The following is a 70,850-nucleotide window of genomic DNA, read 5'->3' as shown; positions in this document are numbered from 1 at the left end:
CCCAAACTTTTTCAATATCAGACAGTTCACATTGATTAGAAATGATTTAACAATAGTCTTTTTTTTTAATTTTATTTATTTATTTGAGAGGTAGAGTTACAGAAAAGTGAGAGGCAGAGAGAGACAGAAAGGTCTTCCATCCAATGGTTCACTCCCCAAATGACTGCAATGGCCAGAGCTGGGCCCATCTGAAGCCGGGAGCCAGGAGCTTCTTCCAGGTCTCCCACATGGGTGCAGGGGCCCAAGCACTTGGGCTATCTTCTTTGCTTTCCCAGGCCACAGCAGAGAGCTGGATGGGAAGAGGAGCAGCTGGGACTAGAACCGGTGCCCATATGGGATGCTGGCACTTCAGGCGATGGCTTGAGCCGCTACGCCACAGCACCAGCCCCTGTCCATCATATTTTAATACAATATCTGACTAGTCAATGGCAAATTAAAAAAAAAAGGCAATCCAAATTTCTTCAGGCCTACAACATCCATAAAATGGGATTTTTTTTTTTTTTACTAAATTGGTAACTAAAAACCTTCTAAACTAGAAATCAATGTGTATTTTATAAATTACTCTAAATCCTAATGTCTTATCACAACAATAAGCTTTCTTCACAAATTGTGTGGGTCAGAAATTCAAGGGCAGCTAGGCTGATTCTTCTGCTAGATTGTTTTTCATGAGATTACAATCATCTGAAGACTTCACTGGGCCCGGAGGATCTGCTCCCCAGGAGGCTCACTTAACACTAGTTGCTGGCTTAGTGCTATGGTTTGGATATGGTTTAAGTGTATTCATGTGTTGGAGTGTGGTCCTCAATTTGGCAATATAGAGGTGATGTGGAACCTTTAAGAGGTAGAGCGTAGTAGAAAGTCTTTAGATACTGTGGGTCATAACCTTAGAAGGAACTATGGGACTCTGGCTTCCTGTTTGGCAATATGATCTCTTCTTCCCACACGTGCTCCCACTGCTGTGATGTCATTGGCCATGAGGTCCTTGCCAGACCTGATTCAATGCCAGCACCACACCCCTTGAACTTAAATAAACGTCTTTCTTTATAAAACTAGCCTGCCTAGCTATTTTATTATAGTAATAAGAAACAGATTAATCCACTTAGAGGGTGAGAGTGACAGGAGAAAGCCATCCTCATCCACAGTGGATTGATTTAGATGAGGGAATGGTGCTGCAAATGGATGAGACTAGTTTTTGAGCATATTTTTATGTGGTAGGAGTATAATTTGCGCTCAGACTGCCAGTGGTTGTGTTTTTAAAATATGTCCATTAATTCTGCAACACTCCACCCTTCAAAGCTGAAGCCCAGTTCTCCCTCCTTTGGGTATAGGCTGAACCTGTCATGTGCGTCTAATGAAAGAACATTCAGGACAGCTTTCTCCTGGCACTCCTGCTCACGTCTCATTCTCACTTAGATCTGCCACTTCCCCGGGCTTCTGCAGAGGCTGCTGACAGCCTTTTACTAAAATTTCCCTGAATGGACAGTCTCCTGTGTGTCACATTAGATTTCTGAGGTGTTTAGGGGGCCTAAGAGTCATACTCTGTTGGAGACTGTACTGCAATCTACTTGCTTTCTCTCTGAAATCACCATCATGTTAACATTGAGGCCAAGCTTCTCCTGGGTTACCCACCCCAGGCATTTTTCTGAGTAATGCAGACGTATTACTGCAAGTTAATTCCTTTTTTTTTTTACTTTCTTAAATTTATTTGAAAGGCAAAGAGAATTCCCATCTGCTGGTTCACTCTCCAAATGCCCACAAGGACCAGGGCTAGGCCAGGCCAAAACTGGAGCTGGAACTCAATCCAGGTCCTCCTTGTGTGTGGCAGGGACACAACGACTTGACCATTCACTGCTGCCCCCCAGGGTACACATTAGCAGGAATCTGGAGTTAGAAGCCACAACCAGAGCCAGATATCAAACCCAGATACTCTGATTTGCAACAAGGGTGCCTTAACCCGTATCTTAACCATTGGCAGGTGTTTAAACACCTGCCCAAGATTAGTTCTTACAAAGCTAGGTTCCTCGAATGGGGCACCTTGGAACCAACTCCCCATCAGTCAGCCTTGAACTGTCTGAAAACTGCACTGCATTTTAATCGGGCTTCTGTACAATCTCCCTTCATCCTCGCTCCTTCAGAACTGAAAGCCTGGAGGCTTTCACCACCTTACCTGACTTCCTTTTTTTCCTTCAGGGTTACCCCTGTATTCTTTATGTATCTGATCTGTCTTGATATTTGCTTCCAGAGGACCAAAGTAAAACATACCTTCAGCTTACTGATAGATTGTTTTGTTTTTTTAACAGCACCTGTATTTGATCGTTGTCCAAAGATTAATTCTGCAGTCCGGCATCATTTGCCTTCTGGACAGACTAGCACTTTCCAAAACTAAGGCCTGGTTCACTTCTGTTGAAAAGTCCTTTAGCCATCTCACTTCTTGTTCTCGAAACAGCAAGAAGTTAGGTGACACCTTAAGAGCACTCTGCTTGCAAGTCTCCTTAGCTAAATTACTCACTTTGTGAGGTATTATTTCCTGCTCTTCAAGTTATCACTCGCAATGCTGTTGCTAAGCTTTTTGCTGCTACATAACAAGAATCCCATTTTCTCTACTTTCCCATAACATTTCTCAGTTTTCTTTTAAGTCCTCACTAGTAGCATCCTCAAAACTCTCCAGGTTTCTGCTAAAAGTATTTCCAAGGCCCTTCCAGTTTTTGCCTACTTTGTGGTCCTAAGCCCTCTATGATATTTTGGTTTTTGTTTCAATATTATACCTTGACTAAGTTATCTCATGCTGCCTTCTAAAGTTCCTGAAAATTTAGTAGCTTAAAAATCCAATAATAGTGTATTTTTCTTAGTTTCAGTAAGTTAGGAATTTGAAACCAGCTAAGCTGGGCAAGTTGTAGCTCAGCTGTCTCAGAAGGCTGCAGTTATACAACTGTCTGGAGTTGGAGAATCTACTTTCAAAGATGAATTAGTTATGTGGCTGGTTTTTACTGGCAAACTCCACTGGGGCCTCTCCATATGCTACATGACTATACTTGTGATGTGACAGTTAGCTTTTCTCAGAAGTCATCCTTTTTATAATCTTACCATGGAAATCATTTCAGCCACACTCCATTCATTAGCATGGAGTCATTAAGACTAGACCATATTCAACAGTAGAGGAATTCAGCTTTCCCTTTGGAAGAGAAATATCAAAACATTTACAGACATTTTAAATCACCACACCTTCCTACACCATTCAAGCACTGATAATATTTAAAAAAAATTTTTTTTATTAGAGAGAGACAGAGAGAAAGGTCTTCTTTTTCCGTTGGTTCACCCCACAATGGCCTCTGCGGCTGGCGTGCTGTGGCCGACGTGCTTCGGCCAGCGCGCCTGATCCAAAGTCAGGAGCCAGGTGCCTCCCCCGGCCTCCCACATGGGTGCAGGGCCCAAGCACTTGGGCCATCCTCCACTGCAATCCCGGGCCACAGCAGAGAGCTGGACAGGAAGAGGAGCGGCCGGGACAGAATCCGGCGCTCCGACTGGGACTAGAACCTGGCATGCCGGCGCTGCAGGTGGAGGATTAGCCTAGTGAGCGGCGGTGCCGGCCTGATAATCTCTTAAAAATTAAAACTAATAAATGAACTTGTTAATGTCACATATGCAATGATGAATTTTGCCATAGCACATATATTACCTGTCATCACTTTTTTTTTTTTTTTTGACAGGCAGAGTGGACAGTGAGTGAGAGAGAGAGAGAGACAGAGAAAGGTCTTCCTTTGCCATTGGTTTACCCTCCAATAGCTGCCACGGCCAGCGCGCTGCAGCCAGCGCAGCGTGCTGATCCGATGGCAGGAGCCAGGTACTTACCCTGGTCTCCCATGGGGTGCAGGGCCCAAGCACTTGGGCCATCCTCCACTGCACTCCCTGGCCAAGGCAGAGAGCTGGCCTGGAAGAGGGGCAACCAGGACAGAATCCGGTGCCCTGACTGGGACTAGAACCCGATGTGCCGGCACCGCAAGGCGGAGGATTAGCCTAGTGAGCTGCGGCGCTGGCTATATATTACCTGTCATCACTTTCTTCTGCCTTTCTTATGTGTCATTGGCCAAGATGCTTATCATCTATGGGCATCATTTGTAAAATGCTAATCAAGAACCTACATGATAGTTCCATTATACGGATTAAAGTAGTACATGTATAGGGCTGGCCCTGTGGCTTCACGGATTAGGTTGCTGCCTGCAGAGACAACGCTGACATCCATTATAGGCACTAGTTTGTGTCCCAGCTGCTCCATTTCTTATCTAGCTCCTAGTTAATGTGCTTGGCAAAAGCAGCAGAGGATAGACAGCTCAAGTGCTCAGGGCCCTGCCACCCACGTAGGAAACTAGGCCCATGCCCAAACATTTTGGCCTTTTGGGGAGTGAACCAGATGATGAAGCTCTCTCTTTCTCTCTCTCCCTCTTCCTCTGTAATGACAACTTTCAAATAAATGAATCTTTTTAAAAAATAAAGAAAATAGAAGTAGAATAGGTACAACCTTGGAAGATTATCTGGTATATGTTTCTTTTCTTTTAAGATTTATTTTATTTATTTGAAAGACAGAGTTACAGAGAGAGGGAGAGACACAGAGAGAGGTCTTCCATCCATTGGTTCACTCCCCAGATGGCCGCAATGGCCGGCGCTGTGCTGATTTGAAGCCAGGAGATAGGAGCTTCTTCCAGGTCTCTCATGCGGGTGCAGGGGCCCAAGGACTTGGGCCATCTTCCACTGCTTTCCCAGGCCATAGCAGAGAGCTGGATCGGAAGAGGAGCAGCCAGGACTAGAACCTGTGCCCATATGGGATGCCAGCACTTGAGGCCAGGGCTTTAACCTGCTGCACCACAGCACCAGCCCCATTTGGTATATATTCCTATGCTCAACAAATATGAGCTGTTACTTCTACCATCATTATGTGAGTTGCTGACATCCATTATGGAAGATTCCAATGATGTCACTAATTTAAAGCAGTTTCTTAAAGCCCCCTTTCAAACTTTACATTAATTTGGAAATAAGGTAAATGATTTAGTATGTACAATGATTTTGACAAAAACAACAATTCATATTCTCTGTTCACAATTTAAGATAAAGTAGGAATTATTAAAGTATCAAAAAGTAAATTGTCCTTTTGGAGACTTTCCTAAACTTCTAAGTGTATATTTTTATTTAACATGCAAAAATGTTGAAAGAATTGTATAGCAATCCTCCCTTTTATGTTTTGCTTGGTCTATCTCATTGCAACCCTTTATGTCTATTTATGAGTTATCTCTGTGTTACTGAGAGTAACTTGTAAATGTCATTGTACTTCACATGCAAATTTCACTGGAAAAAATTAGTAAATTTCTATAATGTCCTCAAATATTCACCCAATGGTATTTTTTCAAAAAGATTTATTTATTTATTTGAAAGAAAGAGTTACAGAGAGGCAGAGGCAGAGAGAAAGAGAGAGGGAGAGAGGTCTTCCATCCACTGGTTCACTCCCCAGATGGCTGCAATGGTTGGAGCTAGGTCAATCTGAAGCCAAGAGCTTCTTCTGGGTCTCCCATGTGGGTGCAGGGGCCCAAGGACTTGGGCCATCTTCCACTGCTTTCCCATGGATCAGAAGTGGAGCAGCCGAGACTCAAATTGGTACCCATATGGGATGCCAGCACTGCAGCGGCAGCTTTACCTGCTACACCACAGTGCTGGCCCCACCCAGTGGTATTTTTAATAGCTATTTTCTAATCAGAATCCACTCTAGGTTAATTACATTTGGATTTTTAAAACTTATTCTCTTTTTCTCTCAGATAATATCCTCACTTTTTCATGCTTTTGGTTTTTTTTCTTTTTAGGTGCCCAAAGACTGTCCCACATGCTTGATTTTTTCCTCACGGCATGATTTAATGTGTTCTATCATGTTTCCTATAAACTAGAAGTTATGTCTAGAGAATTCATTAGGTTGAGGTTTTTAGCCATAATACTTCATGGACAGAGCTGAATATTTCTGAAAGCAAGTATGAAGTGTTTGCATGATTATTAATGCTGCACTGTAAAATTTAAAGAGCAACTGTCAGTTCTCTACTGAAAAGATCCATTTTTGTTTCAATTAGTAATTTGAGGAGTGCTCCACTGATACAGTCTTTTGAAAATGTAATACCTATAATGTATTTAGAAAGCCAGGATGGAAATAGAATTTTGTCACTTTGTTCATCTGTCCCTGCCATTTACAAAATGCCTGTTAAAGACCAGACAACTGGGACAGGGGCTGTGGTGTACTAAGCAAAGCCTCCACTTGCAGTGCCGGCATCCCATATGGACGCCAGTTCGTGTCCCAGCTGCTCCTCTTCCAATCCAGCTCTCTGCTTATGGCTGGGAAAGCAGTGGAAGATGGCCCAAGTGGTTGGGCCCCGCACCCACATGGGAAACCCAGAAGAAGCTCCTGGCTCCTGGCTTCAGATTGGCTCAGCTTGGCTGTTGCAGCCATTTGGAGAATGAACAAGCAGATGGAAGACCTTTCTCTCTCTCTCTCCCTTTCTCTGTGTGTAACTCTGCCTCTCAAATAAATAAACAAACAAAATAAATAAACAAAATCTAAAGCCAGACAATAAAGCTGGGGGTGGAAGCAATGTTAATCTATAAGGCCAACAGAAAGCAATACAAACCATGCTGATATTAAGAAAAAAATGAATAGATATGGAAAATAACTTAGGAAATAAAAATATTATTTTCATTTAAACTCCACTACTTTCCTTTCTGTGGAACATAAACTCAGTCAGTAGATATAATCAAGAAAATAATTTTTGCAAAAGATCTATTTTACTTATTTTGAAAGGCAGACTTACAGAGAGAAGAGACAGAGGTCTTCCACCTGCTGGTTTCCCTCCCCAAATGGTGGCAACGGCCAGGGCTAGGCCAGGCCAAAGCCAGGAGCCAGGAGCCAGGAGCTTCTTCCTGGTCTCCCACATGGATGCAGGGCAAGCATTTGGACTGTCCTTCACTGCTTTCCCAGGTATATTAGCAGGGAGCTGGACTGGAAGTGGAGCAGCTGGGACCTGAATCGGTGCCGGCACTGTGGGTGGCAGCTTAACCTGCTACGCTACAGCTCCAGGCCCCAAGAAAATAAACTTTAATGTCTACTCATTTCATTTCATCTACTTAAAAGGCAAAGCAGTAGAGAAAGTGAGAGATTGACCTTCCATCCACTGGTTTAATCTCCAAACACGCATAGTAGCCAGGCTGGGCCAGGCCAAAGCCAGGAGCCTGAAACTCCATATAGGTCTCCCATGTGGTGGCAGGAACCCAAGTTTACTTGAGCCATCACCCACTGCCTCCCAGGACTCATTAATAGGAAGCTGGCCTGGATGTAAGAGAAGAAGTAAGTGATCAACAAAGCATATTTCGGAAGAGTGAATTTTGTCTTTGTTCCTCTTTCCCTTAAGGTATTGATTAATAGTGTATTAACCCAGGGAGAAAGTAAACTGACATCATTATCTACTTGTCCCATTTCATGTGTTGTAAATATTTCCCCCGAATTCATTTGCATAAAGTTCTTGCTTTATTTATTCACTTTTCACCGTTAAGACATTTTGGGTATTTATAGTTAACTATTAAGATTTAAAAGTAAGTGCCATATCAAGATTCTAATTTTTTTTTTAATTTCCTTCCTTGGCTATGTTTAGAAAACATATTTCTCAATCAAAACAAACATGTATTTAGAAGATAATTCTTGAGCATTTTTTTTAACCAAATATCACTCTGAAGAGGAAAAGCATAAAATTTACTGAAAAAAGAAACGGAACTTCATTCACTCATATATAGCACAATTTATCTAACCTTTTACAGACCAAGATAGGAATTTCTGGTGTTATCAAAAATTACCACTGATATAGGCGGGGCAGGAAGTTAGTAAGGGACAAAGAGCTGAGAGGGTGGGGGCGGCACTGTGGCTCACTTGGTTAATCCTCCACGCAATGGACGCCGTGTTCTAGTCCTGGTTGCTCCTCTTCCAGTCCAGCTCTCTGCTGTGGCCCGGGAGGGCAGCGGAGGATGGCCCGAGTGCTTGGGCCCTGCACCCGCATGGGAGACCAGGAGGAGACACCCGGCCCCTGGCTTCGGATTCCCGTAGCTCCGGCCTTAGCGGCCATTTGGGTCACTCTCTCTGTCAACAATTAAAAAAAAAAAAAAAAAAAAAAAAAGGCTGAGAGGTTGCCAGCAGTCGGGTGCTGCAGCCCTTTACCCCTAACTCCACCGCCTTCCCTGCCAATCCCGCGCTCCCACTTTCCCATGATGCACCTAAGCCTCCACCACCACCACGACGCCACTATGGACACGTGCATGTCGACCTCCACATGGGACGACATTATAAACTTCCCCCTGGTCATCGGGGGCGCTGAACCCCACCATGTTCCTACCCCACACCTGCACACTTAATTGGTGTACCACTCGCTACCCAATAAAGACGGCAGCCACACTGGGGTGGGCACGGTGCTCCTCAAGGCACTGCCACGTGCACTTCTGACCGATTTATTTACTTATTCGAATAACTCTGTCTCTGCGTCAATTTCTCTCACACGAAGAAAAGAACTTGGACTACATGTTATGACTGGAGGGTCCCCTGCCCCCACAACACGCATCACACACGACCCAGGAGCCTCGCTCTACCTCAGAAGCCAACACAGCTGCGGAGGCGCACATGCGGTCAAGTTTGCCGCCGCCAGCCTCGGGGGTCGCAGCAGTGATTCCACAGGGCCACCTTCACCTTCAGGGGCTGAGCCCAGGAACCGAGAGGCGCCGGCGTCCGCTCCTCAGACCACCTGGGCGCAGCTGCAGCGGGACTCTGCCGCACCACCGCGCACCCGCGCACCCGCGCACCCGCGCACCACCGCGCACCCGGGCCGCCAGGGTTTGCGCGGCCTGCGCTTCAGACCTGGCAACTTCCGGAAGGGTCCAGGGCTACACAGTGACCCGGATGCGCGGGCTTGGGGCTCCGGGGCGGCGTTGGGATGTGTTGTTGTTGTTGTATTTTGTTTGTTTGTTTGACTCTGGACTGTGTTTCTCACTGGGCACTGTGGGCCTGGACACTCTGGCTTCAACTGTGTTTTCCACAGGCTACCGAAACAACTGCGACCTCTGGCTCCATTTCCCAGATCTCTCCGCGCTGGGTGGGTCTCGGTCTCATCTGAGGAAATAGTCAAGATTCTGTGGACCCGGACTGCAGCGCGAGCAGGGCTCTGTGTGGCAGCGACAGGGGAGTTGCAAAGGAGCCCAGCGTCTCGGTTTGGGGTGGGGCCTGTCCGTGGGCCCCCTCAGGCCCGTGGGTGCTTGGGCTGCAGAGGACGGTGGTCAAATATGTGGGAGACAGACAGGGGGAGAGAGCTGCAGGAGTGATGGGCCAGGGCGTGCCCCGTGATGGCGGAGGCCGTTGTGAGACTGTGAGTGGTGCGTGGTTGTCCTTCTATGAGGGGCACGTATTGCCTTTCACGTGACACTACAGGTCTGTGGGTCTATGGTGTCACTCACCCATAACTCCAGATTCCGTGCTGCTTCTGGTACCCACCTCTCAGCCCCCTATGACTTCCACGGAGAAATGGTCTCAAGTGGGTAATCAGATGTTGAATTCTAGATGAAGGTTCCCAGGGAGAAGAAACATACAGGGTGGGACGTGTAGAGCAAGGATTGCCTTTGACACAGGCAACATGGATTCTGCTAAAGAAAAAAGTGAGGCCAGCCTTGTGGCTTAGTGGGTAAAGCCCTGGTCTGCCATGCCAGCATCCCATATGGGCACCACTTAGAATCCTGTTGCTCCACTTCTGATTCAGCTCCCTACTAATGGCCTGGGAAAGCAACCAAAGATGGCCCTGTGTTTGGGGCCTTGCTACCCACGACGGAGACCTGGAAGAAGCTCCTGACTCCTGATTTCACCTTGGCCCAGGCTTGGCCATTGCAGCTATATGGAGAGGGAACCAGTGAATGGAAAATCTACTTCTTTCTCTTCTTTCCTCTCAATAACCGTACCTTTCAAATAAATAAGTCTTTTTACAAACATAAAAGAATAAAGAAAAAGAAGGAAGGGACTGGTGCTGTGGCAAAGAAGGTTAAACCTCTACCTGCAGTGTCCAGCATCCCCATAGGATCGCTGGTTCAAGTCCCAGCTGCTGCACTTCCAATCCAGCTCCCTGCTAATGCATCTGGGAGAGCAGCAGAGGATGGCCCAAGGCCTTGAGCCCCTGCCCCACTGTGGGAGACCCTGGTGAAGCTCCTGGCTCCTGGCTTCGGCCTGGCCCAGCCCTGGATGTTGTGACCATTAGGGGAGTGAACCAGCAGATGGAAGTTCTCTCTCTCTCTCTCTCCACCTCTCCCAGCCTTTCAAATATATAAATCTTTAAAAAAAAGGAAAATAGTTTTTTTTAAGGTTTATGTATTTGAAAGGCAGAGTTACAGAGAGAGAAATCTTCCATTGGCTGGTGTCGCTCCCCCTCTTCGTGGAGGAACGACACAGGACCCTGCGCTGTTCTTTCGTCTGCTCGGCCCTCCCCGGGTTTGCTGCTGGTTCTTCCCGGGTTGGCTACTATCCCTTCCACCTCCGTGGAAGGGCAGTTCCCCCTGGCCGCATTCCCCACTTCCGCAGGGGAGCGGCACACTGCCGGCCGGCTCTCTCGGGGGCTGCACAGGTGTTCCTCTTAGATGTTCCCCATAGATGTTCCCCGTGCATGCCGTCTCTCTCCTCCTTTATAGTCTTCCTCCGCCAATCCTAACTCGGCTGCCCACACGCCGAGTATGCTGCTCTCCTCCAATCAGGAGCAAGTCCTACAGTTTATTAGCTGAACTGGAGGCAGCTGTGCGGAAGCTGTTTACTTCTCTCCCAGCGCCATATTGTGGGAGAGCAGATGCATAGAATAAGTCTTAATTCCAGTAACTCAGTCCAGTCCGGATTGCTCCCCACAGCTGGTTCTCCCCAAATGACCTCCACAGCCAGATCTGGACCCATCCAAAGCCAGAAGCTGCTTCTGGGTCTCCCATGTGGGTGCAGGGGCACAAGGACTTGGGCCATCCTCCACTGCTTTCCCAGGCCTTAGCAGAGAGCTAGATGGGAAGTGGAGCAGTTGAGACCTGAACCAGCGCCCATATGGGATGCCAGCACTGTAGGCAGTGGCTTTACTTGCTATGACATAATACCGGCCCCAGAAGGAAAATGTTTCTAACAAAATTTTCACAGCTCGTTGTTAACATGGATTATATATATAAATCTCTATGATAATACTTGGTAAAAATTAAAATCTAAATGAGTTCACTTTATGAATATAAGTATAGAAAGTCTAAATATATTGTCCACCTAATGAAACCAAGACTCTACAAAAGAACTATGAAATTAAAGAGCATTTATTTGGAACATCCAGAATCTTATATTCTGATTAATTATAAATCTTTTTTTAAAAAAAGATGTATTTATTTATTTGAAAGGTAGAGTTACAGAGAGGCAGAAGCAGAGAGAGAAACAGAGGTCGTCCATCTGCTGGTTCATTCCCCAGACGGCTGCAATGGCTGGAGTTGCGACCATGTGAAGCCAGGAGCCAGGAGATTCTTCTGGGTCTCCCATGCAGGTGCAGGGGTCCAAGGACTTGGGCCATCTTCTACTGCTTTCCCAGGCCCTAGCAGAGAGCTGGGTCAGAAGTGGAGCAGCCGGGACTTGAACTGGCGCCCATATGGGATGACAGCAGCTTTACCCGCTACGCCACAGCGCCAGCCCCTTAATTATAAATCCTAATGAAAGGCAAAATCATTGGTCCATCTCTGATGTTTTCAAGATTAGAGATCAGCACTTGGTGGCCCACAGATCAACTACCTATTTGGTAGATAAAATTTTATTAGAACCCTGCTATACTCTTTTGTTTCCATATTGTCTATGGCTGCTTTCTCACTTCAATAACTGAATTAATTAATTGTAACACAGATGCTGGTCCACAAATCCAAATTAGTTACTTGTTGGGCCTTTACTATTAGCCTTTTAAGAAAAAAATTGCTGGTTTCTGGAATTAGACGTACTTGTTTTCTAACATCTATTTAACTTTTGGAAGGGCTGAATTACTAATAACTGATTACTTCAATACTAAATGACATGGTTATTAATGGTTTTTTTTCTCTTGTTTTGCCATTTTCTAAATTCAACTGATAACTACTTTTAGTCATTTACAGCCAGATGACCATCATAAATCCATCATTTGCAATACTTTCCACCCATTTTCTGACAGCCTAAAGAAAATATCAGCATCAAAGAGAATAATAGAAAAATGCAAATTACCTATATCAGGAATTGAAAAGGATATATCACTGCAGATCCTATAGACATTGAAAGAGTAATGACATACTTAGAAAAACCTTGTGTCGATAAATTTGAAAAAATTAATGAAGTGGACAAATTCCTCATAAAACAACATTGAAGTGTTAAATGAGCCCTGATGTATGAAACTTACTGTATATGTAAATAACAAAATTGCAATAACTAGGATAAAAAGTTAACAACTGGAAAAACTGAGTAAGACATGAATTCCTTGTAGTGTTATCTTAATTTTTATTTATTTGAGAGGCAAAGAGAGAGAGAGACAGAGAGAGAGAGCTTTCATCTGCTTATTCACTCCCCAAATGCCTGCAACAGTCAGACAGGGCTCTGGGCAGGCCAAAACCAGGAGCCAGGTATCTAATTCAGGTCCCCCACATGGGTAGCAGGGATCAAACTATTCAAGCCATCACCGGCTCCCTCCCAAGATATGTATTAGCAGGAAGCTGAGATCAAGAGAGGAGCTGGGACTGAAACCCAGTAACTCTGATATGGGATATGGGCTTCCCAAAATGCCCACCCTCCCAATTTGTATTGCTTTTTAGGTTTTATTTTATTTTATTTTCAATTGAGAGGAAGAAAAACCAGCAGAGAGAGCTCCAAAATGCCAACAACAAGCTAGGCCTGGACCATGCTGAAGTTAGTAGATGGAACTCCAACCTGGTCTCCCACATGGGTGGCAGGGACCCATTTGAACTATAACCATTGCCTGCCTCATTATCAGAAAGTTGGAATCAGAAGTGGACACAGGACTTGAATACAAGCACTCCAGTATGAGACACAGGCATCCCAATGGCTGGCTTAATCACTAAGTCAAATGTCACTCACCCCCTGTACTTTTTTTTTTTAAGATTTATTTATTTACTTGAAAGTCAGAGTTACACACAGAGAGAAGGAGGGGCAGAGAGAGAGGTCGGTCTTCCATCCACCAGTTCACTCCCCAGATGGCTGTAACAGTGGAGCTGGGCTGATCCAAAGCCAGGAGGCAAGAGCTTCTTCCGGGTCTTGGGTGCAGGAGCCCAAGGACTTGGGCCATCTTCTACTGCTTTCTCAGGCCACAGCAGAGAGCTGGATTGGAAGAGGAGCAGCCCGGACTCGTACTGGCACCCATGTGAGATGTGCCACAGCACTGGCCCCTCCTGTACTCTTTTTATTCTGCAACTGTTTTTTGTTCTTAGTTTGAAATTATTTCCAAATAAAAAAGTTTTTATTAAAGACATGAACTATCAAAACTGACATTAGATATCTAGAAAAATTAAATAGCAGCATATATGTATTAGAGAAATTAAATTTGTAACCAAAAATCTTTCCTCAAAGATAACTCCAGGCCAGATGGATTCACCTGTGGATCCTAACAGACACTGATTACAGACCACATCTTTCATGAACATCAATGCAAAGTTTCTAACCAAATAATGGCAAATGGAATGCAGCAGTTTATAAAAGGGTAGCACACTGGGGGGTTGGCACCGTGGTGTAGTAGGCTAAGCCTCTGCCTGTGGTGCTGGCATCCCATATGGGCACCAGTTCCAGTCCTGGCTGCTCCTCTTCTGATCCAGCTCTCTTTCTGTAACTCTTCCTCTCAGGTAAATAAATAAAATATTCAAAAAATATAAGGATAGCATAGAACATTAAAGTGGTTTATAAAGACAGATTCGGCAGAGCTGCTGAATATGGCCATTACCTGTTTCTATAAGTAACAGTTGATTGGAACACAGGAATGTCTATTTGTTTATACAATGTCTGGCTGTTTTCAGGCTACAATGGCAAAGTTGAATAATTGTAACAGAGACAATAAAGCCCACTAGGCCAAAATATTTGTTATCTGACTGCCTTAATCCATTTTTTACTGCTACAATAAAATATCTGAGGCTGTACTATATAAAGAAGGTTATTAGCTCACAGTTTTGGAGGTACAAGAACAAGGCCCTGGCCGGCTCTGCAGCTCACTAGGCTAATCCTCGCCCGCGGTGCTGGCACAACGGGTTCTAGTCCTGGTCAGGGCGCCAGATTCTGTCCTGGTTGCCCCTCTTCCAGGCCAGCTCTCTGCTGTGGCCCGGGAGTGCAGTGGAGGATGGCCCAAGTGCTTGGGCCCTGCACCCGCATGGGAGACCAGGAGAAGCACCTGGCTCCTGGCTTCGGATCAGCGCAGTGCGCCAGCCTCAGTGTGCCAGCCTTGGTGGCCATTGGAGGGTGAACCAACAGAAAAGGAAGACCTTTCTCTCTGTCTCTCTCTCTCACTGTCCACTCTGCCTGTCAAACAAAAATAAAAAATAAAAACAAGGCCCCTTGGCTGCATCACATCATGGCAGATGGAATCATGGTGGGAGTACACGTAAGATGGAAAGCTCACATGCTGAGAAAAGAAGTTCAGAAGAAGGGAACAGTAGTCTTGCTCTTTAACATTTTATTGTTTGTTTATTTGAGAGGCATTGAGAGAGAGTTCCCATCTGCTGACTCACTCACCAAATCCCCACAAAGACCCAGGCTGAGCTGGATCAGCTTTGGCTGGAGCTGGGAGTCAACCCAGGAGCCAGGAACTCAATTCAGGTCTCCCATGTGGGTAGCAGGAACCAACTCACCTGAGCCATCACCACTGCCTCCCGAAAGCTACATTAGCAGGAAGCTGAAGTCAGGAGACAGAGTTGGAAATCAAATGATGCAGAGATCTTAAATGCTAAGCTAAATGCTCATTACCTGGTCTTGCTATTTTTTTTCTTTTTCCTTAATACAGAGAGAGAAGGAGAAAGAGAGAAAGAGAGATAGAGAGAGATATCTTCCATCTGCTAATTCACTCTCCAAATGGCCACAGAGGCCAGGACTGGGCCATACCAAAGCCAGGAACCCAGAGCCTCTTCTGGATCTCCCACATGGGTGCAGGGACCCAAGCACCCAGACCATCCTCCACTGCTTTCCCAGGCACATTAGCAAGGGGCTGGATCAGAAGTGGAATAACCAGGATGCAAACCGGTGCCCGTATGCTGGTATTTGTCTTTCTCTCTGTGTGTGTCACTCTGCTTTTCAAATACAGTAAACCTTTTTAAAGGGGCAGGGCAACATTGTGGCACAGTGGGCTAAGCTGCCACTTGCAACACTGGCATCCCATATCAGAGTGCCAGTTTGAGTCCTGGCTGCTCCACTTTCAATCCAGTTCCCTGCCAATGCACCTGGGAAAGCAGCAGAAGATGGCCCAACTCTTTGAGCCCCTGTTTCCTATGTGGGAGGCCAGGATGGAGTTCCAGGCTCCTGACTCAGCCTGGCCCAGCCCTAGCCACTGTGGCCCGTTGGGGAATAAACCAGTGAATGGAAGATCTCTTTCTCTCTGTCCTTTCCTTGCTCTGTCACTCACCTTTCAAATAAAATAAATCTTTTAAAAAATGTTTCTGGAGAAAACTGGGTATCTACAAGGAAAGAAATTGAATCTTGGCTCCTACTCAGGGCATACACAACAATTAATTTGAGATGAATTCTGGACCTAAATGTTAAACTCAGAATCATAAAACTTCTAGAAAGGGTTGGCATTGTGGCATACTGGATAAAGCCGCCACCTACAATTGCTGGTGTCCCTTATGCTTGCCAGTTCGACTCCTGGCTACTCCACTTCTGATCCAACTCCCTGTTAATGGACCTGGGAAAGCAGTGGGAGAGGTCCAAGTGCTTGGGCCCCGCAAAAGTATAAAATGATACAACCTCTTTGGGAAGATTATTTTTAAAAATATTTTTTAAAAAGATGTATTTATTTGAAAGGCAGAGTTCCAGAAAGAGAGGGAGAGGCAGAGAGTGAGAACTCTTCCATCCTCTGGTTTATTCCCTAAATAGCCACAACAGCTGGAGTTGGGCCAGTCCAAAGTCAGGAGCCAGGAGCTTCATCTGGGTCCCCTACTTGGGCCATCCTCCACTGCTTTCCCAGGCACATTAGCAAGGAGTTGGATCAGAAGTGGAATAGCCAGGACTTGAACTGGTGCTCAAATGGGATGGCGGTACAGGTCTTCTACTTGGGCCATCCTCCACTGCTTTCCCAGGCACATTAGCAGGGAGTTGGATCAGAAGTGGAACAGCCAGGACTTGAACTGGTGCTCAAATGGGATGGTGGTACAGGTGGTGGCTTTACCTGCTATGCCACAGCACCGGCTCCAGGAAGATATGTTTTATAAACCAAAATCCCACTGTGAAGTATTTATCCAAGAGAATTGAAAACATACTGCCACAAAAAGATTTGTCCAACAAGGTTCATAGTGGCCTTATGCATAATATCTCTGCTACAGTTTGAATGCTGTTTGTCCTCCCAGTTTGGTATGTTGGAAGCTTGGCCCCCAGTGTGGCAGTGGAAAGTGGTGTGGAACCTTTAAGAGATGGGGTCTAGTGGGAAGTCCTTGGGCCATTGTGGCTGCTGCCCTCAGAAGTGGTTCCTTAAGAGCGACTTCTCACAAAAGCAAATTATTATAAAAACCTGAGCCTGACTCTTGAGTCACTCTCTCTACTTCCTAGTTCATGATGATCTCTTCTTACTGCATACACATCCACCCTGGGGCCCTCACAAGAGATTGTACCATGCATGCTATTTGGACTAGAAAACTATTATCTGACTCAACTTTTTCTTTACAAAATAAGCCTGTCTCAGGTATTTTGTTACAATGATGAAAAGCTGACTATAACCCCCAAAATAATCCAAATATCATCAGGAAAATATCTAAATGATGGCACAGTCATACAGTACACACAATAGGGCAGGCCTTTGGCAGAGTGGTTAAGACACTACTTGGGATGCCTTCTTCCAATGTCATAGAGCCTGGGTGCAAGTCCTGCCTTCACTTTCAACCAAGCTTCCTGTTGGAATTCACTCTGGAAGGTGGCAGGTGATGGCTCAAGCACCTGGGTCCCTGCCCCCATTAGGAAGACCTGGACTGATTTCTAAGCTCCTGTTTTTAGCCTAGCCTGGCAGTTACAGGCATTTGGGGAATGAACCAGCAGATGGAAAATCTCTATATCTCTGCATTTCAAATAAAATAAAAATAAATAAGTAGCCCAGGTGGGAGATCTGAATGGAGTTACAGACTCTTGGCTTTGGCTTGACCTAGCCCTGGACATTATGGCCATTTTGGGAACAAACTAGTGGATGGAAGCATTCACATTCTCTCTGTCTCTGTCTGTCTGTCTGTCTCTCTCCCTCCCTCCCTCCCTCTGTGTAACTCTGCCTTTCAAATAAATAATCTTTAAAAATATAGATACAATAAAGAACAAAGTATTGATATGCATAACAAAATGCATGAATCTCAAAAAAAAATGAAATAAGCCAGAAATAGAGCTATACATTCATGATTCCATTCTTATGAAGTCCAAGAACAGGAAAAACTAACATAAGAGGAATACAAGGAAGTGGTTGACTGGGGAGGTGGGAGGAGAGGTGACTGGAAAGGGGCACCAAAGAACTTCATGGGATGATAGAAATGTTTTATATAGGTTTGCATGCTTGTAACGTGGGTGTATACAACTGTCCAAACTTATTCTCACTCAGCACTTTAAACTGCATCTTTTTACTGTAGGTTACTTCAGTAAACAAACTTTAAATATACTTAGAGACCCTTACATCTAACTCTTGAACAGCTGGTGAAACACATATTTATGTAATTTCATAAAGTCAGAAAATAGCCACTAAAATGACCACTAGTGGTATTTTCAAAATTGAACCAACTGAAGTTCCCTAATTCCAGCAATTCCACTTCTGGGTATCTACTCAAAGGAAATGAAAGCAGAGACTCAGAGAGATATTTGTACACCAATGTTTATAGCAGCATTATTTACAAAGCCCAAAGTGGGAGCAAGCCAAGTGTCAATTGATGAAAGAATGATTAAACAAAATATGGTCTGTACAGACAATGGGATATTATTCAGTCTTAGGAAGGACATTCTGACACATGGCACAATGTGGATAAACCTTGAAGACACAAATACTATGTTAAGTGACAAAAATACTATGTTAAGTCACAAAAGACAGATACTGCATAATTCCACTCATATAAAATTTATAGAAACAGTAGATTAGTGGCCGCCAGGAGCTGGGGGAGAGAGAAATAGAAAGTTTAATTGGTACAGACTATGCTTAAAGTACATTTCAGTTTTGCAAGATGAAAAATGTTCTGTGGATGGATAGCAGTAATGGTTGCACAACATGAACATATTTTATGCCACTGAACTGTATATACTTAAAAGTGATTAAAATGGGCATCAGTGTTTGGTTCAGCAGGTAAGGTGCCACTTCGGACACCCACATCTCATACTGGGGTGCCTGGGTTCAAATCTCAACTTTTCCAGACCCCAGTTTCCTGTTACTGTGCACACTGGGAAGCACCAAGTGATAGTTCAAGAAGGTGGGCCCCTGCCACCCATGTGGGAGACCCAGATTGAGTTCCTGGGTTCAGCCTGGCCTACCTCTAGCTGTGGCAGGCATTTGGGAAGTGAACCAATGGATGGGAGATATTCTCTCTCTCTCTCTCTTTCTCTCTCTCTCTCCTTTCCATTCTCTGTCTCTCTCCTTCAAATAAACAAAATAAATAAGTGTTTAAATTGTAATTATTAAAATGGTAAACTTTTTAAAAAAGATTTATTTATTTATTTGAAAGTCAGAGTTACACAGTGAGAGAAAGATAGGCAGAGAGAGAGAGAGATCTTCCATCTGCTGGTTTATTCCCCTATTGGCCACAACAGCCAGAGCTGTGCCGAACCGAAGTGGAGAGCCAGGAGCTTCCTCCAGGTCTTCCCACATGGGTGCAGGAGCCCAAGGACTTGAACCATCTTCTACTGCTTTCCCAGGCCACAGTATAAAGCTGGATCAGAAGTGTAGCAGCCAGGGCTGGCGCCGTGGCTCACTAGGCTAATCCTCAGCCTGTGGCGCCAGCACCCTGGGATCTAGCCCTGGTCGGGGCACTGGATTCTGTCTTAGTTGCTCCTCTTCCAGTCCAGCTCTCTGCTGTGGCCCGGAAGTGCAGTGGAGGATGGCCCAAGTGCTTGGGCCCTGCAGCAGCATGGGAGACCAGGCTCCTGGCTTTGGATAGGCACAGCGCACTGGCCGTAGTGGCCATTTTGGGGGTGAACCAACGGAAAAAGGAAGACCTTTCTCTCTGTCTGTCTCTCTCTCACTGTTTAACTCTGCCTGTAAGGAAAAAAAAAAAAGTGGAGCAGTCGGGACTTGAACCAGCCTACATAAGGGATGCCAGCACTGCAGGAGGTGGCTTTATGTGATATGCCAACATCACCAGCCTCAAGCTTTGTTATGAGTCAGCTGTAAGCTCGTTTTCTTCTGTATGTTTCTGGAATCTTGGCACAACTCAGAGTTTAAGAAAAACAAATTAAATACTCCATCTTCCTGCTATAGCAAGCTTTGTAATAAAGTGATTATAATAGCTTTCTTCAAATTAAAAGTGGCTTAAAGACCTTTTCATTTCCCCCCTCTAGAAACACATGGGCTGTTTGACTATACTGTGTGTACAATGAATAACCTCAGGTTTCAGGTTCAGGTCCTTAGACTTTTATTCCACCTAGTGTGAGCGTGAAGACCTCTCCTCTGGGTTCTATCTCCTCCCCCGAGGGAAGCGGCTTCTCCATCACCAGAGCTCTTCCCCGGGAGCTGAGGCCTCTCCTTTGGTCCCAGACTCTTCTGTCTTTTCCTAAATGCTTTCTCACGGCTCTGTTTTCTTCCTTAAGCTTTCAGGCATCTCTCCTGAGCTCTAACTCCTCCACTCAGGGTTCCCCGCTCCTCTAGCCTCAGAATCTGCTTCTGCTGGGCCCCATTATGCCTTCCCTGAGCACTGGAACTTCTCTACTTTGTCAGCTCCGGCTGTTCCTCTTGGACGCAGAATCCCTCCCGTGTGACCTGATTTGTGTTCCAAGTTCTCTTCCAAATACTCCCAGGCTTTTGATCTAGGCTGTCAAGCCTATCCTTGGAATCTGCCACCTCCCTCAGGACCTGTTTTCTTACTTTGAAATCTTCTAAGCCCCTCCTTCATGCTCTAGCTCCTCTCTTGTTTTGTCTTTCTTTTCTTTTTATTTATTTTATTTTTATTTATTTATTTATTTTGACAGGCAGAGTGGACAGTGAGAGAGACAGAGAGAAAAGTCTTCCTTTGCCGTTGGTTCACCCTCCCATGGCCACCACGGCTGGCTGCTCCCATGGCCACCACGGCTGGCGCGCTGCAGCCGGTGCACCGCGCTGATCCGATGGCAGGAGCCAGGTGCTTATCCTGGTCTCCCATGGGGTGCAGGGCCCAAGCACTTGGGCCATCCTCCACTGCACTCCCTGGCCACAGCAGAGAGCTGGCCTGGAAGGGGGGCAACCGGGACAGAATCTGGCACCCCGACCGGGACTAGAACCCGGTGTGACGGCGCCGCAAGGCAGAGGATTAGCCTAGTGAGCCGGGGTGCCGGCCGTCTTGTTCTGTCTTACAGGCTCTCTCCTTCAGCTCTCCTCTTATTCCCAGGGTATCCACAGATACTCTGAGGTCTGGCCTTTAGTTCCTCTCTTATGTTCCAAGTACACTGAAGTGATCGTAGCTACTTTGACCATCACAACAAGCCCTATCCTTCAAGTAGAAAACTGAGGCATACAGAAGTGAAATCATTGGCTCAAGATAACATGTTGAATTTCAGGGCAGGGACTCAAATTCTGGTTTGACTCTAGAACCCATATTTTCATCCATCTCTTATTAGATACTCATTAAAAAGAGAATTATATTCTAGGAGCTGACTAGGCATTTCACTAAGGTAGGCATTATTATCACAATGTTATTTTGAAGAAACCAAAACTAAGACAAAAGAGCCAGTATTGCAGAGAGAGAGAGAGAGAGAGAGAGAGAGAGAGGTCTTCCATCCTCTGGCTCACTCCCCAGTTGGCCACAATGGCCGGAGCTGGGCCGATCCGAAGCTAGGAGCCAGGAGCCTGGAGCCTCTTCCGGGTCTCCCAGGGGGTGCAGGGGCCCACTTGGGCAAACTTGTACTGCTTTGCCAGGCCACAGCAGGGAGCTGAATCAGAAGTGGAGTAGCCGGAACTCGAGCCAGCGCCCATATGGGATGCCAGCACTGCAGGTGGTGGCTTTACCCGCTCCACCACAGCGCCAGCTCCAGCTAGCATTCCTAACCACTTTTTCACGCTGTATCTCCATTATGTAGATGGCAGTACTGCGTCTTAAACACATTTAGGAACTTAGTCAAGATTAAAGTTTGTAAAGGGGAAAAATTAATGAGTTTTCTCTGCTTCGCATATTAATGCTAAATAAATCAATGGCCAACTCTGCAAGATACTCACTCCAAAATCCTCAGAGGAAAGGAAATAGTAGGCCAAGAGAGCCAGAACACTTTTCTATAAAGACGTGACCAAATCTTGGACTGTGCCCTCGGAAAGATGTATACAAGAGGAAGGCGCTGGCTGGCAGTGATGGCGGCGGGTGACGGGGATGTGAAGGTAGGCACCCCGGGGAGTGGCAGCGAGAGCAGCAGCTACCGGCGTGGGAGCGGCGGCGGTGTTGGGGCTTCTCACGGGGGTCGGGGGGTTGCTGCTGAAGGTGGCGCTGATGCTGCTGGGGGCCTACCGGCTGTGGATGCGCTGGGGGCGGCGGGGTCTGGGTTCCCAGTCCGGGACGGGCAAAGGAGGAGAGCCCTGCCGCCTCTCTGCCTCGCATGAAGATGCAAGATGCAAGCTTGGAGCAGCTGCGCCAGTACGACGGGTCCCGCACCCCGCGCATCCTACTCACAGTCAATGGGAAAGTCTTCTGCGTGACCAAAGGTAGCAGGTTCTCCGGACCATATGGAATATTTGCTGGTACGGATGCCTCCAGTGGACTGGCAACGTTTTGTCTAGATAAAGATGCACTTAGAGATGAATATGATGATCTCTCAGATTTGAATGCAGTACAAACGGAGAGCGTTCAAGAATGGGAAATGCAGCTTAAAGAAAAATACGATTGGCCGGCACCACGGCTCACTAGGCTAATCCTCCGCCTGCCTGCAGCGCCGGGACCCCGGGTTCTAGCCCCGGTTGGGGCACCGGTTCTGTCCTGGTTCCTCTTCCAGGCCAGCTCTCTGCTGTGGTCCGGGAGTGCAGTGGAGGATGGCCCAAGTGCTTAGGCCCTGCACCCCATGGGAGACCAGGAGAAGCACCAGGCTCCTGGCTTCAGATCAGCGCGGTGCGCCAGCCGCATTGCGCCGGCCACAGGGGCCTTTGGGGGGTGAACCAACGGTAAAGGCAGACCTTTCTCTCTGTCTCTCTTTCTCACTGTCCACTCTGCCTGGCAAAAAAAAAAAAAAAAAAAAAAAAAAAAAAAAAAAAAAAAATTATGTGGGCAGACTCCTAAAACCAGAAGAACCATCAGAATATACAGAAGAAGAAGATACCAAGGATCACAATAAACAGGACTGGACTTTGTAAACAACCACAGTCAGGGGCCTTCAGAACTGCAATTCTTACAGCCTCTCACAGAATGTCCAGTGTCTTTGGGTTTGATTCGTCTCCCGCAAGAAACACTCAACAGTTTGTGTACAAGATAAATTTGAGTCTCACTATTTGAATACTAGACATTATTTATGCTGCCAAACCCATTGGTTGCAGTTATTTGTAATGTCTGACGGGGCTTTCTCATCCTGAAAAGAGACAGGGATTTTTTTAAACAGCAAGAAAGTCCTAAGATTCCCCCTCTTTTTTTAAGTTTTCAAATATATCAAAGACAACCAGATATGTATTTACTACTCAAGTGTACAAATCTCAAAACACAAGGGACTCCTGTTTCACATGCCTTGTTTATTTTAGCATTGAGGAGGGAGGAGACTGTAGGGGGGAAGGTGGGGGTTGCACATCAATTTGAATACTTTAGGCTACTGAGAAATTGTCAGGGGAGGAAAGAAAAAGAAAAAGAAAAGCTTCTAAGAAATATTTGTAAATTGGGAGATGGGATTTCAAGTGGTTTTAAGTCAGTTAATTTTCCAACAGTGAGATCATTTGAAACCTGTTTATCCCATCTCCTCCCCTAGGTCAAATCAATATTAACTGTGACTTATTTCACTTACATAGATTTGAATTATTTTTAGGGGAAGCCCCTATATGAATATAGGAGCCATTACATACAGCATTGAGACTGAAGTTAGAATATTCTGTTGATTGCAAAACCTTGATATCATTCTGTGTGTAAAGAATGTAAAAGGAATACTCAGTGTTAACTGCCGTATATGTTAATATACACAAACTTAATTAGTACTGTAATGGCCAAATGCATTCCTCATGCTTTTCTCTTTTAAAAAAAATTGCAAAACAAATCAAATCTTATCCCTCCAACAGTTGCCTAATTTTAGGAGTCTGATCGTTACATCTCACTGGTGTGGGTACATGGGGCTGTGATATGGATGTCTGTGTGGCTGTGGCTGTGGCTGAATGTGTGGGAGAGCACCGTGGAAGGGACTCTCTGCAGATACTGTAAATCCAAGTACTGTTTTAATGAAGTATGTACAATAAACCAAAATAAACTCGAGTTGGATTTTATATACAAAACTGCCAGTGCATTATGGTGTAGTAGTAAGATGGTGTATTTGAGGACAGGGAGAAATCTTGAAATGAGAGAGGAGCAGGCACTGGTTGACCAAGTTGTACACATTGTACACTTTCAGTGTAACTTGAGGATGAAATTCCACTTTTGTGGAACGTTCTCAAGAGATCTGAGATTATTCAGGTAAGAAGTGATATATTGAAGTGTACATATTTTTATTTTATATTTTGATACCAAGTGATTATGCTAGAAGTGATAGCACTCCAGACAGTAGTTATTGGACACAAAACAATAAAGGATTTCCTACTGATAGGTAGTAAAGTCTTCCATTATTAGGCTGAAGGGTCCCTTACTAAAAGCCCTATGTATGTCAGTTTGATTTTTTTTTTTTTTTGACAGGCAGGAGTGGACAGTGAGAGAGAGAGACAGAGAGAAAGGTCTTCCTTTGCCATTGGTTCACCCTCCAATGGTCGCCGCGGCTGGTGCGCTGTGGCCAGCGCACCGTGCTGATCCGATGGCAGGAGCCAGGTGCTTATCCTGGTCTCCCATGGGGTGCAGGGCCCAAGCACTTGGGCCATCCTCCACTGCACTCCCTGGCCACAGCAGAGAGCTGGCCTGGAAGAGGGGCAACCGGGACAGAATCCGGCGTCCCGACCGGGACTAGAACCCGGTGTGCCGGCGCCACAAGGTGGAGGATTAGCCTAGTGAGCCGCGGCACCGGCCCATGTCAGTTTGATTTCATCATGACCACTTTAGTTCTTGTTTAAGAGCAACTTGCAACAAAAGGCAAATTTACTTAACAAGTTATCAATGAAAGAAAAGACCTGCTTAATATATGCAGAAGCCGTAGAAGAAAGGGAAACTTTATTTTTTTTAATTTTTTTAACTTTTATTTAATGAATATAAATTTCCAAAGTACAGCTTATGGATTACAATGGCTTCCCCCCCATATCGTCTCTCCCACCCCGCATCCCTCCCCTCTCCCACTCCCTCTCCCCTTCCATTATGAGGATTCATTTTCGATTCTCTTTATATACAGAAGATCAGTTTGGCATACATTAAGTAAAGATTTCAACAGTTTGCTTCACACAAACATAAAGTGAAAAATAATAGATGATTTTTTAAATGATGATGAAATCAGATCAGACCTATTGTCATGTTTAATCCCAGTGAGAGTCAAGTTGGGAATTGATAATTTCTTCTTCTTTTTTTTTTTTTTTTACAGAAGATCAGTTTAGTATACATTAAGTAAAGATTTCAACAGTTTGCACCCCCATAGAAACACAAAGCGAAATATACTGTTTGAGTACTCATTATCGCATTAAGTCTCAATGTACAGCACATTAAGGACAGAGATCCTACATGAGGAGTAAGTGCACAGTGACTCCTGTTGTTGACTTTACAAATTGACACTCCTGTTTATGGCATCAGTAATCTCCCTATGCACCAGTCATGAGTTTCCAAGGCTATGGAAGCCTTTTGAGTTCACCGACTCTTATCTTGTTTAGACAAGGTCATATTCAAAGTGGAGGTTCTCTCCTCCCTTCAGAGAAAGGTACCTCCTTCTTTGAAGACCTGTTGAAAGGGAAACTTTAAATAGCAATGATCTTCAGTATGTAAGATATGTTCTATTCAATCGTGGGTGTTTTGTTGAAAATTATGATCTTCAGGCAAACCTCTGCAGAAGTTTCATTGTGAAGATGAAGAGTATTCATAAATGCTTTGTGTGTTTTTATGTAAAATATTTTCTAAACAGATTGTTATAAAGTACATGTCCTCTGTAGTAAAAGAATATATGAATCACTTGAGCCTAGAGTTCAAGAATAAATCTGCACTTGTGAATAGAGAAACCCTAGATATTCACGTAGTAAAAATAATGTGTTCTGTTAAAAAAAAAAAAGGGTGTATACAACAAACTGGAAAAAAAAAAGTGTCTTTCTTAGGAAAAGAGGTAAATATTTTCTCTGGTCACTTTCCAACAGATTCTAGGCTTGGAGAAGAGAAGCCAGACTACTTGCTATAAGCGAGAAAATATGATTTTATTCAGACATAATATGAAGTTTCTGGAAATGAATGAAAGTAGGTCCTCATCTAATCCTACCTTGGAGAGGAGAACAAGTAAGGAGGCTCAAAATCTGTGATCTAATATCATTTTCCAGTAGGATCCCAATTTTAATATTAAGCCAAATCAGAAAGTAGGGGTGGGGATGTTGGGGGGCCTATCAGTACAGTAAGGATTGACTTGCGGTAGGCTTTTCCAGGCAAGTTCCAGGAACCCATATTGGGCAATGCCCACAGGTTGGATACTATGCACTTTGTTCTGCCCAGGGAGAGGTATCACATCCTGGAACTCTGGAGGATTTTTGGGGATATGAGACCTACCACAAAACAGGTGATAAAATAACCGCTCCCCAGGAACTAGCTCCGTGGTGTTTAGTGCCTCTTTGTAGGTGATCTCCTGGGATTGAGGTTCCTCCCGCAGTAGCAGGTCCTGTAGCAGCCTCTGGATGCGAGGAGACTTAAGTTGGTACAGGTCCATGAGCTGATAGAACTGTTCCATCCAGGCAGCCGTGTCTTTGGCATATCGCTGCTGCAGCATCCGCAAGACATAGTACAGTGCCACAAATGTCTCCCATGGAGGCAGCTCCTCCTTTTTTTTTGAGATGAGCTGCGTCTTTTTCTCTAACTTGGGCAACTTACGAGGCCTACCTCTACCCTTAACATTCCATAAGTCCTTCTGAAACATCAGTGCCAGGGTTTGTTTGTCGACAGGGGCATGGGCACCTGTGAAAATGTCCCTGGCGGCAGGATAAAAATGTTGTGCCTCCATCTCTTTGAGAACATTGGATAGTTGTTCTATTCGCCCACTCCTGTAAGGCTCTCCTAGAATATGCCAATTTATAGCTTTTGGCACTTGAATTATTTTGGTGATTGATGGTAATACTGGTGCAGGGATGGGCAGTGCTTCCTCCTTTGCCTTGGAAAATTTGAGGAGCTCACCACTCCCTTTCAAAGCTGGAAAGTCCTTCTGGGATTTCAAAGCCAAGGAATTTTTATCCATAAGTGGATAAAGAGTTGTAGGAACATACCTTCTGACTGGATAAACATGCTTTATCTTCCTGACAGCCATGGATAACTGCTGGGCCTGCTTCTCCCTGTAGGACTCAGCTGCAAGATGCCAGTTGAGGATTGGCTGGGTTTGAGTTCTCTTGGTAGCTGATAGGAACACTGGCTTGGGGATACAGAATGACTCTAGCATGCTTTCTTTTTCTTTTCTTCTAATTGGAGGAATCACTTTTAAGTACATTGGACTCAAAATATCCTTATAAGGTTGTAATTTGTCAGGGTGACTTAACTCTAGGTTTTTTCCGAAGTGTTTAGCAATGGTCTTAAGATTGGAGAGATGCATCCATTTCAAGTATCCCTTTGAAGGGAAGTCTCTGAGAAGCTGGTTCAGTCGATGGAAACTGTCCCCGGAGAGTTGCTCTCCTGCCTGCAGCCTTGCTAAGGCGTTGTTAATCCAATCTTCATCTGACATGCTTGCTTTGGAATAGGCTGGCTCTTCAGGAGAGGAAGCAAGGGTTGGGATTGGGGTTGGAGCTGGGGCTGGGGCTGGAGCTTGGCCTTCAGTTTTCTCTGCTGGCAAATCATGATACCGTATGAACCATTTCCACCTATCACCTTTGGGTCTACGTTCAGTTTTGTGTGGTTTCATGATAGCATCAGATAATTGGAACTGTGGCTTGTGGAGACCCTCAGAGATCTGAGTCTCTAAGCCTGTTTCTATGGTCTGTAAAAACACACTCCTGGCTTTCTCCAAGAGTACCTCCTCTTGTCTTCTCAATGAACATGTCATGGGATGTTCTTCAAAAATCCGACTGTCCTGTTTTTTTTTCAAATCAACATGGCCCTTTAATACATTCAGGGGCATTCTTTCTTTTTTCACCTGGGTTACTTGGGCTGGTATTTTTAAGGAGCTCTTGTCCCTAAGTCTAAATTCTCTCTTTCCATCAAGCAAACGCTTTTTCTTAAAAATAATTTGTCTAATAGTTGTACCTTCTCTTTTCTCAGCAAGATCCTCCCCTTCTGTGGTTGGCTTGGGTAAGCCCACTTTTCTCTTTGAGATTTCTATTTGTAATGCTCTCTCTTCTGAGCGTATCACCTCCCTAGCTCTGTGCTCCTTTTCTTTCTCTTTACTCAGGATCCCCACGTCCTTCTGCCTTTCCTCCTCTTTTTTCTGCATCTTCTCCCTTTCCTCCTTTTCCTTGCTCAGGCTCTCTTCCTCCTCCTCCTCGCTCAGACGTTCCTCTTCCTCACTCAGCCTTTCTTCCTCCTCACTCAGCCTTTCCTCCTCTTCCTCACTCAGCCTTTCCTCCTCTTCCTCACTCAGCCTTTCTTCCTCACTCAGCCTTTCCTCCTCTTCCTCACTCAGCCTTTCCTTCTCTTCCTCACTCAGCCTTTCTTCCTCACTCAGCCTTTCTTCCTCTTCCTCACTCAGCCTTTCTTCCTCTTCCTCACTCAGCCTTTCCTCCTCTTCCTCACTCAGCCTTTCTTCTTCTTCTTCACTCAGCCTTTCCTCCTCTTCCTCACTCAGCCTTTCCTCCTCTTCCTCACTGAGCCTTGCCTCCTCTTCCTCACTCAGCCTTTCTTCTTCTTCACTCAGCCTTTCCTCCTCTTCCTCACTCAGCCTTTCTTCTTCTTCCTCACTCAGCCTTTCCTCCTCTTCCTCACTCAGCCTTGCCTCCTCTTCCTCACTCAGCCTTTCTACCTCTTCCTCTCTAAGCCTTTCTTCCTCACTCAGACTCTCTTCCTCTTCCTCACTCAGACTTTCTTCCTCTTCCTCACTCAGACTCTTCTCTTCCTCACTCAGACTTTCTTCTTCCTTCTCACTCAGACTCTCTTCCTCTTCCTCACTCAGGCTCTCCTCCTCCTCACTCAGGCTCTCTTCCTCTTCCTCACTCAGACTTTCTTGCTCTTTCTCACTCAGACTCTCTTTCTCTTCCTCACTAAGGCTCTCCTCCTCCTCACTCAGGCCCTCCTCCTCTTTTCCACTTGGGAACTCCCCTTCTTCCCCATGTGGGAGCTCCTCTTCCTCAGCTGGGCCCACTTTTCCTTTCTTACTCAGCCTCTCTTCCTTCCTGGCCAACCTCTTTGTCTTTTTCCTTTTTTGAGCCAATCTCTTTTTCTTATGCTTCTTAGCCAAGTCTTCCTCCAGTTCCTCTTCACTCAGGCTCATCTTTCTTTTCTTTTTTTTAAATAGATACTCCTTTTCCTCTTTCTTGTACAGTATCTTTCCATCTTCCCCTTCCTCTACCAGGCTCTCCTCCTCCTCCTCCTCACTTGGGTATTCCTCCCCTTCCTCCCTGCTAAGGTGCTCCTCTTCCTCACTGGATCCTTCTTTTTTCTTCCTTCTCAGCTTCTTTTCCTTCCTGGGTGACCTCTTTTCCTTTTTCCTTTTTTGAGCCAAACTTTTTTTCTTATGTTTCTTAGCCAAGTCTTCCTCCAGTTCTTCTTCACGTAGGCTTATCTTTTTCCCTTTCTGTTTAATCAGATATTTCTTTGACTCTTTCTTGGGCAGAATAATTCCATCTTCCTCTTCCTCCATCGAACTCTCCTCCTCCTCACTTGGGTGCTCCCCCTTGTCCTTGGTAAGGCGCTCCTTTTCCTCTTTTTCCTTCCTACCCAGCCTCTTTTTTTTCTCAGCTAATCTCTTTTCCTTTCTCCTTTTTTGAGCCAAACTCTTTTTCTTATGCTTCTTAGCCAACATTTCCTCCAGTCCCTCTTCACTCGGGCTTACTATTTTTTTCTTCTTCTTGAGATACTTTCTTTCCTCTTTAATTTCCTCCTCTATTGGGCTTTCCTCCACTTTCTCTTTTTTAACTTGATCTTCCTCTATTTCCTTCTCAATAAGGCCCTCATAGAATATCTCTCTGATATTCTCTAATAACCACTTTGCCTGGGTCTTTTCTGGATCATTCTCCTCAATTCTCTTCACAAGCTCCTCTAGCTGCTGTTTGTCTAATAGATTCTGTTCCTTAGCCTCCTTTAATATAGTCTCTATCTGGATTTTATTGAATATTATCTTTTCCTGGACCTCCTCTAATAATCTTTTGTCCTCCTCCAAGCTCTCTTCTTCAGTCAATGTTCTCTCTCTGGTGGCCATTCTGTCATCATCTAGCTCTCTTTCTTTCTGAACCTGTTCCTTCTCTTCTTCAGTCATTTCCTTCTGTCCCTTAAAAAATTCCCACCTATGACCATCAGTTTCACTCCTCATAATGGACGATCTCTCTTCCTCAGTTATTTCTGTCTTTTTCAAAGGCAGTGTACTCAGTTCTCTAACTATTCCAGCCAAGATCATCAACAGTTGATTCTCTTTCATCTTTGCATTTTTCCCCCTGGAACTAGGTTCCTCTTTCTCTATAGAACTAAGCTCCTTTTCCATATCCAGTTTCCTCCTTGCTTGCATTATTTCCTGTTTGCTTAGTTTCTTTTTTCCCTTGGTAACATCCCTTTCTTTGATCTTAATGTCATAGGCCAGTTTTCTTTGATCCTGGAACAATTGATCTTCTTTTTTCATAATTTCTTTCTCTTCTTGGGTTATTGTTCTCCTTCTCTTACTTATGACAGTTATTTCCTTGGCTACTGCCCTTTCTTTCTTAGTAACATGTTTCTTTTTCTTGGCCAGTTCACTATATTTTGGGATCATTCTCTTATCCAGTATCATTTTCTCTTTTTCCTTGGCATCATCCTTTTTTTCCTGGAACTTGTCTAAGGATAATTTCTCTTTTCCCCAGCCCCACTGACTTTTTTGCTCAGCTTCTTTCTCCTCTTTTTTGAACCATTTTTCCTTTCTCTGACTCCATATTCCTTTTTTCTGGGGCAGTTTTTCCTCTTGCAGAGTTATTTTCTCTTCTTCTCGGATCCACTGTGTTTTTTTCTCAACCTCCTTCTCATCTTGCCTAACTAATTCCTCTTCTTTCTTAGCTTGTTTCTCTGTTTTCATGTCCTGTTTTGCTTCTTTTGGGAACCGTTTATCAGCTTCTTCCATCATTTTCTCCTTCTCTGGAATCGGTTTCATTTTTGCTCTGGGGTGTACTTTTATTTTCTCAGCCTCTTTCTCCAATCTTTGGGCCAATTTCTCCTCTTCCCAGGCTCGTCTCTGTTCTTCCAAGGTCTGTTTTTTTCCTCTTCTGGCCTGTTTCTCTTTTTCCTTTGACCATTCCTCTATTTCTTCAGTTGGTTCCTCCTTTTCTAGACCCAGTTCCTCCTTTCCCCAAGCCAGTGGTCCCTTTTCCACAGTTGTTTTCTCCTTTTTCTGTGCCCTCCTCTCCTTTTCCCTAGTTTTACTTGACTTTTTCCAGGGCTCTTTATCTTTCTGTGACAATCTCTTCACTTCTTCAAACTTTTCATCCTCTACTAGGTCCAGTTTCTTTCTTTTCAATGCTAACTGCTTATTCTTCTTGGCCTCTTTCTTTTCTTTCTGTGTCTGTCTCTCTATCTGGTCTTGTGTCTCCTGTTCATCAACTTGCTTTTCTCTCTTTTCTTGGATTTGTTCCTTTTTACGAGCCTCTTTTTCTTCTTTTCCAGACTGTTTCTTCTCTTCTTGGGTCAATTTATTCTCTTGCTCTGCCAGTCTTCCCCTTTCTAATGCCTGTTTTCTCTCTTCCCCCAAAAGTTCTTCTTCTTTAAACAAAAGATCCTGGGATAATTCTTCTAGTGTCCAGATCTCTTCTTCCTCTTCCTCAAAAGGTTTCTCCTTTTCCTGGATATGTTTCTTCTTTTCTCCAACTCGTTTCTCTATGCCCTGGCTTAGTTCCTCTTCTTCTTCCTTAGCCAGTTCCTCTTCTTCCCAGGATACTTCCTCTTCTTCTCTGGCCAGTTCTTCCTTTTCCCAGGTCAGTTTCTCTTCTTCTCTGGCCAGTTCCTCCTCCTCATGCAGTTTCTTCTCTTTCCAAGACAATTTCCTTTTTTCCTTGGTCCTTATACTTTCCTCCTGGACCTGCATAATCTTTTCCCAGCCCAATGTTGGCTTCCCCTCTTTCTGGATCTCTTCTTTTCCCTTTCCTAGTGGTTTCCTCTCTTTTCTAGGCAATCTCCTTTTTTCTAGGACTTGTTTCTGTTCTTCTGTGGTTAATTTCTTTTGTAGGGAAGCAAGTATTTCTTCTTCTGAAGCTGGTTTTTCTTCTAGGTGGGTCAGTTTCTTCTCATCCTTGGTCAATTCCTTTTTTCCTTGCATTATTTTTTCCTCTGGCCTCTTCAGTTTCTTTTCTTCCTTAACTATTTTCCCTTCTTGCTTAGCTGGTTTCCTTACTTCAGTTTTAAATTTCTGTTTCTCTAAAATGAGGTGATCTTCTAAGAAAGAAACTCTCTTAGCTTTTTTAGTCTTCAACACTGTACCCCCTTTTTCTCTTGATATGACTTTCCCTTCATCCTTGATAGCTCCTTTAACCACTGTTTCTGTCATGATGGGTTGTTCTTGCACTATTCTGCCATCCAACTTTGATGAGAATGACCTTGAGTCCTCTAAAAGGGGACAGATTTCTTGGAAAAGATCCCAGCTAGGCTGCCGGTCAGCAAGCATCACCCGAGCCAGATCCACCAATTCCTTACTCAGATCTCTTAACACATCTGGATCGGAACCTGTTATCCTTGAGGTGACAAGGTAGCAAATGTCATCTCGCCAAGAGCTTGTATCTAATTTACCTTTGCGACCAGGAGCCCCAGCTAGACCACGGCTACTCTTTCCAGGTTTCTTCCTTTTATATTTTTCTTGCTCAGAAACCTGTATGAATTCTTCCATGGGCTCTTCTGTAGTTGCTTCTGAAATATCCTTCAAATCCTTTTTCTCTTTCTGTTGCATAATTGCTATTATTCGGCCTTTTTTAATTGCTCTTTTCCAAAGCTCTTTCACATGTTCTCGTCTATCCAGCTTAGAGATATCTTTGCTTTCAACTTCCACACTATATTGATCTGTGACCTCCATGGTCTCTGTGACCTCCATGGCCTCTTTGACCCCAAGGGATTCTGTGCTTTCCTTAACTTTCAATACCACCTCTGTTTTCTTAGCAACAATCTGGGATTTGACTGGGATAAAAGTACTTTGTGGAGGTTCTGGCTCTGGGGCAACATGCTGGGTGTCAATTTGCTCTGGTCTGCTGTCCACTCTTTGTTCAAGGCTTTGTTTAACTGCATCCTTTGAAGGCACCAAAACAGAAGTAACCTTTCTAAATTCTATCTTTTTCTGTTTCTTGACAACTCTCACATCATTTTTAACTGCAAAGATATTGGGAAAATAATAGTTAAGAAAAACATAGAGGTCCTAAGTGAGATCCTTTGTAATATCTAGTTCAGTGAACTGCAATAACAGTTTCAAAGGCAAGTGGACTAAATTTTCATAATATAGAAATGCTCACTATTTCATCCCAGCTTCCATATCCTAAAGAAATAAGACCTTGGTATTTGTTGTGAATCAGATATTTCTCAGGAAGCTTATTTTCTTGAGTAATAAGACCCTCCCATTTAACTGTTGCCACTGATATCCTTTTATATAGCTTGGCCTTAATGGTCCTCCCATACGGGCCCTATGATTGATCCCAAAGGGGCCCTAAAATTGATCCCAAACATGTCCCATACATCACCCAATGCATACTAAGCTTTCTGCTCTTTGCTTGAACACGTCTCTTTCTTTTTTTCTGTTCAGAGATCTTTTGAGTTTCTGATAAAGGTCTGAGTGGTTCTTCATCAAGAGTATTAAGTTTGTTCTCCCTTGATAAGTCAAAAGAAAATAGTCTGTCTTTATATGATAAGGTCAGGTTTTCATTTAGCTGCTGCTCCACTTGAGTAAGTAGGCACTGTATATCACTAGCTTGAATGTCCAGCAGCTGGCCCAGAGTGATATCCCCAATAATTTCCATCCTACAAAAGTCAAGGTGGGGGAGAGAATACTGTTAGTGATAAAACAAAATTTAAGAAAGAAAAAAAGAAGTTACAGTGGAAGAGGCAGAGATAAAGTAGCCATTTAAAACAGAGCTGACTCAGGGCCGGTGCTGTGGCACAGTGTGTTAACGCCCATATGGGTGCCGGTTTGAGACCTGGCTACTCCACTTCCAATCCAACTCTCTGCTATGGCCTGGGAAAGCAGTAGAAGATGGCCCAAGTCCTTGGGCCCCTGCGCCTATGTGGAAGACCCAGAAGAAGCTCCTGGCTCCTGGCTTCGGATTGGCTCAGCTCTGGCCATTGTAGACATCTGAAGAGTAAACCATCAGATGGAAGACCTCTCTCTCTCTCTGCCTCTCCTCTCTCAGTGTAACTCTGACTTTTAAACAAACAAACAAATAAAACAGAACTGACTGAACTAAAGGATAGATAATGGAGAATGAATAAAGTCTAGCAAGGAATAGGGATTCTTCTTGTTGGGGGATTTGTGGACTTGAGTCTCAGGGAACTTTGAAAAGTGAGGAGATGGGGGCTGGCGCTGTGCCGTATTAGGTAAAAGCCACCACCTGCAGTGTCAGCATCCATATGGGAGCCATTTCAAGTACTGGTTGCTCCACTTCCTTTTTTTTTTTTTTTTTGACAGGCAGACTGGACAGTGAGAGAGAGAGACAGAGAGAAAGGTCTTCCTCTGCCGTTGGTTCACCCCTCAATGGCCGCTGAGGCCAGCGCACTGTGGCCAGCGCACCGCGCTGATCCGAAGCCAGGAGCCAGGTGCTTCCTCTGGTCTCCCACACGGGCACAGGGTCCAAGGACTTGGGCCATCCTCCACTGCACTCCCGGGCCATAGCAGAGAGCTGGACTGGAAGAGGAGCAACTGGACAGAATCCGGTGCCCCAACCGGGACTAGAACCCGGGGTGCCAGTGCTGCAGGCGGAGGATTAGCCTATTGAACTGCGGCACTGGCCCTCAAGTACTGGCTGCTCCACTTCCAATCCAGCTCTCTGATATGGCCTGGGAAAGCAGTGGAATATTCCCAAATCCTTGGACCCCTGTCCCCGCATGGGAGACCTAGAAGAAGCTCCAGGCTCCTGGCTTTGGATCAGCCCAGCTATGGATGTTGCGGCCAGATGGAAGACTCTCTCTCTCTCTCTCTCTCTCTCTGTCTTTGCTTCTCTGAAACTCTGCCTTTCAAATAAATAAATAAATCTTTTTTATAAATTTAAAAAATTTTAGAAAAACAAGGAAATGATAGAAAACAGACCAGTCAATGATCAGAAGAAGAGGGGTAGGTGTTGAGGAAGAGAGCAAATAGAAACAAAGAAAAGTGGGGTGGGGGAGAACATAAAAACGATTGTGGCAAAGATAAGGAACAATCAGATTCTGCAGCTCAGGAGCTAGAAGAAACCAGAAGAGGGGAAGATCACCAACTTACTGCATTTTTTGAAGAGTTTCTGGTTTCTTCAGCAGATGTATCAACATGGTCTTGGTTTGAATGCCTATGACTCTTGTCATAAGATGTAAGACCTTAGTCCGCACATTTTTTTCACTGTCCATCAATCCCATAGCCAGAGGAATAGCAAAAGCATCATTCATGATGCCTAGCCTCTCTAACATCTCCCAGGCTAGCTCGCGGATATGCGGATTAGAATGGGTAGTATCTTTCAGGAGCTGATAGGCTGTCTCCGTATACAATCTTGAAGGTATTTGGTAAATGGTAAAAATTTGTGCCAGGACACTAAAATATTTCTTGTAATTCTCTACAGAACAGTAAATTGTGAGGCTAAGGATATTCTCTATTAAATCTTCTATAAACCCTTCACTCAGATTTCTTCCCATCCAATTTTGGTTTGTCATGCTTTCAAGATCAAAGGAAGATCTTTTCCACTCCTTGAATTTAGCCTTCTGTTTTCTCAGTGAGATTTCCTCACCTTCTAAAGTCTCAGGCGGCAGTGCCTGGACTCTTCCAAGTTCAGTCATGTCCCCATCCTTATCTTGGTAGAGTGAGTATATACCAAAACTTAGGAAGACTGAGGTACCCTTAGGCCAAAGACATGCACGGATCACTGAGTTAGGGATGTAGCCATCAGGAGTAAAAGGCCAAGGGCGCCTTTTACTAAAAAAGCGCCGAACTATGTGGTAGGGATTGAATCCTTCCCAGCCAGCCAGCTGTAATTGAGCAGGAGCCACATAAGGGGGACGATGATGCTCAGGGTCAAGAGTGCACATATTAATATCCATCTCCTCCAAACAAGACCGTTTTGGTCTCTCTTGAATCACAAAGGACATACGCCTCTCTTCCTCAACAACATGGGGCACAGTATTATCAAAAGCAATACCTCGTTTGTTGATGAGGATCTCTAGCCCCTGAAATTCCTGCAGCCCTTGTCCGAGGTAGACAAATTTGGGTACAAGCACCTTTTCAAACAGAAAGAAGAAGCTAGGCAGGAAGGGTTTAGGGACTTCTTGTATTTCATCCACAGTGTTCAAAATACCTAGGTGAATCAGCTGAGCTGGGGGGAGCAATTTTAAGCAGGATACTACATAAATACTCTGGTTGAAAGTCAAAAGCAGATCACCTCGATTATTGGCAAAGCAGAGTGGACCAAAACGTAATGCTGAGTCTAACTCAGTCACAAGTCTACCGTGGAAGTCCCATATCCGAACTGAGCCATCAATATCCCTTGTAACAAAAAGTTCCAGAGAAAAACAGACATCAAATGATGTGATATCACATTCATGGAGGCATTTTGTCTCTCTGAACATGGGGCTTTGTTTTGATTCTGATGATGTCGGAAAGTCCTGGTAGTGCCAAAGGCACCAGCAGCAAGTCTCAGTGATGGCACCTACAGAACCTGGCAAGAGTATCACGTGTTTTAGGGGGCAAACACAGATAATTTTGCTGAAAGGTTGTAGGATTACTTTGTCCTCCTGAAGCAGAGCTTTTGTCAGGTGTATAATGTCATCTTTGCCATAGGAACAGAGCAAGGAGTTTTCCTGGGGATTTTCCAGGGTAGACAATGTCAATACTGCCCCAGAGTGAACAGTCTTCTCTATTCGGGCACACCTGTGGTGGGAGAGGATTCTAACAATACCACTCTCATGCCCACAGAACATTAATCCATCTAGCCCCTTACCCAAACGGGACCTCCCATAGGCCAGGCATCTTACTCTATCTGTGGAGTTTCCCGAGGTGTACACAAGATACTTGGCTGTGCAAGGAGAGCGTGTTGCATCAAATACCAGCACCTCTGGATTGCCTGTTGCCACAAAGAGCTCCTGTCTCTCTGAGTCATAGGCCCAAGCTACAGCCTTATCCATGACAAGAAGAGGCCAGGTGATAACCAGAAGATCCCCTGTGACTGGAGACAGGAAGCGCAATAACCCATCCTCGGTGGCACACAGGATCCGAGTCCAATTGTGGCCACAGCAGACACGCTGCATGTCCTGGGGAGCAGAGCCACAGACATGGAAGAGGTTATAAAAATAGGGTAGTCGGTGCAGTGAGAAAGTAGAGGTACTCTGGCAGAAAAGAGTGGTGTCATCAATAAACTGCAGTTGCCGCAGATCCTGGTAAATACTCAGCTGCCGCAGCAGGCTCCCAGATGCAAGATTCCATTCCCTCACTACCCCCTCACCGCCTGCTGTTAGTAAAGTGTAGGTCTCTGGCCGACTGTGGACACATATCACTGATGACGAATGGGCCTGGAAACTGTGGAGGAAGTTACTCCGTTCTAAACCCCAAGCATGGATTTCTCCAGCTCTGTTTCCAGCATACAATGTGCCCTGAGAGACACAGGTAAAGCAGCAAGTGATGGAGGTGCCACTGGTTACAAGAGTGAACTTCTTTACTTCTTTCAGCTGGCCCTGCCCTTGGTGGGTGAAGACTCTCACTGCATTTTCGCACAGAGCAAGTAGGGAGTCCTGGGGGCCAGTCAGGGAAAAGCTCTGTACCAGCTCATGACCAGTTATAGGCACTGTCTGAGCCATCTGGAGGTCTCTGCCACTTGGCAGGATAAACCAGGTAATGATAGCACCCAAGGTGCCAGACAACAGCATCTTGGTTTCTGAGTCATAGCAGAGGCAGCTGATGGAGAAACGACAAGGAACTGTTCCCAGAGATGTGAAGGCTTGCTGGTGATCTCCAAAGACCCACAGATGCATATCACCACAATAAGCAATTAACGTGTGGTAGGAACCTGTGTGGACCATCGCTTCGATGGGTGGCATAGGAGCCACCACATGAAACTTTGTCTTTTCTATAACTTCTTTCTTTTCTGTACCTTTTTTCAGCATCCAAAGTACAGCCTAGAAGTGGATGAGAAATGAAAGCAGGTCATCCACCAAAAGTGTGGGGTGGGAAAGGGCTGAATGTTTAAATTCCTGTTCCCTCTCATGGAACTAAGGGAAAATGGGGCAGTTTGAACTTGGGAATCTCCTAGTATTAGGAGTTGAGTATGTAATAGAAGCATCACACTCAAGGCCCTTTTCTTGGCCATCAGTCTACTTTTTCTGACATATGAATTATGTGGGCCTGATAACTAGAGGTGCAGGATCACTGCATCCAGGTCAGTTGGGATCTGGGGATGAGTACTAAAATGAGCTAATTCAGAGTCATCCCTATCGTTTTGAAATGAGAGCAAAATTAAATTAAGGAAGGGGGGGATGAGGAAGCTTTACCTGCACTTTATTTCCATATGGTTCCATCCAGTTTAAGGAGACAAAGTAATTGACATTGATGGAGTAGAAGCAGACAAAAGGTTTGTTCTTGGGATGGTGAGATTCCTGGTAGAGAATCTTAGGCCAGTCACTCAATACAACAGCATCATTCTTTGATTCTTCATCAATCTGAGGGAGATCCCCATTCATTCATTTAATAAACACTTATTAAGGGACTGGTCGGCATTTGTGTTTTTTAACTAACCAGCATTCATTCACAGTACTCTTGGAGAGCATTATTTGGGTGGGGGTCATCCATTGCTTACCCTCAGTTTATAACAAAGTACATTCTTATTCATTGAAGAATCTTCCAGGCTTTCTCAACCAAGTTTCCATAAGAAAAGTAATCCTAATATCCTAAGTAACCATTCTATATAACAAATTAATTTCTTTCCCAGTTACCTAGAATACTACTAGTTAGGGAGCATTTAGAAAACAAAGAAAATAGCTCCTCAGATAATTTTGTGTTTTCCATGTTTCAGATCAGGGACTATAGTGAGAAAGGCTGGTAGGTTCTATAAGACACTTAGAATAAAACAGACATAGCCTTAGTTCTTGAAAAAAAGTTGAGTAGGGAAAACAGGCATTAAACAAATAACTAATGCATAAATAAGCAAATCAAATTATTATGCAGAAAGAAAGAAATATAATCCTATAGGAGTTTGAACAAGGAACCCAAACCTGGGCAAATATCTGTACCTGCCACAGCTGGAACAACTTTTCAAAGTTCTTGCCTCTACCCAATAGACCACTGCTATTACAATCACACATGTATGATATACTGTATGGGAAAGTCATACTTCACAGACATGTAACAGAATGTCCACCACAGAGGACAGCTAGTCTTTGTGGTATGTGCTTCCTTCACTATTCTTATGTGTAACCAAGGGAAATGTGTTATTTACAACATGGATAGGTTTTGCTTTAGTTCTAATAATCTGCATTCTGCTCTAGTGCTGAGTGTGTGTGTGTGTGTGTGTGTATGAACAAAGGGAGCTACATACCTTTTAATATGTTACACAGTAGAATACAAATTACCTTCTAATGAGTGATGTTGCATATGTCTGTGATATAGGTACATGAACTTCTCCCACTGATCAGCCAAAACAGGGTCATGAAGTTTACTTTTGGGGTTTCTCTTACTTATGCTATACCTGACCCCTGAATAGTACTCCATGAATCTAACTGTCCAAGTTTCTCTGTATCAGAATTTGTGTTCTGGTCATCTTAGTTGGAAAGTAAAATACCAAACTAAAGTGAACTATTAATACTTCTTTACTTATAATGTCCATCATGCCAGCTTCCTGCATCCACAAAGGATTTAAGACCATTTTGGGGCCAGCACTGTGGTGCAGCATGTTAAGCCACAGCCTGTGGTGCCAGCATCCTGGCTGAATTCCTGGCTGCTCCACTTCTGATCCAGCTTCCTGCTAACGCACTTGGGAAAACAGCAGAAGATGGCTCAAGTCCTTGGGCCCCTGCATTTGTATGGGAGGCTTGGAAGAAGCTCCTGGCTCCTGCTTTGACCTGGCCCAGCCCTGGTCGTTGTGGCCATTTGGGAAATGAATCAGTGGATGGAAGCTCTCTTGTTTCTCCTTCTCTCTCTCTGCAACTCTGCCTTTCAAATAAATAAATAAATCTTTTTAAAAAAGATTATATTCAAACCAATATCTGAAACTCAGAATTTTTTTTTAAATTTTGTTTTATTTGAAAGACATAGTTACAGAAAGAGGTACAGAGAGAGAGAGAGAGAGGTCTTCCATCTGTTGGTTCATTCCCCAAATGATCGCAACAGCTGGAGCTGAGCTGATCTAAAGCCAGGAGCCAGGAACTTTTTCCGGGTCTTCCACGTGCAGGGACTCAAGGACTTGGGCCATCCTCTGCTGCTTTCCCAGATGCATTAGCAGGGAGTTGGATTGGAAGTGAAGCAACCAGGACTCAAACCAGGGCCCATATGGGATGCCAGTGCTGCAGGCCATGCTTTAACTTGCTGTGCCACAGCTCTGGCCCCCAGAATCTCTCTTCTTCCTGTATTTTTCATTTCCAGATCTCAAGAGCTTCCAGCACTCACTGTCATTGCTTATTCAGTGGCAACAGCAGAATTGAGGAAAAAAAAAAAGATGCTAGTATCTGAACTCCCAAACCTCCATCCCTCTTTTTATTTATTTATTTTTTTACAGGCAGAGTGGACAGTGAGAGAGAGAGACAGAGAGAAAGGTCTTCCTTTGCCATTGGTTCACCCCACAATGGCCGCTGCAGCCAGCACGCTGCGGCCGGCGCACTGCGCTGATCCGAAGGCAGGAGCCAGGTGCTTCTCCTGGTCTCCCATGCAGGTGCAGGGCCCAAGCACTTGGGCCATCCTCCACTGCACTCCCTGGCCACAGCCGAGAGCTGGCCTGGAAGAGGGGCAACCGGGCAGAATCCGGCGCCCCGACTGGGACTAGAACTCAGTGTGCCGGTGCCGCTAGGCAGAGGATTAGCCTATTGAGCCGCAGCGCCGGCCCCTCCAACCCTCTTAACTGAATCAGAAACTCATTTTGCATACTCCTTATTCCATTAAGAAATTTGTATTCTTTTTCTCCTTTTCAGCCTTCATGTACATAAAATTCATTTATTCATTCAATAATATCTAGGTTCTACAGAGGATTTCAAAAAACTAAGAAGCAAGCAATGTATCTGTGTCTGATATTACTGCTTCCAACTTTGTGTCAATCCTTTTCCTTACAGAACTCTAGTTTTATTTAGGGTGATCTTGGACCCAGAACTTCTTGCAACATAGAGACCTACTACAATACTCCTAGGCTGGCACAGTTCTGTGACTGTATAATCTTCCCTCTTGTGTCTACTTGCAATTTTAAGCTGATACCTGGAGGTACAGCATCTATCTTGTAACCTTAAAGTCATAAGCTAACATACTAAGAATGGTGGAAGAGAAAGAATGTGGATCCTTGATGACATGTGAGACAAAGACGCCTCCTACCTGTTTTATCCATTGAAGTCCATTTTCTGTTAACAGCAGCACAAAGTGTTCTAATTGTACCTAATGCTATCACCATAATTTAGAAGGGGAGATCATTCAGGGATATGGGAGGGCCTTTCCAAAACTGATCACATCTTGCCTATGCCACAGCCTGCCGTGACAGAAACAGATCATTAGTCCCAGCCCACCACATAAACAGCTCTCATAACATCACCTTTATGTCCTTCAAGATACCATCTATGAGGAGTTTCATGTTCTTCCATTCAGGAATAAGTTGGGGTGACGATGAGATCTTAGTGCTCTTCCAGCTGTTTGCATACATCTTGAACCACAGAACCTAGGGAAGGAAAGAGCAACTTAATCACAACATCTGATGTTAGACTGGACTTTTTTTCAGACTGGCCATTAATGGAATTGAGAAAAAGGGAACAGTGAAGTACTCCTTTAGAAATAAAAGTTCCTCAAATACAAATAAGGATGACAAGTGGGTGTTTAGCAGACAAGACACTGGTTAAGATGCCAACATCCAAGTGCCTGGTATAGCGTCCCACCTCTACTCCTGACCCAGCTTTCTGCTAATGCACACTCTCAGAGGTAGCAGTTGATGTCTCAAATATCTGGGTCCCTGCCACCCATGTGGGAAATTCAGATGGAGCTCCTGGCTCCTGGTTTCAGTCTAGCCCAGTCCCAGCTGTTGCGGGCATTTGAAGAGTAAACAAGTAGATGGAAATGCTGTCTCTCTCTTTTATGGTCATCCTGCCTTTCAAATGAATAAAAGTAATCAACATAAAAGATGCCCACATCCCACATTACAGTGCCTGGGTTTTAGTCCTGGCTCTGGTTCCTGAGTCCAGCTTCCTGCTAACGCAGGCCTTAGGAGGCAGCAGTGATGGATCTGGTAGTTGGGTTCTTACAGCCCACGAAGTAGACCCAGATTGAGTTTCTGGCTCCCAACTTCGGCTTAGCCCAACCCCAACCTCAGCTGTTGAACACATTTGAGGAGTTTGCTCTATTATCTATCTATCTATCTATCTATCTCTTTGCCCTCTCAAAACTAGAGAAACATAAAGGTGAGAATGTACTACTGAGACTCCTTAACAACATGGATGGACCTAAAAACATTATATCAAGTACAAGAAGGAAGACAGAAAAGGGCATATACTATATGATTCCATCTATATTAAATTCTAGGAAAGAGTAATCTGAGCTATAGGGACAGAGAACAGACCAGTGGCTACCTGGGACTAAGATTTCAGAGGATTACCTGGGAGGCAGTGAAAGGGAACTTTTTGTAGTGTTGATAATGTTCTATATCTTAACTATGGTAATGGTACGATCCATCCAGGGTTCAATATCTGGCTCATGTCCTGAGTCCAGCTTCCTGATAATTCAGACCATGGGAGGCACTGCTGATGGCCTCCATAGGGGAGACCTAGATTCAGTTCCTAGCTCCTGGTTTCTGGCCTGGCTGTTGCAGATATTTGTGAGTAAACCAGCAGATGGGTGCTGTTTGTCTCTTTTTCTTTCAAATAAGTTAAATATGTAAGTATACAAGAAGAGAGAGAGATCTGACATGAAGTTACCATATAACCTAGCAGCACTTAATTACCATCTTTGTATTTTTGACTAAGCATTGACCTTTGGGTGGGGCATTTTTATTTTTAAGATTTATTTATTTATTTATTTGAGAGAGAGAGAGAGTGAGAAAGAGAAAGTCTTCCATCTGCTGGTTTACTCCCTAAATGGCCACAACGGCCGGAGCTCAGCTGATCCGAAGCCATGAGCCAAGAGCTTCTTCTGGGTCTCCCATGTGGGTACAAGGGCCCAAGGACTTAGGTCATCTTCCACTGCTTTCCCAAGCCATAGCAGAGAGCTGGATCGGAAGTGGAACAGCGCCCATATGGGATGCTGGCACTGCAGGCAGCAGCTTTACCTGCTACACCACAGCGCCAGCCCCTGAGAGGGGCTTTTATAGTGAGCCATTTCCTTCATATCAGCCCACCTTTGGCTTTTTCCACACATTTTCTCACTCGGCACTTTCTGTCCTCTGGCATTCCATTGGTTTACTTATTTATTTTGCCCCCTCTTCTCACACCCAGATGGTCAAGATATAGAAAATTTACACTGCCCCAAAGGTTTCCATTGTATCCCCACTCAGGCCCCATTCCCCATACAAGATATAAATAAAATTATTTGTATCTATTTCCCCTTTGTCATTCTCCTTTTTTAAAACACCAACTCTTTGATTTACTTTACACTAATATTTTCTAATTTAGTACACTTAGTTTTTACCTTATTTTTCTGCTTTCCTTTGTTTTCTAAATATTGAAACCTTATTTATCTATTTCATTTTTATTGTGAGGATTTATTTTTGAATTCTCTATTTTTTATTTTTATTTATTTTTTAAAAGATTTATTTTATTTATTTGAAAGACAGAGTTACAGAAAGAGATAGAGACAGAGAGAGAGGTCTTCCATCCGCTGGTTCACTCCCCAGATGGCTGCAACACCCAGAGCTGCGCTGATCCAAATCCAGGAGCCAAGAGCTTCTTCCGGGTCTCCCACATGGGCACAGGGGCCCAAGTACTTGGGCCATCTTCTACTGCTATCCCAGGCCATAGCAGAGAGCTGGATCAGAAGAGGAGCAGTCGGGTCTCAAACCAGCGCCCGTATGGGAGGGATGCCGGCGCTTCAGGCCAGGGCTTTAACTTGCTGCACCACAGCACCAGCCCTTGAATTCTCTAACTGTTGAAATGAAGTGTCAAAATTCCAGTGTACACTTAATGCATATTTTTTCTATTGTGATTTCCTATAATTATTTATTTTCATGTTTATTTTTAAAAATATTTATTTATTTATTTATTTGGGGGACAGTTCTCATTGGCTGGTTCACTCCCCAAATTCCCCTAGCAGCTGGGGCTGGACCAGGGCTGAAGCTGAGAGTGCCTATACAAACTCTTAAATGCCTGTTCTGAATTTCTGTACTTATCTTGCTGGAGACAGTGGCTGGCAGCAGTGTGCTATGGAGGACCTCCTGTGGGATTCCTAATCCTGGCTAAAACAATTCCAAACACTTCTTTTCCATCTAGCAAGTCACTACATCACTTCAATTTTGTTGTATGGGAAGACCAACTGACAGGTTTCTGCAAAGAAGGATTTTTTTTAAAGAGAAAATTATATATATGTTTAAATGTCAGGAGGAAGAAGCTGCTCTAGAGAGTGAAAATGCAGAAAAGGGAGAATGGGCTGCTATAGTAAACTTATTTGGAGAGAAATGAAGATGGGAAAGTGGAATCAACTGTCCCAGCCTGCTGGACCCTCAGGCCTTTCTTGTCAGCCTAATTCTTAGTCAACGGTTATTTCAGAGAACATTCCCTCCCTTTCCAAATCCTCCTGTAGATTTCCTCATGATTAAAGAAGGCAGTAAAGCGGCCGGCGCTGTGGCACAGCAGGTTAATGCCCTGGCCTGAGGCACCGGCATCCCACATGGGCGCCGGTTCTGGTCCCAGTTGCTCCTCTTCCAGTCCAGCTCTCTACTGTGGCCTGGGATAGCAGTGGAGGATGGCCCGGGTCTTTGGGCCCCTGCACCCATGTGGGAGACCCAGAAGAAGCTCCTGGCTCCTGGCTTCAGATTGGTGCAGCTCCGGCTGTTGCGGCCATCTGGGGAGTAAACCATTGGATGGAAGACCTCTCTCTCTCTGCCTCTCCTCTCTCTGTGTAACTCTGACTTTCGAATAAATAAGTAAATCTTAAAAAAAAAAAAAGAAGGCAGTAGAACAATAAATACATAATTATGAACTCTGTGTAATAATTAAAGGAAGAAATCTTGTCACCCAAATTAAATCAAATATTTACATTTTGTTATACTTCAAACCAAAAGCTTTTCGCACATTTTTAAAATAATGAGATCATTATTTTTGTTATGTAAAAATTGAGATAATCTCATAAATTGCATAGAGAGCAGGTAAATGCTTAATTTTTTCATGTGAATACTCATGTAGGTATAACCCCACAATCTCAGACTTCCTAAAATTTCCTCTGCTAATTTAAGACCAGGAGCTGTGACCAGAGTAATGGAAGTTGTCTGACATTTCTGTCTAAATCTTGGGCTAAGATTTCATTCCATCAGTTTTGTGATGAGAGTCAAGCATTGCACTTAAATATCTTTTGACCTCAGGGAGGAAGCTCTCTCTTTTTTCCCTACTAAGGCATTTATAAAAATTAAAGTAAGCTGATGAAATCAAAAGGATTTTAATAAAAAATAGAATATAAATTGATGTAATAAGTTGCTATTACTGGAAGAGAAGTGAAAAGTCATGCTGAGATTGAGAGAGTAAACAGAGAAAAAACAGAAATGTTTGGGTCAAACAGACTTACAATTATAATCCTAGGGTCTTCCACTTCCACTTTCTCTTTCTTCTTTAGACTTCTCACACAGAACAAAGTCTTATCTCACACAGAACAGCAGATTTCTTAATGAGCTCAGTGAGACCAGTGCCACTCAATATACAGTCTCCCAGTTGGGAGAACCTGTTACTAACATCATATAATACCATAGGCTTCCTTATTCAAACCCCATTTCCTTCTAGCTCCCACACCTTTATCCTCCACAAAAGATTATGTGCCCCCAAATTCTAGAAGAGAGAGACTCTAACTACTAGTTCCCACAGAAAGCGTGTCACTGACTCCAACATCACAATGCACCAGACTTCATCAAACCCTGCCCCACCCCAACACTGTGTGCAGGGAACAGTACCAACACTACTAAGAACCTTAAAATCCCCACATGAAGGTGCTACATGCTGGGAGACCCACAGACTCTGGCACTTCGTGTTAGTGGAAAGGGGTCACTCTATGGCCATGCAATGGGGGGGGGGCATTTAAATCAAACTTTTATAATAGAGTAGCTTTCCGAGGGTTGGCCATTTGAGGTAGTACACTCAAAAACCTACACATTCGAGTTTTCTAGGCAGAAAGCTACAGCAACCGCGGCCAACATGATATTTGGTTTGTGAACATGACATTGAAGCCACTTGCCGAAGAGAAGGATTTTACTTTTTTCCAAAACCAGTTTGACTGTGATTTTCTGGGTCAAATCAATCCGAATTCCATAAAACTTTGTCCAGATATGGCTGGATCAAACCAGAAATACCCGGTTCTGTTTTGGCTAACTCAATCCCAGATCTTGCTACAGCTTCTGTGTTTGTGTTTTCTGGACATTATGGACTTCACGGTTTTGAATGAATTTTAGCATGTAACATTTTGTTTTCATGCTGGTGAATGCAATTGAGGGAACTGGAGACAAAAACCCTACACATTTGGGATTTCTAGGCAAAAAGCTACAGCAACCGCGGCAAACATGATATTTATGTTTGTGAACATGACATTGAAGCTACTTGCCAAAGAGAAGGTTTTACTTTTCTGCAAAACCAGTTTAACTGTGATTTTCTGGGTCAATTTAATATGCTTGGGGGTTAGGATTAGCCATTTTATATAAACTTTTAGTATATGTGCCAGGCACTGTTCTAAGTTATGCATTGTCTCCTGACAATGTCTTAAAGCGGGGCCAGATAAAACAATTAAATATGAATTTGATTCCCAGTGAAATGTGAATTTCAGATAAATAATGCTTGAGATATATTTATACTAAAAATTAACTTATTTTAAAACCGAAATGCAAACTTACCTGAGTATAAGAGACAGAGGGTGGCCGGCGCCGCAGCTCACTAGGCTAATCCTCCGCCTTGCGGCGCCAGCACACCGGGTTCTAGTCCCGGTCGGGGCGCCGGATTCTGTCCCGGTTGCCCCTCTTCCAGGCCAGCTCTCTGCTGTGGCCCGGGAAGGAAGTGGAGGATGGCCCAAGTGCTTGGGCCCTGCACCCCATGGGAGACCAGGAGAAGCACCTGGCTCCTGCCATCGGATCAGCGCGGTGTGCCGGCCGCAGCTTGCCGGCCGCGGCGGCCATTGGAGGGTGAACCAACGGCAAAGGAAGACCTTTCTCTCTGTCTCTCTCTCTCTCTCACTATCCACTCTGCCTGTCAAAAAAAAAAAAAAAAAAAAAAAAAGAGAGAGAGAGAGACAGAGAGCGAGCTCCTAGCCACAGGTTCACTCCCTCCCCCCACCATGAAATGCCCACTGGAAACTCAGTCTGGGTCTCCCACTCAGGTGGCAGGGACCCAACTACTTAAGTCATCACCTGCTGCTGCCCAGGATCCACATTAGCGGGAGGCTGCACTCAGGAGCCAGAGCCGGGGCCAGAGCCGGGAAGGAACCTAGCCTGCATTTTTATTTACTAAATAAACTGAATCGATCAACGCTACTTAAATCTACTGTTCTCCCTCATTTTCTCCAGGTGAGGGAAACCCGGACCACACATCCAGAACATGCAGCCTAGAGTCAGACTCCAGACCCGCTCTCAGCCACTAGGCGTTGTCACTGGGTGTGCGAGATGTGAAGGTAAGGCGCGGGCCTTCATGACATTGTCCTTGCCTCAGCGGCCCGTGGGCGCAGCTGGCTCTTGGTGGTTATAAGGGGTCTTCGTGTGGCTTGCTACGATGGCCATGCTCAGGCCTCACCGAATGCAAAGAAGGCACAAAGCAAAACATAATATTAAAAAAAAAAAAAAAAAAAAAAAAAAACCAGCAGCGGAAAGCAGAACAGATAGCGCCCAAACGTTTCCCCGGCTTCTTTCTGCATCACCTCCACAGGGGCAAACAGGTGGGGAAGCCAAACCTGAGAGTACACCCAGGCTCCTCCCCCACTCCCTCTGGCCTCGGTGTGGAGAAGCTGAGTAAACTGGACCTCCATGGGGTCAGGAGACCGCACGGACACGTGTCTGGATCCGATCAGCCGCATCTTTCTGCGTCAAACCCATATTTCTGTGAGCTGTGTGTTCTCTATGCTTGGGTTGGGAGATGCGGCCACAGCATTTTGGCGGGAAAGCACGCGAGGCCGCTCAGGCACCTGGGGAGAGGCGGAGGAGGGGCTAGAGGCGGGACCAGTGTGCATGAGGTGCGCGTGCACGCTGGCGAGGGGCCTGGCCCGCCCAAGAACAAACATACAGTTCCCGCCTCGGCTCCACAGGTGCCTTGCTTTAGCTCCAAAGCTCCTCCACTTTCTTCCTAGGCTTCGTGTCTCCTCCCCACTAGAGCTGTGCACGGTGCATTGCGTCCGGCCTTCGGACACGGCCTTCGGACACGGCACGAGGGGAGCTTCAGAAAGAGTGAGGCAGGGTGAGCAGGCAGGTGTGGGGATCAATCACCTTACCGCGCGATTTACCTCGGGGCTAGAGACTTCATTCTTCCACGCTGGGGGCTTGGAACGACACTCCTCCGTTGCACATCCATTTCCCGACCTTCAAGGCCCTCCCAAAATGGCGACTTGCTCTGTGTTTCCAGGAGAGGTGGTGGGAAAAGGACTAAATTTTCCACTACGCCAACTCTGTCACTTGTTAAAACTGCAGTTTCAGGGGCGATCCCTCCAAGTTGTGTGGGTTTCACCTTTCCCTGTAGATTAGCCTGCTCCTGGTGTCCCCTGGGGTTACTAGATAATGATAGGAGAACTGAAGTACCCAGACTGCCTACCCTTGGGAGCTACAATTCCCACTGCTTAGGCATTAGATGCCAGCTGTTAAAGTTCTTTACTGCTGGGGCCTACGCTCTGGCGTAGCGGGTAGAGCCGCCACCTGCAGTGCCGGCATCCCATATGGGACTGGCTGCTCCAGTCCATAGCTATACCCTGAACTCCAGACTCATATATCCAGTTACCTAGAAGGCATATCTCTCTCTCTCTCTCTCTCTCTCTCTCTCTCTCTCTCTGTTTTTAAATTAGTTTATTTATTTGAAAGGCAGAGTTACAGAGAGGCAGAGGCAGAGAGAGAGAGGTCTTTCATCCACTGGTTTACTTCCCAGATGGCTGCAATGGCCAGAGCTTTGCCGATCTGAAGCCAGGAGCCAGGAGCTTCCTCTGGGTCTCCCACATGGGTGCAGGGGCCCAAGGACTTGGGCCATCTTCTACTGCTTTCCCAGGCCACAGCAGAGAGCTGGATCGGAAATGGAGCAGCCGGGACTTAGAACTGGTGCCTATATGGGATGCCGGTGTTGCAGGTGGTAGCTTTACCTGCTACGCCACAGCCTCGGCTCCTGGATATGATTTTGATTTCCTTGTAACCACAGAACAAATTTAGTTCAGAAAAAGGAGTTCATCCTTCTTTTTACCCTAGAGGATTCTCACTTTTGGAGCGGTGAGGTAGCATGTAAGAAATCCAACTATATTAAACACAGCAGTCTGAAGCAGCCAAGGTCCTTGTACATGCAATCCAGTTGTCAGTTCCAGCCTTTGCATTATACCAACTTACACACCAAAACATGGGTGATTGACCCTTCAAATGATTTCAAACTCCTAGCTATTCAGATCTCCTCAATGACACTCTTCCTGCTATACCCTGTCTGAATTCCTGACCAATAGAACCTATGAGTATAATAAAGAATCATTGTACTAGATCTAGGAATAATTTGTTACATAACAATAGTAACTCAACAATGGCTTCAGCCAAATGCACTCTTCTGAACTCTGTATCCGCATATTCAACTGCTTATTTGACATTTCCTCTTAGATATTTTATGGACTCCTCTTCAAACTTACTATAATCAGGTCCTAATGTTTTATCCCCTCTCCTCACTTTCCAAAATTTCTCTTCTGCTCCTAATCTCATCTCAATGAGAATTTACCATCAACTAACTATTTGAGCCAGAAACCCAGAATTAGCCTAGAATATTCTCTTTTCCTTATCCCCAAAGTCTTGGTCATTGTACTTGGCAGATTTCTCTAAAATAATCCATGTTTCATCCAGGAATTACTTTCCTAGGGATATCCACTAGAGACATGAAAACACATCCACACAGTAATTTGTACCCCAATGTTCATAATAGCATTATTCATAATTGCCAAAATGTGAAAACAACACAAAATTGAATTCATCTTTAACTAATAAATGAATAAGTAAATGCATATCCATATAGTAGAATACTCTTTGGCAATTACTGAGTCATTCTGCATGTTGAGAAAGAGTCTCATATGCATAGTCTTTCAACTCCCACTCAGCCATGTAAGAATGGGCCTTAGGTGTAGAACACTTGCTTCCCAAGAGATGAAGAGCCATTACAGCCTGTGCCAGCCTTATTGTCTTGTGGGGACATATTTTTCCCTACTGTGGACTTAATACTTTGTTCTTAAGCATGTGTGTCAGGGCCACTGACACACACCCTAACATTTATTATGTCAGGCACCACAAAGGAATGGGAGGGAGCCTTTTGCTATGGCACATGAGCCAATTGTCCCACTTCTTGTTTGGGAGAACCCACTAGCCATAGGGGAGAGACACATAACTATTGTAGCTGATGTTGCTGTATTTCCTCCATGTGAGTGAAAGTGTTATTCTTTCCATCCTTTTTTGCATGGTCATGCTGTGTTTTCCTTGGCAGCTCCAATACAAAGATGCAGTGAGAAGTGTTCGGACTTCTATCCTGGTGGTTGGCGTGGTGAAAACCTTTCCTGTCCTCTACCTAGTGGACTAGTCCTCTGGCATTGGTGGGAGGTGCTTGGTGCTCTTCTCAATTCTACAATATGGAGGAACTTTGAATGTTTATGCTAAGTGAAAGAAGATGGGGTCGGTGCTGTGGTGTAGCAGGTTAATTCTCTGCCTGCATCCCATATGGGCTCTGGTTCACGACCCAGCTGCTCCACTTCCAATCCAGCTCCTGCTAATGTGCCTGGGAAAGCAGTGGAAGATGGCCCAAGTGCTTGGGCCCCTGAACCCATGTGGGAGACCCAGAAGAAGCTCCTGGCTCCTGGCCCAGCCCAGGCCATTGTGGCCATTTGGGGAGTGAAGCAGCAAAATTTGGAATAATTATCTCTCTATCTCTGCCTTTCAAATAAATAAATCTTTTTTTAAAAGATAGTCACAAAAGTTCACATATTCTTTTTTTTTAAAGATTTTATTTATTTGAAAGTCAGAGTTACACAGAGAGAAGGAGAGGCAAAGAGAGAAAGGTCTTCCATCCACTGGTTCACTCCCCAATTGGCCCCAACAGCTGGAGCTGTGCCGATCCAAGGCCAGGAGCCAGGAGCATCCCCTGGGTCTCCTGTGCGGGTACAGGGGCCCAAGGACTTGGTCCATCCTCTACTGCTTTCGCAAGCCATAACAGAGAGCTGGATCAGAAGTGGAGCAGCCGGATCTCGAACTGGTGCCCATATGGGATGCCGGCACTGCACGTGGGTGGCAGCTTAACCCACCACACCACAGTGCTGGCCCCAAAAGTTCACATATTCTATCATTACATTTAGTAAATGTCCAGACTGGTAAATCAGTAAGTATAGCTTAAATACTTTTATTTTCATATTAAAATTGTACTGTTCATATGTTCTATAATACTTGCTATTTCCAGAGTGTCCAGGAGAAACCCTTTCATTCAGAATCATAGCAATTAGCTGTTTAAGATGTAGCTAAAGAACTGAAGCAACTGCTTATTAAAACCACCCGAGGGGCTGGCACTGTGGCATAGCAGGTTAAGGTGCACCCTGCATTGCCCATATGGGTGCTGGTTTGAGACTTGGCTGCTCTATTTTCAATACAGATCTCTACTAAAGTGCCTGGGAAAACAGTGGAAGATGAACCAAGTGCTTGAGCCCCTACACCCATGTGGGAGACCCAGAAGAAGCTCCTGGCTTCAGCCTGGCCCAACCCTGTCTGTTGTGGCCATTTGGGGAGTGAACCAGCAGATGGAAGATTTTCTCTCTCTGCTTTTCCTTCTCTGTGACTCTGGCTTTCAGATAAATAAAAATCAATCTTTTATTTAAAAAAAATACACCTGAAATAGAGGAATGGAATTGTGACTGAGTCTGAGTTCATCCAGTCACTGCGCCAAAGCAAATGATAAGGACTTAACACCGATCTTTGGAATACATGCCGACAGGAGGGAAAAACCCTCTATTTGTCCTCCAAATAGGTGGTGGGGGCAGGTGTTTGGCTAGCAGTTAAGATGTCAGTTAAGACACTCCATATCAGAGTACGTGGGTTTGGGTTCCAATTCTGGCTCCTGGTTCCTGCTTCCTGCTAATGCGGACTGTGGGAAGAAGCATTTGATGGCTCGAGTAGTTGGATCTCTGCCACTCACAGGGACTCCTGGATTGAATTCCTAGATTCCACCTTTATCCTGGTCCAGCCTCTGTGGTCATCTGGGGGAGTAAACCAGTGGATTGGAGCTCTCCATCTCTTTCTTTCTCTATTTCCCTCCCTCTCTTCCAGATTAAAAAAACAAATAGGTGGTGGCATTTTGAGATGTGTTTTATGGAGTTTGCAAAAAGGAGATAATTTCATAGGCAAAGGGTTATAATTCAAGATATGTGGTTAGATATGTATGGACAGGTATTTTCTGAGTCCCTACTGCATGTCCTCACTGTTCTAAGTGCTAGAGCCATGAAATACATGAAGTCCCTGCACTCATTGGGACTGGTGTATTTAAATGATAATCAGATATCCTCCAATATATGATGTTTCAACTTACAGTTATTCAGTTTTTCAATGTTGTGAAAGCAGTACATATCCAGCAGACACTCTACTTCAAATTTTGAATCCACAGTTTTGTGGGTTTTTTTTTTTTTTTTTTTGTTTTTTGACAGGCAGAGTGGACAGTGAGAGAGAGAGACAGAGAGAAAGGTCTTCCTTTGCCGTTGGTTCATCCTCCAATGGCTGCCGCGGCCAGCGCGCTGCGGCCGGCACACCGCGCTGATCCGATGGCAGGAGCCAGGTGCTTATCCTGGTCTCCCCTGGGGCGCAGGGCCCAATAGGCTAATCCTCTGCCTTGCGGTGCCGGCACACTGGGTTCTAGTCCTGGTCAGGGCGCCGGATTCTGTCCCGGTTGCCCCTCTTCCAGGCCAGCTCTCTGCTATGGCCCAGGAGTGCAGTGGAGGATGGCCCAAGTCCTTGGGCCCTGCACCTGCATGGGAGACCAGGAGAAGCACCTGGCTCCTGGCTTCGGATCAGCGCGATGCGCCGGCTGCGGCGGCCATTGGAGGGTGAACCAATGGCAAAAGGAAGACCTTTCTCTCTGTCTCTCTCTCTCTCTCACTGTCCACTCTGCCTGTCAAAAATAAAAAAAACTAATAATAATAAAAAAGAAGAGTGAGGCAGAGAAAGATTAGGCAGGCAGAAGAGGTGACCACACAGAGACAGGTTGTAAAGACATAATGATGGAGACTTAGACTGGAGTAATGTGTCATCAAGGCAAGAATTTCTGGAGCCAGCAGAAGCTGTAAAGGGCAGGGAAGGATTCTCCGGGAAAGCATTTCTAGGGAGCACAGACCTGCTGACACTTTGACACTTTTAGTTCTCTTCCAGAACCACGAGAGAATAATTTTTGCTGTTTCAAGTCATGAAGTTAGTAGCAGTCTTGGGCAGCCTTACAAAACTAGTACAGATAGTTTGATTGTTAATAGCCTATTTCCCAAAACTCCTTCACCCAATAGTTATGGCATTTATTAATGATCCTTTTTATCTTTTATAATTCTTTTCTAAAATTATTTATGTGTTTACTTATTTGAAAGAAATCTACTTATTTGAAAGAAATTTACTTATTTGAAAGAAATCATCGATCCACAAGTTCACTGCCCAAATGCCCACAACAGCTGGATCTCGGCCAGGATGAAACTGGAAGCCAAGTGCTTAATTCAGATCTTCCATGTGGATGGTAGGGACCCAACTACTTGAGCCATAACCTGCTGCCTCCCAGGGGATTCATTAGAAGGAATCTGTAATTGGCTGCAAACCTGAGACTCAAACCCAGATACTCTAAAATGGGACACAGACATCTTAACCACACTAAGCTAAATGTCCACCCTATGCCTTTTAAAGGATGTGTTTAACTCATTTAAGTTTATTTTAATTACTGTTATGTTGAGAATTATTCCATATTTTTAAAGATTTGTTTATTTATTTGAAAGCAGAGTTATTTTAGAGAGGTCTTCCATCCACTGGTTCACTCCCTAGATGGCTGCGATGGCTGGAGCTGGTCCAGTCCTAAGCCAGGACCCAAGAGTTTCTTCCAGATCTCCCTCGTGGGTGCACGGGCCCAAGCAGTTGGGCCATCTTCTACTTTCCCAGGTGCATTAGCAGGGAGCTGAATCAGAAGCGGAGCAGTGGCTGGCATTGTGGCATAGCAGGTAAACCTGCCACCGCAGTGCTGGCATCCCATGTGGGCTCTGGTTCAAGTCCTGGCTACTCCACTTCCAATCCAGCTCTCTGCTGTGGCCTGGAAAAGCAGTAGAAGATGGCCCAAGTCCTTGGCCCCCTGCATCAGTGTGGGAGACCTGGAAGAAGCTCCTGCCTTCAGATTGGCACAACAGCCCTTGAGATCATTTGGGGAGTGAACCAGCGAATGGAAGACCTCTCTCTCTCTCTCTCTCTCTTTCTGTGTGTGTGTGTGTGTGTGTGTGTCTGCCTCTCTGTAATTCTTTCAAATAAATAAATATATATATATAAAAAAGAAACTATTTAACAAAATAATGGGAGCATGCCAAAGGATATAGGAGCTAATTGGCTGAAAAAAATAAAGGGATGGGGGCGGGGATATGGAGGAAATGCTGGAATCAGAAAATCATTTTTCAGCCATTGTGGTAATGATTAGCACCTGGTAAGAATCATCAACAGGCGCTCAGTCTAAAGATAATTTTTTTAAAGATTCATTTATTTTTTTGACAGGCAGAATAATAGAAAGAGAGAGAGAGCTAAAGACAAAGAGAGAGCTTCCATCTCTTGGCCCACCCCTCAAATGGCTGCACTGGTCAGGGCTGGGCCAGGCCAAAGCTGGGATCCATGAACTTCATTTGGGATTCCCATGTGGGTAGCAGGGCCCAAGTACTTGGGCTATCCTTGCTGCCTTCCAGGTACACCAGCGGGGAGTTGGATATGAAGTGAAGCAGACAGGACCAGAACCAGCAGCCACATGAGGTGCTGGCATCGCAGGTGGCACCCTAACCCACTGGGGAAATTTTAATGAGCAGAATATATGTCTTAGAGTATTTCCTGACAGGCAATTTGTTAGTGAAAGGAAGAAGGAAAAAACAGTAAAATACAGTGATGAAATCAGTTGACCAAGTGATCAGAATGAACATTACCCATGAGGGACACAGATGCTATACCCTAAGAAGAACACAAGATCACCTAAGCAGTATTCTTCCCATAGTCTATTTGTGAGGAAACATTCTACAAAATAAGAATGTGTGGAGGGAGTTACTATATTCTTCAGAAGTTTTGTAGTCAACTTTATAGAGACAATGGGAAATTTGTGATGAATGGATAATGAGTTTTGGTGGAAGAAGATGAAAATGTCCTGGAGATGGATGGTGGTTATGGTACAATATGTATATGAATGTACTTAATGCCATAGAACTGTAGACTTAAAAATGGTTAAAATTGTCAAATTTTACTATCATAAATATATTAATTTTAATATATTTATAAAATAAACATAAATATAATTATACTATAATGTATTAATTAAACTATAAACATATCATTTTTAAACGGCATGTTTGGGGCAGGTGTTGTGACACAGTGGGTCAAGTGCCACTTCGCACACTACATCCCATATCAGGGTGTCTGGGTTTGAGTTCCACCTCTGCTTCCAGTCATTTCCTGCTGATGCACAGCCTGGAAGGCAGCAAATGGTGGTTCAAGTACCTGGATCCCTGCCACCTACGTGGGAGATCTGGATGGATTTCCTGGCTCCTGGCTTCAGCCTGGCCCAGCCTGGCCCAGCCCTGACTGTTGCAGCATTTGGAGAGTGAACCAGCAGATAGAAGATTTCCCTCTCGTAAATGTTGGGGAACTGTTCCAGATTAAAGGATATTAAGATGACAAGTTAACTAAACCTGACTCAGCAGTAGCTCCTATATTGGGAGGGAAAGAATACTGTGGAGTACATTATGACAAAATTGGAATGTGGATGGTAAAGAATTATATCAAGGGGCTGGTGCTGTGACATAGTGGGTAAAGCTGCCGCCCGAAGTGCTGGCATCCCATATGGGAGCCGGTTCGAGACCTGGCTTCAGCCGACGCTGTGGCTCACTAGGCTAATCCTCTGCCTGCAGCTCCAGCACCCCGGGTTCTAGTCCTGGTTGCTCCTTTTCCAGTCCAGCTCTCTGCTGTGGCCCAGGAGTGCAGTGGAGGATGGCCCAGGTCCTTGGGCCCTGCACCAGCATGGGAGACCAGGAGGAAGCACCTGGCTCCTGGCTTCGGATCGGTGCAGCGTGCCGGCTGTAACAGCCACTTGGGGGTGAACCAACGGAAAAAGGAAGACCTTTTTCTCTGTCTCTCTATCTCTCACTGTCTAACTCTGCCTGTTAAAAAAAAAAAAAAAAAAAAAGACCTGGCTTCTCCACTTCCTATCCAGCTCTCTGCTGTGGCCTGGGAAAGCAGTGGAAGATGGCCCAAGTGCTTGGGCCCTGCACCCACATGGGAGATCCAGAAGAAGCTTCTGGCTCTTGACTTTGGATTGGCACAGCTTCAGCCTGTTGTGGCCAATTGGGGAGTGAACCAGCAAATGGAAAACCTCTCTCTCTCTCTCTCCCCCTCCCTCTCTCTCCCTCCCTCGCTCCCTCTTCTCTCTCTGTGTAACTCTTTCAAATAAATAAATCTTTAAAAAAATAATTATATCAATGTAAATTTACAAAGTTGATAGCCATACAATGATATCACTATTCTTAGGAACTGCACATTGAAGAGTTATATGTAATTTACCCTGAAATAGTCCAAGGTGGGGAGAGAACAGATGAGGTAAAAAGTTAACAGTACCTGAATCTGAGTAAAAGACATATTACATTATTTTTGCAGTTTTTGGAAACTTGAAATATATAAAACAAAAAAATCTGAGTCCACTCCTTTTGTTCTGTTCTCTCCTAAACTCACTGTATCCCACAGCTCCCCAGAAATGTGTCAAGGTTACCAGTTACATCCAGTTTGTGAACTCCAGTGGTCAGTTCTTAGTCTTTTACTTACTTGAGGGTTTGACACAATTTGTCACTGCCTCCTTGAAATGTGTGCATCTCTTGACTTCTGGACGCCACTCTTCTGTGGTTCTTCTCTTACCTTCCTGGCTGCTCCTTCTCTGTTTACTTGACAGTTCACTTTTATGTCTCCCTCTTCCAGACCTTGGAGCATCCCAGGGCTTAGTCCTCAGAATCAACCCATTTAAGGTCATTTCCCAGTCTCAATCTAGTGTCTTCAATCACTTACCTTAGTTTAGCATGTAATATTCTTCCAGGAATGTAAGAACTTCCTCCTTTTTTAGATCGTACCCAAGATTAATTCCCTATTTACCTATATCTTAGAGCAGTTGGTGGCTATGCACAGTAGGAAAAGTCTGCCGCATTCTGCAGAGCATATATGCAGGGAGACAGAAGGCTGAAAAGCCTAACATCTTGGAGCAGTCTAAAGTGTACCTTTCACTCTAAGAATTAGAATATGGACCCAGCAAGGAGAAGATGTTTGTTGAAGGTCATTTAGCGATTATTGACAATGTCTGATAAAGCCCAAGTGTCTGTGCTTTCTTCTTATTCTTCTCTCTCCCCTTTAAGATGTATTTATTTATTTATTTATTTATTTTTTGACAGGCAGAGTGGACAGTGAGAGAGAGACAGAGAGAAAGGTCTTCCTTTGCCGTTGGTTCACCCTCCAATGGCCGCCGCGGCCGGCACGCTGCAGCCGGCGCACCGCGCTGATCCGATGGCAGGAGCCAGGAGCCAGGTGCTTCTCCTGGTCTCCCATGGGGTGCAGGGCCCAAGCACTTGGGCCATCCTCCACTGCACTCCCTGGCCACAGCAGAGAGCTGGCCTGGAAGAGGGGCAACCGGGACAGAATCCGGCGCCCCAACCGGGACTAGAACCCGGTGTGCCGGCGCCGCAAGGCGGAGGATTAGCCTAGTGAGCCGCGGCGCCGGCCCAAGATGTATTTATTTGAAAGTCAGAATTATAGAGAGCAGGAGAGACACCCAGAGGAAAAGAGAGAGCTGGTTCACTCCCCAGATGGCCACAACTGCTGGGGCTGGGCCAGGCCGAAGCCAGGAGCCAGGAGCCTCTTCCAGGTCTCCCACAAGGGTAGCAGGGGCCCAAACGCTTGGGCCATCCTCTGCTGCTCTTCCCAGGCCATTAAAAGGGAGCTGGATCAGAGTGGAGTAGCCAGGACACAAACCAGCACCCATATGGGGTGCTGGCATTGTAGGAGGCAGCTTTACCCACTATGCCACAGTGCCAACCTCTATGTTCTGTTCTTGAGAGGCAGTTTAATATGTTTTGTCAAAACCTCAAGAATCTGATGAAAATTACAGACTTTCTCCCAGTGGAAAAAAAAAAGTACCTAGTATATACAAATAACTTTTCATTTAATTTCAGGAGCCTTATGGGCCTGTATAGTGCATCTAGACATTAGATTACAAAACTCTTCTCTATCAGAAAAGAACCCAAAACAGAGAAGTCTGCAGGATAACTGATTCAATGGTGTAAACAAATAAACAAAAACGGCGCTGTGGCTCAATAGGCTAATCTCCACCTAGCAGCGCCAGCACACCGGGTTCTTGTCCCGGTCGGGGCACCAGATTCTTTCCCGGTTGCCCCTCTTCCAGGCCAGCTCTCTGCTGTGGCCCGGGAAGGCAGTGGAGGATGGCCCAAGTGCTTGGGCCCTGCACTCCATGGGACCAGGAGAAGCACCTGGCTCCTGCCTTTGAATCAGCGCGGTGCGCCAGCTGTAGCGCGCAGTCCGTGGCAGCCATTGGAGGGTGAACCAACAGAAAAGGAAGACCTTTCTCTCTGTCTTTCTTTCTCACTATCCACTCTGCCTGTCAAAAAAAAAAAAAAAAAAAAAACAAACAAAACAAAAAAACTAGGTTTAGAGTAGTATAAATGTTCAAGATTAAAAAGTCTAAGGAAGGGCTGGCGCCACAGCTCACTAGGCTAATCCTCCGCCTTGCGGCACCGGCACACCGGGTTCTAGTCCCGGTTGGGGCACCGGATTCTGTCCCGGTTGCCCCTCTTCCAGGCCAGCTCTCTGCTGTGGCCAGGGAGTGCAGTGGAGGATGGCCCAAGTGCTTGGGCCCTGCACCCGCATGGGAGACCAGGAGAAGCACCTGGCTCCTGCCTTCCGATCAGCGTGGTGCGCCGGCCGCGGCGGCCATTGGAGGGTGAACCAGCGGCAAAAGGAAGACCTTTCTCTCTGTCTCTCTCTCTCACTGTCCACTCTGCCTGTAAAAAAAAAAAAAAAAAAAAAAAAAAAAAGTCTAAGGAAGTCTAACAGTCAATTGTGTACAGACTGTTTAAATTCTGATTCAAACAAATTAAGTATAAAAAGACATTTGGAGAGAGAGAAATTTACATAGAGTGAACATTGGATGATATTGAATTAATTTTTTAGATATGGAAATAGATGAGAAACTTGTTTAGAAATGAATATTAGAGTGTTTAGGGTTTAAATATCATGTGTGGCTTTTATATTAAAATTCTTCAACAAAATAAATAGATGAAGTGATTTGGGCAAGGTGTTAACAAATAATGGGTGAAAGGGATTTCAATTCTTATTATAATCCACTTCTCTATTTTTGTGATTGAACTTTTTCATAATAAAGAGAAAATGCAACTGCTGTCTACCATTCTGACATGTACAAGGGTGTAGCTGGATTGTCAGAGCAAGCACCAAAGTTCTGAGGATCCCTGAAGAGTCATCCATAGACTTCCTGTCTCTGGGACCACAGCAGTACAATAATCCACTAGGTTTTGTTTTTACAAGAGAACACACCGATATCCTGACCCTGGACTGGCTCCTACAATCGAAGGGAAACAATACAATAAAAGACATCATTTGGTCAGCTGACAAAAATTGGAATATGGAAATAGAGTCCCGCATGAATCTGAGAGGAACTGCTATTCCCTTTCTGGGTCTATCTATTTCATCTCTTATTTCATCTCATGTTGTCAAATTTATGGGCATAAGAGTTTCTTAGTAGTATTATCTTTTTAAATGCCTGTAGGAACCACAGTGATGTCCTCTCTTTCATGCCTGATATTTGTAATTTGTGCACTATCTTTATATATATATATATATACACACACACAGACAAGTAAACAGAAGCTAAAAAGGAGAAGTTGCTCAGGTCAAGGCTTCAGAGCCAACTGCCTTGCCCAGCTGTCAGGGGAATCATCCTTTTTGAGGCTTTGTACTCCTAGCCTACAGATCTCACGTACTCCATGTGGTTGACATGTAGTCTGGTATGGAAGAGTGACACTTCAGAGACAGGGCTCTCATTGCCCTTGGCCTTCGAGGTGAATATGACTTCTCAGAGGCAAGGGCAGACTCTTCTGCCTCAAGGTCTCCACAGGGTGAACAGCACTGGCTTTGGGAAGTTTTTCCACTCTCAGGAATCTATGAGTATCTGGTTCTGCAGCTACTTCCTGAAGAACCAGAGTTTGGAGATAAGGGACACGTGAAAGTGCTTGTTGCAAGCAAGAACCTCCTCTTTATTCTGCACATAGAAACTGGTTTCCATAGAATAGGGAAAGGGCTTTGACCTGGCTCTATCTCTGTGTGGGCCCTACGGATGAAGGTCTAGGTTCTGGTGACCAATACCTTCTCTAGTTGGGAATGAAAAACCCTGTTTTCTAGTCAGTCTGAAATTAGGAAGTGGGAGCAATGATGTGGGGCAATTCCTTGGTTAGATGAATATCAGCTTGGGGCAGGCTCTTCCAGGCAAGTTCCAAGATCCCGTAATGGGCAATGCCCATGGAATGGATGGTACGCACGTTGTTCTGTCCAGGGAGAGGTATCACATCCTGGAACTCTGGAGGATTTTTGGGGATATGAGACCTACCACAAAACAGGTGATAAAATAACCGCTCCCCAGGAACTAGCTCCGTGGTGTTTAGTGCCTCTTTGTAGGTGATCTCCTGGGATTGAGGTTCCTCCCTCAGTAGCAGGTCCTGTAGCAGCCTCTGGATGCGAGGAGACTTAAGTTGGTACAGGTCCATGAGCTGATAGAACTGTTCCATCCAGGCAGCCGTGTCTTTGGCATATCGCTGCTGCAGCATCCGCAAGACATAGTACAGTGCCACAAATGTCTCCCATGGAGGCAGCTCTTCCCTTTTTTTTGAGATGGGGTGTGTCTTCTTCTCCAACTTAGGCAATTTGGGAAACTTGCCCTTGTCCTTAAAATCCCATAAGTCCTTTTGAAACATCAGGGCCAGAGTTTGCTTTTCCACAGAGGTATGGGGACTTTGAAAAGTGTCTCCTGTGGTGGGATAAAAGTATTGCATATCCATCTCTTTAACAGCATCAGATAACTGCTGTGCCCGCCCGCTTCTGTAAGGTTCTCCCAGAAGATGCCAGTTTAGAGCCTTTGGGTCAAATATCCTCTTGGTAGCTAATGGAGACTTTGATGTCAGGACATCCAAAGGTTTCAGCCAACTCTCCGTGTCCTTTCCTTTTATAGGAGGAATCACCTTTAGATGTTTTGGACTTAGGGACCCCTTGCTGGGTTTTGAGATCCCCGGACTTCGTGACTCCAGGGCCTGCATGTGATGGTACACAATGGCTTCAAGCTTGGCCAGATGCAGCCACTCTAAGTTTCCCTTTGAGGTAAGGTCTTTGAGGAGCTGACACAATCTGTGAAAACTATCCCTAGAAAGCTGTTCTCCTGCTTCCATCCTTTCGAGGACATGGTAGATCCACTCTGTATCAGAGAGACTCACCTCTGGAAACTGTTCCTCAGTCAGGATTTGGGAAAAGGGGAATTGTTTTTTAGTCTGTTCTGTCGGGGCTGGACGATGCCTCAAAAGCCACTTCCGCCTGGGACCTGGTGGTTTGTGCTGGAGTTTCTGAGCTTCCATGGTCTTCCTAAGTATTTGGGAAATGAGTGGAGTCTTTAAGCCCTGATCTTGGGACTCCAAAATTGTATCCAAAGCATGTAGAGGTACAGGTTTATATTCCTCCAACAGTTCTCTTTCTTTATCCATAAACCTAATCCTTGAGAATGTCCTGGGTGTCTCGAGGACTATGCCCTTATCGTCCCAGAATGTTTGTTTGACAGGTAGTGGTGCTGGTATCTTCCCTCCCATCCCCAAATCTGCTGAGATCAGTTTCTTGGAAGGGCTTTTCAGAATTCCCAGTTTTATAGCAGTGCCTTTGATCTCAGGGACTGTTTTTCCAATAGAAGGGACTATTTCCCGTCCCCTAGGGGCCTTTCTTCTTTCTTCTTGTAACTTAAATTGTTTTTCCCTTTTTAAGATCTCTTTCTCTGGGCTTACCTCTTCCTCCAATGAGCTTCTTTCCTCTTCCTCCTCTTCTATCTCACTTAAACTTTCCGTCACACCCTCACTGATGCTTTCTTCCTCCTCAGATGCTTCTTCCTCCTCAGACGCTTCTTCCTCCTCAGACGCTTCTTCCTCCTCAGACACTTCTTCCTCCTCAGGCACTTTTTCCATCTTGAATACTTCCTCTTCCTGTTCTGCCTTCTTCTTTTGTTTCATCATCATCTTTCTCTTCCACTCCCTCTTCTCTTTCTTTCGAAATGCTTCCTTCTCCTCCCCCTCCTTCTCTTCCTCCATCCCTTCTTCCTCCACCACCTGTTCCTCCTCCCCTTCTTCCACCAGCCCCTCTTCTTCCTCCTCTTCCTCCTCCTCCTCCTCCTCCTCCTCCTCCTCCTCTTTATCTTCCTCCTCCTCCTCCTCTACCTCCCCTTCTGACTGTCCCTCCTCCTTCTCCTCCTCAGAGGAACTGTCTTGCTCTACTGAATCTAACAGCCTTTCCACTTCCTTGGAAAAGCTTTCTTCAATTCCTAGCTCGTCCTGTTCAGTGGAAAGCTTTTCCTTTCTTGTATCAACTCCATGTAGCTGTTTTTTCTTTCTCCGCCTTTGTTTAAGGGATTGGATGGCCTCCTCTTTTTCTTTTTTTTCTTCTTCTAATCCTTCTTCTTCATCCTGCAGGACTTCTCTCTGTTCCTTGGCCAATCTGCTTTCCTCCTCAGCCATTTTTTTCTCTTGGCTTATTATCCTTCTTATTTCCTTGGTCAGTTTTCTCTGCTTCTGAGCCAGTTTCTTCTCATTTTTGGTCATGTCTGACTGGTCCATAGAAAAATCCCATTCTTTGGTATCAAGACTATCCCGTTCCTTGCTCAATCTGTTCTCCTTAACAAATAGTGACCTCTTTATCTTTGCCATCTTTAATTCTTCCTGGGTTATTTTTCTTTCATCACTAATTAGTTTTCGAAGTGCCTTTAAGACTTTTTTCGCTTTTGTTGGTTCCCCGGAAATGACCATCTTCTCTTTAAACATCTTCCTTACTGCTTTGGCTAATTTCCTTTCTTCCTGGGCATACATTCTCTGTCCTCTAGTAAGCTCCAGTTTTCCCCTGGCAATGTCCTTCTTCTCAGTGGCCAATATCCTATCTTCATATGACAGTATTTTCTCCTCTTGCAACAATCTATTTTTAATTAAATTTATTTCACCCTCAGACAGTTTTCTCTCTCTTGAGGGCTTTTGAATCCCTCCCTTGGAGAGAATTTCCATTTCCTTGGCCAGTCTTGCCTTCTCCTGGGCCACTTTCTCCATCTCCTTGTGTAATGCTTTTTCTTCCCTAGCGATATTCAACTCTTCTTTGAGCAGTTTCCTTCCTTGGAATATGGATGTTTTCCCCGCAGCTAATTTCATTTTTTCCTGGGCCAGTTTCTCCTGTTTTTTAGCCAGATTGCCCTCTTTCTGAGCCAGTTTTTTCTCTGTGTTAGCCAGTTGCTCCTTCTTCTGGGCCACTATCTGCCTTTCATCTTTTAGCTTCTCCTCTATTTGAACGAGTTTCTGCGTGTACACGTCCAGCTCCTTCTTGGCCTGAGATAACTGCTCTCTGCTCTTCCTGAGGTTCTCTTTGAGACGGAGGAGGCTCTCTTTATTCGGAACCATTTTTTCCTTATCCCAAGCCAGATTCTGTCTTTCCCAAGCCAGATTCTCTTCCTTCTGAGCCATTATATTCTTGCTCTGTGCAAGTTCTTTCTTGTTCTGGAGCATTTTTTCCCTTTCGCTGGCCAGTTTCTCTTTATTCTGAATCAGCTGTTCTCTTCTCTTGGCCAGTTGTGCCTCTTCCTGAGGGGTTTTTGCCTTGTCCTGGGCCACTTTCTCCTCTTTCTGCATTAGCAGCCCTTCTTCCAAGATCAATTTTTTCTCTTTCTTAGCCAGCTTCTCTTCTTGCCAGGCTAGTGTCTTCTCTTGCTGAGCCAGTCTCTCCTTTTCCTCAGCCACTTTCTTTTTTTCTTTATCCAGCTCCTGTTCTTTCCAAGCCATTTCTTCCGTGTCCCAATCCAGTTGTGCTAGTTCCTGGGCCAACTTCTTTTCTTGCTGTGCCAGATTTTGCTCCTTTTGAGCCAGTGTTTCCATTTTCTGGGCTGTTATTATTTTTGCCTCAGCCACTTTACCTCCTTTCTTTGCTAGCTTCTCTTCTTCGCGAGCCACTGTCTCCTGTTTCTTTGCCAATTTCCTCATTTTCTGGGCCAATCGCTCTGCTTCCTGGCTTATCTTCTCCTGTTTTTGGGCCAATTTTTCCTCTTTCTGGGCAGACTTCCTCTCTTTCTGGGCCACTTTTCCATCTCCACGGACCATTTTCACGTATTCTCGGGCCAGTTTTCTCTCTTCTTGGGCCAGTTTTCTCTCTTCTTTTGCGAGTTTCTCTTCTTGTTGTGCTAGTTTCCTCCCTTCTTTGGCATATTTTCTTGCAGCCCGGGCTTGTTCGCTCTGTATCATGGCCCATTTTCGTTCTTCCTGGATTTGTCTCTGCTCTTCTGTGATCTCCTCCTCTTCTTCCTCCTCCTCCTCTTCCTCCTCCTCTTCTTCCAACCCCTCTTCCTCCTCTTCTTGCTCCTCCTCTTCTTCCTCCTCTCTCTCCTCTCTCTCCACTCCCTCTTCTCTCTCCTCCTCCTCTTCTTCTTCTTCCCATTCCTTAGACATTTCTTTCCACTTACGAAGCAGTTCTTTCTCCAGCTTCAATTTTTCTTCATCCGTGTGCTTGGATAAAAACATATTTTCCCAGGCCTGTCTCCACTTTTCCCATTTCACCTTCTTGCCGGCCCCCTCCTGCATTTCCTCCTCCTCTGGGACTGGTTCCTCCTCATCCTCCTGCTGTTGCTGCTCTTCCTGAGGACGCCTCCTGTCCTGATCTTGCTTCCTTTTATCCAAGGGTTTCTTCACACTTTGGGCCTTTTTCCATTGATCCCAGTAGTCCTTCCATTCGTCCAAAGACAGCTTTCTTTCAGGTGTAACTGGTTCTTCTTTTCCCTCAAATACTACTCTTTGAGGTCTGGCCATTGCCCCCACTTCCTCACTCTTCTCCCTGTCTTGTTTGGTTATTTTCCTCCTCTTTTTACCATCTTTTCTCTCTTCCTGAGCTGCTTCCCCCTCTCCCTGAGCTGCTTCCCCCTCTCCCTGGGCTGCTTCCCCCTCTTCCTCAGTTGCTTTCCTCTCTTCCTGAGCTGCTTTCCTCTGTTGTTTAGCTGACACCTTAGACAATTTTTTCTCTTCTTTCTTTGATTTTCGTTTTCCTTTGGTTAGGTCACCTGATTCTAAAAAGGTAAGTTTCTTTTTCTTGCCTTTTTTGGGAACAACTTGGGTTTCCTCCAAGTCCTGCACGTCACTTTCTTCCTTTTGCTCCTCTTCCTTTTGCTCCTCTTCCATGTCTCTGATCACCATGTCCTCTCTAATAATCTCCTCGTGAATAAAAATTGGTTTCTCCTCTGGCCAGGCTACATCCCAGTCAAAGTCTTCAAATACAACCTTGCTTTCTTTCTTCAGCAAGGGGCATATCTTCTGGAAGAGCTCCCAGCTGGGGTACCGATCTGCCAAGATCTCCTTAGCCATAGCCACTAGTTCATTGTTTAAAGCTTCTGACAGTTTTGTTTGGGATTCAGATACCCTCAGGACCATAAGGCGACATAAATCATCTCGCCATGATGTGCCACGTCCAGGGGTCCTCTTGTGGCCAGGCACTCCAGTGACACCCCGTCCATGAGCTTTAGCCTTTCTCACAATGGGTCGTTCTATTACAGTAGACGGAGGTTCCTCAGTTACAGTTTTCTCTTCCTTTCTCCTCTTCTTGTGCCCCTTCACGGGTTTCTGAACTGTCGATTTTTTGTCTCTTTTGTCACGTACTTTCCTCAGCATCTTCAGCGTCAAAGCCATGTGATCCTTTGAAATATCTTCCTCTGAAGATTCAGCATCTCTTGAGAACTTCATGCTGCTGACTGAAGTCCTTCCAGAACGAATGATGATATCTTCTAGGCTCTCAAATAGTGTAGCTTCACTCTGCTCACTTTCAACCTCTTTTTCTGAGGGCTCTGTGGTCATCGGTTTTAAGTCTACCTCTTTCATCTTCTTGAGACCCCTCAACAGTTTTCGAGCTGCAGGAAGGATTAGGAGATGGAGGTAAGGAAAGCATGGGAGACTAAACGAAATTCCTCCCAATATCTGGTGTGAGCTAAGAGGCACTTCCATAAAAGAGATGGCTGAGGCTTCAGAAAAACCAAAACACACAAAAAAACTGTCTCTTTGCTTTAGTCTCTCCCCCCCTCCCAAATCTTAAGATAGGTCTTAGGATCTTCCTCAGTATGGTTGGATCCTTCAGAAGAGAGGTTTTTTTTTTTTTTAAGATTTATGTATTTATTTGAAAGGCAGAGTTAAGAGAGAGAGAGAGAGAGAGAGAGAGAGATCTCCAGCCACTGGTTCACTCCCCAAATGGCCATAATGGCCAGGGCTGGATCAGGCTGAAGCCAGGAACCAGGGTCTCCCACATGGGAGGCAGAGGCCCAGGGACTTTGGGCCATCTTCTACTGCTTTCCCAGACACATTAGATTAGCAAGAAACTGAATTAGAAGTGGAGAAGCCTGGTCTCAAACCAGTGCCCATATAGGATGCCGGCATGGCAGGCCGTGGTTTTACCCACTATGCCACAACACCGGCCCTGGAGAGTTCTTTTCTGTAATGTATTTCCACTAATCTTTCTTCCCACCTGGAATCTCTTGACTCATTTTAGCCCTACCTACCTTGCTGCCTCTTAAGAAATCCTAGGGCATGGACCATATCATCCCATACATACTCTGTTTTTTGCCCATTGCTCGGCCCCGTCTTTGGGCCTTGCTGGGCTTCATGGCCATTCCAGGTTCTTCAGCAATTGTGGGAAGTTGTGTAGGCAAGTATATAGTTTCAGAAGTCCTGGAAACATCTAAAGAAAAATCAGGCCTTTTATCTCCTGACAAGGTCAGGTTTTCATTCAATCGCTGCTCCACTTGAGCCTGAAGGATTTGGAGATCTGTGGGCCGCATCCCCAGCAGATGGTCCAAGGATTCCTCCCCTATCATCTCTTGCCTGTGAAAATCAGAGAGGAAGGACTATGTTGAAACGCGGGTAAGGGGGAGAATGTAAAGGCAAGAACTGCTGTGGAATTGGCAGGGGGCTTGGCAGAGCGGCTAAGGATAGCATATGTAGAAGTAAATGATGTTCAAGAAGAAAGAAAATGTTTAGGAAGCCAAGATGTCAGTGAATGGAGTAATCTGTATGGGGGTGCTGTAGGGGTATGAGAAAAGGATGAAAAGTTGAATTTGATGTGGTAGGAATAGGCAAAGAAATGGAGAATGGAATGAGCAGTCAGGGGAACATGAAGGATAGTTTAAGGTTGGGAAAAGGTTATGAAAAAGAAGAGGGGTCAAGGAGAACTAATGAATAGGAATGAAGAGGTAGTAAAGAAAGGAAAGAGGAAAATGGAAAAGAGGAGAAGAAAATGAGGAGCTGGTAGATAAGTGAAAAGAGGTCACAACTTACTGCATCTCTCGGTAAGTGTCTTTATTCTGGATTAGCTCTAAGAGTGAGGCCTTAGAGTGGATCCCAATCTCAGCCATTAGGCTCAGGGCCTTACTCCTCACTCTTTGGTCCTTGTCCATTAATCCTTGGGCCAGAGGCAAGGCAAAGAGATGAGTAATCATTCCTAGACACTTTAGCCCTTCCCAGGCCAGTTCTCGAATCTGTGGGTTGGAATTAGTCGTATCATCCAACAAACGATGGGCTGTCTCAGAGCGCAGGGAAGGAGACACCTGATAAGAGGCAAATATTTGCCTAAGTGCGCCAACACAGCATTGGTACTTCAGTGGGGAAGCATGGATCATGACACTGAGGATTGTCTCAATCAGGCTATTAACAGCAATTTCACTCATCTTTCTTCCCAGCCAGCTGCGGTTTCCTGTGTCTGTAAGGACACTATAGGTTGTGTCCTTAGACAGTCTCATTCCTAGGAAGTCTTCATCTTCCTTCTCCTCGGAATATTCTGCAATATCACTTATAGCTCTTGCCCTGCTATGCCAGAAGAATTGTTGAGACCTGTCCCATTCCAGTTCCCGCTGGGGCGAGTGCAGGCTACACTGTAGGAATATTGGGCTGCCTTCTGGCCAAAGACGGGCACGAATAACTGAGTTGGGGATGTAGCAATCAGGGGCAAGAAGCCATTCCCGCCCATGACCAAAGTAGCATCGCAATATCTGATAGGGATTGAGTCCATCCCAGCTAGTCAGCTGTAGATGGGGAGGAACTACATAATGAGGTTGCTGAGGTTTGCTCGTCTGCATCCAGTCAGCTTCTACCCCTTCTAAAGAATCACGTCTGGGGGTACGCAGTAGCACAGGGCTCCCTGCCTCATCTTCTTCTATGACATGTGGCACAGAATGGTCAAAGGCAATGGCTCGCTTATTGATAAGGCTCTCCAGACCCGCTAATTCCTGTTGCCCTTGTCCAAGGTAGACATATTTGGGCACAAACATGGTCTCAAAGGAGAAGAAGAAGCTTGGTATGAAAGATTTAGGGGCTTCTACTACTTCATCTGTTATACTCATAAGGGAAAAGCAAGACAGAATGTTTGGGGGAAGCAGTTTTAAACAGGATACCAGATAAAGACTCTGGTTGAAAGTCACAAGCAGGTCGCCTCGGTCATTTGCAAAGCAGAGGGGGCCAAAGTGCAGTGATGAGTCCAACATGGCTATCAGTCTACCATGGAAGTCCCAGATCCGGACAGAGCCATCAATGCCACCTGTGACAAAAAGACTCAAAGGTAGGCAGACATCAAAGGACATAATGGCACATTGGTGCAGAGGCAATGTCTCTATGAACTTCGAGCCTTCCTGCAACCCGGAGGACAGAAAATCATGGAACTTCCAGAGACGCAGGCAGTTAGTCTCTGTGATGGCACCCACAGATTTGGGCAAGAGGATAAGGTGCTTAAGGTGACAGCTGCTGAGAATGCTAGCCAGTGGCCTCAGTTGTACTTTGATCCCATCAAGCACAGCTTCTGACAGGTGTACGTAGTCATCCATGCCATAGGAACAGAGCAAAGAGTTTTCTCGGCCACCCAGAATCCCTCCAGACATTGTAGAGAGTGCTAATACAGCCCCAAAATGCATGAATTTCTCTATTCGGGCACAGCTGTGCTGGGAAAGTACTCTTATCACACCACTCTGGTGCCCAGAGAATATCAGTCCTTCTAGCCCCCGCCCCAGGTGGAAATGTCCATAAGCCAGGCATTGTACAAAGTCTTTAGAATCTGGTGAGGTGCTTAGGAGATACTTGGCTGGGCAAGGGCAGCGAGTTGTGTCAAATACCAGCACCTCTGAGCCGCCTGTTGCCACAAAGAGCTCCTCTTTACCTGGGTCATAAGCCCAGTCCACAGCTTGGTCCAGAATTGAGAAGGGCCAGGTGATAACCAGAAGATTCCCTGTTACTGGGGACACAAAGTGTAACAAGCCATCCTCAGTAGCGCACAGGATCCGGAACCAGTTATCTCCACAGCGGACCCGACGCACCTGCTGTGGAGCAGAACCACAGACGTTGAAGAGGCTATAGAAACAGGGCAGGCAGCGCAAGGAAAAACTATGGTTAGTTTGGCAGAAGAAAGTTGTGCTATCAATGAACTGGAGTCTATGCAGCTCTTCACCCAGTTCTAGCCGCCGCAGCAGGTTCCCAGAAGTAAGGTTCCACTCTTTGATTAAGCCTTCCTTGCCAGCTGTTAGCAGGGTGTGGGCCTCTGGCCGGCTGTGGATACATATCACAGATAAGGTATGGGCCTTGAAACTGTGGAGGGACTGGCCCCAGTTGAGGTTCCAAACTTGTATTTCCCCAGCCTTGTGTCCAGCATAGAGAAGGCCCTGATCAAAACAGGTGCAGCAGCAGGTGATAGAGGAGCCCCTGGTGGTGGAAGTGAACTTCTTTACCTCCGCCAGCTTACCCTGGCCCTGGCGTTCAAGGACTCTTACCA

At 45.1% G+C, this 70,850-nt stretch overlaps 2 protein-coding genes and 1 pseudogene across 2 annotated transcripts in view; 1 reads left to right on the top strand and 2 right to left on the bottom strand.

Moving 5' to 3' along the window:
• Window positions 1-21,755: 21,755 nt before the first annotated feature.
• On the top strand, window positions 21,756-22,745 carry LOC100348558 (membrane-associated progesterone receptor component 2 pseudogene; annotated as a pseudogene).
• A 3,296-nt stretch (window positions 22,746-26,041) lies between these two features.
• On the bottom strand, window positions 26,042-41,807 carry LOC100348817 (uncharacterized). The gene is made up of 7 exons (XM_089319067.1): window positions 41,700-41,807; window positions 38,467-38,634; window positions 35,222-38,094; window positions 33,503-33,768; window positions 29,323-33,126; window positions 27,809-28,920; window positions 26,042-27,412 (listed from the first exon to the last, which is right to left on the bottom strand). The coding sequence occupies exons 1-7, from the start codon at window positions 41,805-41,807 to the stop codon at window positions 26,042-26,044; spliced, it is 9,702 nt and encodes a 3,233-aa protein (XP_089175193.1).
• A 19,292-nt stretch (window positions 41,808-61,099) lies between these two features.
• Window positions 61,100-70,850, bottom strand: part of WDR87 (WD repeat domain 87) — a 12,408-nt gene continuing 2,657 nt past the window's right edge. Inside the window, exons 3-6 of the mRNA XM_089319241.1 lie at window positions 68,375-70,850; window positions 67,653-67,921; window positions 63,146-66,957; window positions 61,100-63,037 (exon numbers count right to left, since the gene is read on the bottom strand). The exon at window positions 68,375-70,850 is cut by the window's right edge and continues 403 nt beyond it. Coding sequence (XP_089175367.1) covers window positions 61,202-63,037; window positions 63,146-66,957; window positions 67,653-67,921; window positions 68,375-70,850 — 8,393 coding nt within the window. The 3' untranslated portion in view covers window positions 61,100-61,201. The remainder of the gene's footprint in view (window positions 63,038-63,145; window positions 66,958-67,652; window positions 67,922-68,374) is intronic.

Source organism: Oryctolagus cuniculus, chromosome 18 (genome assembly GCF_051225735.1).
Source record: "Oryctolagus cuniculus isolate XC-2025 breed Fujian yellow rabbit chromosome 18, ASM5122573v1, whole genome shotgun sequence".
NCBI lineage: Eukaryota > Metazoa > Chordata > Mammalia > Lagomorpha > Leporidae > Oryctolagus > Oryctolagus cuniculus.
Note: the sequence above shows the minus strand (reverse complement) of the source record. Positions and strands in the feature narration are given on the sequence as shown.

Excerpts from the sequence above, each read along its gene's own strand:
- LOC100348817 (XM_089319067.1), bottom strand. The coding sequence starts at position 41,807 with ATGTATGCAAACAGCTGGAAGAGCACTAAGATCTCATCGTCACCCCAA. Across the intron at positions 38,635-41,699 it reads GTATCTTGAAGGACATAAAG|ATTGATGAAGAATCAAAGAA; the intron begins GTGATGTTATGA and ends GATCTCCCTCAG. Across the intron at positions 38,095-38,466 it reads CATATGGAAATAAAGTGCAG|GCTGTACTTTGGATGCTGAA; the intron begins GTAAAGCTTCCT and ends ATCCACTTCTAG.